Raw genomic sequence first — 72,089 nt, 5'->3', positions numbered from 1 at the left:
CTGTGACGAAGATGATATTTGATGAGGAAGAGAATCTATTGCAACGACAGCTGATTGAGAAATCTCAACCTTCCACATCAAACACTATTGGTACCCCTATTGCCTCAACTGAAGATGAATTTATTAATCCTTTTCACTCTCAGCCAGAAACAACCATAGATGAGATCTCTTCAAATTTGGAAGATAATTTGCATGTCGGTGCTGTTCCGACCACGAGAATTCACAAAGATCACCCATTGGAGAATATTATAGGTGATGTGTCCTCCAGTGTACAAACCAGAAGTAGCTTGAATGAGCACACCTGTGTTTATACAAGCATTAAGGAAACGGGTATACTGAACGAATGTTTGTACTCCTGCTTTATAAGCCAAATTGAACCAAAGAATTATCAAATGGCTTTAAAGAACAGCTCGTGGGTCGAAGCCATGCAAGAAGAGTTGGCTCAGTTCGAGAAAATGGAAGTTTGGACTTTGGTTGAAAAACCAAAGAATGTGCACGCTATAGGCACAAAATGGGTGTTCAAGTGTAAGAGAGATGATAAGGGAATTATCGTAAGAAATAAGGCGAGGCTGGTTGTTAAAGGTTTTAATCAGCAAGAGGGTATTGATTACAATGAGGTGTTCGCTCCTGTCGCCCGGTTAGAAGCGATTCGATTGTTTTTGGCGTTTGCTGCATTTAAAAAGATGAAGGTATTTCAGTTGGATGTGAAGAGCGCGTTTCTAAATGGGAAAGTTGATGAGGTTGTGTATGTTGAGCAACCTCCGGGTTTTCCTGACCCAGACTTTCCTGATCACGTATACAGGTTGAGCAAGGCGTTGTATGGGTTACATCAGGCACCTCGTGCCTGGTATTCAACGTTATCAGACTACTTGCTGGAAAACGGTTTTGAAAGGGGATTGATCGACAGTACATTGTTTGTGAAGAGAGAAGGATGTGACTTCCTGCTGGTTCAAGTCTACGTGGATGATATCATTTTTGCTGCATCAAGAGTATCCATGTGTCAGGATTTTGAGGCTGTCATGAAGAAACGATTCGAGATGAGTGCTATGGGTGAACTAACTTTCTTTCTAGGATTGCAGGTTGATCAGAAGAAGGACGGGATGTTCATTCATCAAACGAAGTACGTTCATGATGTGCTGAAGAGATTCAAGATGGAGGACAGCTCTCCATATGACACTCCAATCTGCGTCAATCACAAATTGGGTGCTGAATCAGATGGTGACGCAGATGTGGACCCAACTCTGTATCGGGCGATAATAGGTTCATTAATGTATTTAACTGCTTCTAGGCCTGATATAATGTTTGCTGTTTGTCTTTGTGCACGTTTTCAGGCAAATCCGAAAGAATCTCATTTGAAAGGTGCAAAGAGGATACTACGGTATCTCAAGGGCAAGCCGAAGCTAGGGTTGTGGTACCCAAAGGGATGAGACGTTGAACTGGTGGCATATACAGATTCTGATTATGGAGGATGCAATCAGAGTCGGAAGTCGACAACAGGAGGCTGTCAGTTTCTTGGAGGAAGATTAGTTTCCTGGCAGTGCAAGAAACAGACATCAGTTGCAATTTCAACATGCGAAGCTGAATACATGGCAGCATCCAACTGCTGCTCTCAGGTTTTGTGGATTCAGCAACAATTACGCGACTATGGTCTGAATTTCTTACTCACTCCTATTTTAATTGATAACACTGCCGCCATCTCAGTAATTAACAATCCCGTGAAGCACAGTAAAACTAAGCATATTGACATTCGTCATCACTTCATACGGGATTGTGCTGAGAAGAAACTGATCAAGATCGAAAAAGTTGATACACTGGAAAACTTTGCTGATTTGTTTACAAAAGCATTTGATAAAGCCAGATTTCAAAACCTAATTGAGCTGAACGGGATGATCAATCCCGAGTAACCATGTCTTTCTGTTTATTTAAAATAAAAAAAAAATGTGTCATTATTGCTTAAAATTAGTCGGTTACCTCAGTTTGATGGACATATCCTCGGATATGTTTTGGTCCTCGTTTCGACTTAGAGAATGAGGATCGCCATTAACCGGAAGACTGAAAGTGACCGGGGCAGTTATGACGTGTGTTCTTTCAGTTGCTGAAAATTAGTCGGTCATTCTTAGTAAGAAGGACACATACTTGTATGTGGTCGGTCCAGTTGATCCATTGGATCCTCAGGATTGCCGTTTACCTGAAGACTTTGACGTGATCGGGGTGATTGAAATCAAAACTTTTAGGGGAAATGAAATTACTTTTCAAGTCTAATACTTCGTAAGAAGTTCTTTGCTTGTTTAACAGAAAATTGATCCAGCCTTGGAAAATGATATATATACTGATTGTGTGTGCTTAACTAGTGAAGTTATTAAGCTTAAAAGGCTTTAGAACAGTCATTGTACGTCATGGTAATTTTTATGGTGCGTAAAAGTGTATGTGATACTAACATAAGCTACTCGAATTTACATGGAAACTCCTTAAGAGTTTTGTATGTCTTCATACATATCTTTTCGAAGGATAGGCAAAAAAGCGACTACCCAGTCATACACGAGCCCGTGAGTGTTCTGATTCCCGTGAAGAAAGCATTTCAAGACACTGCAGTGATCCAGATTCGGGACTTGCAGTGGTTTAGTACTCCGAAGTCTATAAGTATGTATCGTTCAAAAAAAAAAAAATACATGTATATTTTTCAGTACTTATGAGTCTTTGAAACAATCAAGACTTCTCAATTCTGGAGTAAGAAGAGAACGGGAAGCAAAAAACGAGTATCTATAAGTTAATCAGACACTATGGGTCGAAGTCAATTTGGGATGACTTGGGTATAGCCAAATACGCTTTGAGAATAGATAGAAGGCATCATTATCTCTGAGTTGTTGCCTACTTAAATTTTGAGCTTAACTGAACCTTAATCCGTATCACAGAAACGATGAAAACCATTTAAGTTATTTACATGCCTACAACCTGTTTCTCTAAGTCATAATACAGCTAAACACGGATCCAAGTGACAGTCACGTAATTAGTATGATTCCTGTTAGGATCTTTTCTAAAAACGTAGTGGTCCCTGACTAGACTGAAATTTGATCCCTTATTTCGTTAAATTTTTATAAGTTTTTCTATTTTTGTAGTGGTATTATCTTATAACTGTTTACTTGGACATGATCATTTTTGTTTAACTCTTTTTGGAAGCTTCTAATGTTAAGTGCAAGATTCTTCAAACTTAAAGGGTTGATTTTGAAATTACGGGCGAAGTTGTTGTATTCGGCGAAGTTGTGCTTAACTTCGCCTGAACAAACTCTGCCCTATATAAAGACTTTGAAACAGTAACAGTTTCATTATTCTCAACATTATTTCCGGCGAACTTACATATTTTCCGGCGAACTTACATATTTCCCGGCGAACTAGACTTATTTCCGTTTTCGATCCTTGATTCCAGTTTCTATTATTCATTGACGGTATGTGGTGTCAATATCATTCACAAAAATACTTATTCTTTTTCGTTTTACCCGGTTCGAGACCTCGGGTCGTAGAACCTTCAAAACCTAGATTTTCAACCTTGTGTTACGTGTTCATGGACGAGCTTTTCGTCTTAAAACCATTAATATATGTTGTTCTTCACTCCTGGATCGTCAAAACGTTGCGAAATCATCGGTTCTTGGCCGATTGAATCTGAACAGTCGCCGTTTCAGATTCAGGCGAAGTTAGGGTTTAGGCGAAGTTATCCACAACTTCGCCTGAAGCTTAATTTCGCCTGTGGCGAAGTTATCCGTAACTTCGCCTTGAACTCAATTTCGCCTGAGGCGATGTTGTGATAAGGCGAAGTTATCATCAACTTCGCCTATACCAATTCACTTAACAGTTTTTAGACGAACTTACAGATGAAGCGAAGTTGTTCCCAACTTCGCCTCACCTTTAAGTTCGCCTGTACAGGTTTAATCACAACTTCGCTCGTGGTACAAAGCGAACTTGTGAGTTGCTTACACATTGTCTAACTTGTTTTGTTTTGTACAGATATGGCTGCTGTTGGCGGTGCTGGTGGTGATGACGGTGATGATCAACGACAATTCTTTCCGGCCCATAACCAGTATATCATTTTAGATCCAGACGCAAGAGGCGTAGAAGACTAATTGGAGATTATCACGTTTCTCCAGAGATCAAGAATCTTTCATGCGATCACAAATACACTGCTCATTTCACTGCCTAACATAGAAGACTTTTGGCAGACAGTATACTATGATTGCAGGCCTGAGCCCCCGGTGATGCGAGCAACCGTCAATGGTCATGATGTGCAGTTTTCCTCGGAAGATATACGGTTGGCTCTGCAGTTTGGTGAAGAAACAAGAGATGACCCAACGGAGTTCGTAGCTCCTTTTCGTGATGGAGCGTATTTGAGGATGGGTTATTCGGGTCCGCTGGGGGACTCGCAGAGGAGGAAAGGGTTTTTGCGGGATCAGTGGCGCTTCCTGATGCATGTATTGATTGTATGCATGTCTGGGAGGAAGGCAGGAACGGATGGGATGGGCGCGACGATGCAGTCTGCCATGGCTGCGCTGACTTACAACCGACGATATTCATTTAGTCAGCTGATCTTTTACGAGATCGATCGTCAGAGGAGGGCTGTGGCGCGCGAGCGATTTATCATGTATCCTCGGTTCTTACAAATGATTCTGAATCATGTCGCTCCATCGCTACCGCAGAGACGCCCTATTAGATACGTCGAATGCGTGACGAAACGTATCTTTGCTCAGTGCCGCACTTCGAGCACTCGTAGCAAGCTTGAGCTGCGTCCCAGGCATACTCCATTATTCGGGTATCTCATCAACCCGGAGTATGTTCCTGCAGGAGGGGACGAGTTCAGAGACCCACAGCCACATCAGGCGGCAGCACCCCATGCTGTACCAGCTGCGCCTGTTGTATCTACTGTGGTTTCTGCTGCTGTGCCAGCTGCTGCATCTTCTGCTGTGCCTACTACTGAAGATGTCGATCTTGATGCTGCTTTTAGCGGCCATGGATTGTTTGATATGGATGTCTCAGTTTCTCAGGTCATGGATGTTACTAGAGCAGTTACTTCGGTAGCTGACTCCGATCTTGACGAAACGTTTGCTGAAGCGAGACGACTGATGGTGTCTCGGGAGAGAACTACGGGAAAGAGGCCGAGAACTGTTGACGAGGATGATGAGGAAGTTGATGAAGAGGAAGCAGTTCAGATTGTGCTCAGACGTTCACGAAGAGAACGGACAGGTATGGGTTCGGGAGCTGGAGAATCTTCAAGGCTGGTACGTTTTGCTCCACCTGCCTTGTCTGGTATGTCTCTTATTCCTTCTACAGCACAGGTTACTGCTGTCGAGACGTCGGCCCCAGCAGTTGTGTCTCTACCACCCCAATCGCTTACTCCACCGGTGGTAGTTGCACGATTTGTTGAGTCGACCGTCACTACTACTGCAGGGTTACCAAGTGTACCACCTGCGGTCACTTCTGCTGCTGATGTCCCGCCAACTCCAACGCCTACTTCTGACAACGAAAGGATTGCATCGCTAGAGCGGATTGTTGCTGAACAGACAAAGACCATTCACAGCCTAGTGGAATCCAATCGACTACAAGCAGCCCTCCTGGTTGAACACGGAAAAGTAATAGATGCCTTCAAGGCATTCTTGGCATCTCAGGGGGAGAAGACTTGTAGGGGAGATGAGTTGAGGACGAAACGGAGAGAAGATCATGACGATGATCCCAATGCACCGGAAGGTGCAGGTGGTGAGCTGCCAAGAACCTCTCAGGCTCTTGGGGCTTCCACAGCTGAGGGGGAGTCTACAAGTGCAGCCGGTGACGACGTTGTAGATGTTGATGATGATGCTGATGTTGTATATGTTATAGATGCGTTGAAAGAGTTGGATGAGGATGATGATGAGTTTATGAATGAAGATGATGTGCTGCCTGTTGATGAGATCGAGAGGATCGGAGAGCAGATTACTGTTGAAAACGTGATAGAGGAGGGTGAGATTGTAGATGACACAGTGGAACACGAGATTCCGGAGGTTGAGAGACCAGAGTTGGGTGATGAGAGCGTGGTGGAAGATACTGAATGGGAGGAACAACCAAATTGGAAGGAGGGTTGTGCTCACTGGTTCATAAAGACGAAGAAGCCGGCGGTCCCTAAGATGTTCAGAAAAAGTTACAATATTAAGGGATACGCAGAAGCTAAGAAAGGTATTATCTGCTGGTTATATGACGAGCAGCTGCGGCTCTTCGTGATCAAGAGATACGATGGCATTCAGTACTTCAGGAGAACGTTGAGATCTCTAAACACACTGCCAGAATGTGAGGTAAAAGATTTAGCTAGATTGGGATTGATAAACAGAAGTGAAGACAACATGGCTAGAATCATCGGGAAGATCGTGTGGAAGGAGTGCGTTAAAGAGAAAAAGTTTGAGTTACTGAAACCACAAAAAGGGAAACTTGTCGAAGACAAGGATAGAGGTCTGAGAGTTGATGGAAAACCTTGGATGGTTATGAAATATAAACCGATCCGGTGCCTTAAAGAAGTACCGATGAAGCTCATGCCCAAGGACGTGCTCAAAGACCTAAAATGGTGGTTCGTGGATTGTGAGACAGCGGAGGCGGTAATGGAAGATGAGGATGAACAAGAAGTGCTTAGGGTTTACGACCCGATGCATCTTGTTAATCTATCGCAGGCTGATCTGAAAGTGCTCAACGAGAAGAAGATCTTCTACATTCCTGCTTGGAAGGATCAAGCAAGGAAATATCAACGGGTGGTGTCGGTATGTGTTAGAGAAGGAGCGCACGCGTAGAGATGCAAGATTACAAGACTCAAGATTTGAAGATCAAGATATGAAGCTACTGCCAAGGGGGAGTCTGTTGGTACATGTGTGTCAGTAGTTCATAGTCTAGCATTTGTAATCGAGTCTGTAATGTAATTATGTTTATGATTATGTTTATGTTTTTGTACGTGCGAAGTTGTCAACAAGTTCGCTCAGGCGAACTTGTTGAACAAGCGAAGTTAAAGACAACAAGTTGTCATGTCTATTTAAACTGTTCGCTGTAACAGTTTAGGTGGGGGTTAGGTTTTCGTTTCAGCTGTTCACTTCGAGTGTTACGTGTCAGTGTCTGTAATAGTGACCTCGAGTCACGTGTTCGGTTATCAATATAACGTGTTCGTTCATTGCTCGTGTGTTTGGTTTATACATATTCTGCACTCGTATCTACCTACGCAGGGATTTCGCACCTGCGTTGTTAGCGACATCCCGTGTACGATCTGTCCAGGAACCTACAATCCCTTTATTCCTAGCCTTTAATTAGACCCAGGAGCCCTATGATCATCTCTAGTTTGCTGCCGCGTTCGGTCAAGAGAAAGAGCACAAGCATCCTTCAATAGGTTATCGCACTCCTCTTATATTATCTTATATAATATTATATCCAACCAGGTTCTAATCCCAAAAACCTGTTTCACAGAAGGTTGTAGTCCCTGTTTGCTTCTATTATTAGTTTGCATCAGCCCCAAACAGTCCCATCAAAACCATTCCATAATCACGCGGTATCGTGACCTTATTCACGTTTTCAAGTTTCATGCTTTTCGTCTGACATAGTTTTAAATATTTCCTACTTATTATTCCAACAAGAACTTGTATTTGATAAGGTCCTGTATCAAGCTCCAAGAATCCACACAATAAATCCTAACCTGATTTCCATAAAGGTAAAAGAGTTAACAAGATCATAGTTTTCCCCGCTCGCTACCCTTATTCACAAAGTTTTGTTCTATGCTCCCTAATCCATCATAGTAGCATTTCTCACAGAAACTTTGCACTTTGTTGAAGCTTATTATTATTAGAATAGTGCAGCTCCAGAAGTAGGTATCAATATCTAACTTGTTCTTACGATTACTCGTCATCTATTCATGATTTTTCACACAATATTGGCACGCACGATATCACACACACACAATACTTCAAAAAGGAATACTTGTTGAATATAAAGTCATTATAACATGTGCATAAAATTATATATGTCAGAACATAAAAGTGTATATGACATAAACATATCTATACAACACTAAAACCATAAAACCGTCACTATGCACGTATATAAAGAAATAAATGTGAAACCGTACAATTTTTACTAAAATGACTAAAATTAAATTAGTACAGTAAAATCAAAGTATTTTATGGATTTTAGTAAAAAGAATCACCTAGATTTAATTTACACGTCAACGACACGATAAAAGCAAGTTAAACACATTCAAAACCAATAATCATAGCAATTTAATATTTTTAAAACATTTTACACAAACATGATATTTTTCCAATAAATTATGCTCAAAAGATTTATAAAACATTTTACTAAGTTTTAAATAGCACATTTTCGCCAATTACGCGAGTATGCTCTAAAAGCCCGGTTTCGACCGAACCGACAATGAGAAAGCATATTATTTTTACCATATAGTTTTTATAGGATACTCAAATCCAAAATATGTATTTTAAGTTTTTATAACCTAGGATAATTTATAATTATAATCACGAATTATTTTAAAACCAAAGGGTATACACTTATATATATATGTATATATATATATGACTTTAAACAAATAATCTCATAACTACGGGCTAAGTTTTGTCAACATATTAAAAGGGAATAATCTTTATCCAAAACCAACGTATACTGAATATGTAAATATATTACCATTATGTGTTTGATAAGTGTAAATATATATAAAAGCTTACGAACAACCATTTTAATAAAACGAGCAGTTAACCATCATAAGACCCAAAGTAGTAAATAAAACTAAGTAAAGTATTATTATTATTATTATTATTATTATTATTATTATTATTATTAACAAACATCATTTATTGATATATATGAACTATATGTTTTGGTATATATCAAACTAGCTTAAATCATAATTATATTCTCAAGAGACAAAACTGGAACAATTCTAATTAAGAAAACTTTGTTTCTTCACATATCGCAATATGCGATAATAATCCCTAATGACCAAAATAAAAACATAACCTTAATCTACTTATGACACATGCACGTTTTCTATGACACATATTACTTTAGTGACATGCTACATGGATTTAGGGATGTGAGCCGTTCAACATAGCATACAAGATTTTATTCATATATTTTTCATCATGCATAAGCCAATGTGAGTTCATGCACTACCCTTTTTCTTAAATTTTTGGGTGGATACATGCTTTAATATATGTTTTTGAACTAATGGTGTATTGTTAATCAAGACCAATTTTGCTACCATAAACAATCCCCGATTTTGTAGCACAATCATTTACTCCATCAGGAGCCACGGGATATACGGGTAGTACTATCTGGGAGACCCCCGCACACAGTGGGCCTATATCATGGATGACCTCCCACTGAATGATACAATGATTATCTTGTGACATATATCGGCGCAATTTTGTATCTTATGTTGGCAGACATAAGTACATTTGGCCCATAACAATAAGGGGTATGGGTAAGGGGTATATATATTTTAGATGTTCACAGGTCGTGGACACAGGTTTGATTGTGAACTTGCTTAATGTGCACCATACTATTTGGATCATTTTTTATTTAAATGCTTTTATAACTTAAACTCATGAACTCACTAACTTTTTAGTTGACCCAATTATTTTAAGCATGTGTTCAGGTACCTCTTTTCAAGATGTGGAATATATAGAGAATTAGATATGAGCTTGTTTGGAGATAGAAAACCCTCTTTAGAAGACTTACATCAAACCGTAGAGATTAACCCGAATAAACCATGATGGATTGTAGAGCATATCTTCTAATTAGATGGTGGTTGAACTTATAGCTTGTAGTTGTACTTGACATTTGATTGTAACATTGACCTAGTGTCTTAATATAAATTAGTTACCCTATTTCCGCTGTGTTTTGGTTGGTATTTAATCGTCACGTCCAGCCCCCAAGTCGGAGTGTGACACCATGCACGTGTAGGCTTCCTGGTTTAGAAGATTTTATGGTCTGTCTTCTTCTTGGTTTCAAAACAAAATCCTCAGATTTTTTAATCCTTAGATCCCTTTTCCGGTTTCTTTTTGGTGAGGTCTTTGACTTTTCAGTCTTAGAACTCCTTTTTGATATTTCCTTTTTGGTTATCCAAAAAGGTGGCTTACTGGTTTTCTTGTTTGTGGATCTCACGTCCATTTCACTGGCAGAACTGTCTGTTTGATCATTTCCTGCTCTTGGGCTCGGTGTAGCCTTTGAACGGGATTGATTAAATTGACTGTTCATTTCCTTTTGTTTTCTATGCCAGTTCTTACAATGTCTTGCAAGGTGAGATGAGTTACCACAACAAAACAAAGTCTTATTCTAGTATCTCTATAGAACTCATTAGAACTATGATATGCGTGTTGTGGTGAATAAGGTGATGCTTGGAAAGGAACAAAGAGGTTATCTGATATGTAACCTCGATCATCAAAAACATTTGAATAGAATGAACTGACATGATCTTGTTGATGACACCCATAGTAGTTGTTATCCAAGTGATTGTATAGTTGAGGATAATTAAATTGATTAGCGGATTGAAAGAAAGAGTTTTTATGTGGTGGAACATATTTACTAGATGTGCTATCATTTTCATTTTCAAAACTACTTCTGTTACCTTTATCCCCCTCAACTTTACAATCTTTTGATGAACAACTAGTACATTTGTTTCAACAAATGCATTTTCTTGCATGTTTCTATCACTGAAAGTTTCCTCAAATACAGTTTCACAATCACTATCAGACATAGAAACTTCGTTTTCATTCAAATCATTAGGAGAAATGCCAACATCAACACTCTCACAAAGTACATGATCATTCAAAATGTTTTTCAAAGTATTATTATTACAGACAGGGTTAACAACTGATGGTTTTAGATTCACATTAGAATCATAAAGTGAATTTAATAACTTTTTCTATCCATAACCCTTGTTCTTTTCCACACAATCACTTTCATCTACACAACTTGCTGAATAAGATGAACTATTGTTAGGACTAACTGATGAAATAATTGGATCAATGGTTTTGGACACCAAAGGAACAAACATCTTTGGTTTTAGCACATGACCAATACCATAGACCATCTCATCCTCGGGTGGGGTGTTGAAACTAAAGTGAGGCAGGCTAGTATAATTTTCATTAAAAGGAGGTGGAACGGCTGTGTATCATAGCCTATGCATGTCTTCTTTTTCACCCCGATCTGTGCCCCAATGATTCCATTTAATTTATCAGAGGCTAACTCAAACCTTTCTATAGCTATATTTCTTTGAGCTAATTCTAATTCTAGCTTCTCAATTTTAGCATTTAATTCAGCAACACGTCTTTCGTGGTGCTCAGCTATTTTATTAGACTGAAATAACTTTTTATTAAGTTTAGCCATATCATTGTTATGAGTCTTAATCCTAGTGGCATATATCTTTTCAACTTTTCTAAGACCATCATTCTGGCATCTAAGACTAAGGTCTTCATCTATCAAGGCAACATTATGAGTTTTATAGTTCATAACCTTATCAATACAAGTGTAAGTGCAAAGTTTGTGTACCTAGGGAATGTCAGAGACAAATGGAGGTGTGTTAGTAGCAAGAGCTGATGAGGTACTGGCTTCATGTGCAAATGCCATCCCAACAAAGGTCAGTGGATTAATTAGCTCTTCAAATTGGTCACTTTCCAATCTGGTTGTGTTGCTTCGGCTGTTCTCGAGATCATTGCCTTTGAGTTTGACTCTAAGTTCCATTTGGATGTGCTTCCTTGACCGATTCTTGGAACTCTTGATTTTGAGGAGTAGATCGGGTGAGCCCTTTTGTCGTTTCTCTCTGTACCTTCATCGTCAGACATCTCAGTGATCTTGATGTCATTTGCAGCCTTGGGTGGATTAGTGCATTGCCTTGCAAAGTGCCCCAATTCGTTGTAGTTGTAACAAAGAAGCTTTTCTTTATCAAACCTAATACCGTTCTCATCAGAGTCTTTAAAGCTGTTATTGCTATATTTCTTCATGAAGTTTGAGGCCCTGTGAATAGCCATGGCCATCTGATACTTGATGTCCATTTTCTTGGGATCCTTCTTGTTGATCTTGGGAATATCTCCTTATTTAAACGAAGGAAGAAGCAGTTTTCCTTGAAGCAGCTCCTCATGGCTTGCCATAAAGGCATGAAACAGTGCCATGTTGGAGTCATCAGCTTGAAGAGCTTGAGGAGCAGAATAGGAAGTGATGCTTGTGGGTTTCTTAATCCCATGGGCTTTCCAAGCTTGTTCAACGAATTTATCGACAACATCTTGAAAAGAACTTGAACCTGATGGTGCTTGAGGAGTTGCAGTTGTCTTGAAGGCAAAGTTAGCAGAATGAACAGTAGGGTGTGTATGGCTCAGAAGGGTTGTGCTTACTCCATACCCAATGGATATCCCATCTTGATTAAGAGAACTAATGTGATTACCCATTCTGAGTTTATCATCCATCTCAAATGACTTAATTATGGATGTCAAATCAGCAAGAGTAGTGATCTGGAGGCTAGTTGTTCTCTTGATTGTCATCACATTGCTATTTCAGGAGTACGGAAGGGAGTTTAACAACTTGTCATTGATTTCAATTTGGTCATAGTCAATTCTAGCACTAATCTATGAATAAGGCTTGTGACTGACTCCCCTTGCACATTATTAAACATGTTTAATTCACCCTTTAACATGCCCTTTCTGCTATTTCTCATCTCAGTATTTCCCTCAAATTTGTTAGCATCCCAAAGGCCTTTAGCAGTAGTGTGATATCTCAAAGTTTGAGCAATTTCATGTGAGAGGCAAACACTAAGAACACCATAAGCTTTGTGATCATCGCTGAACATCTTTCTATCATTATCATCATAAGCAATTACTGGCTTGGGAGTTGGTCCATCAGTAGTTTCATTCATGGGAACATGTGGACCTTGATCAATTGGTCTAAGAAGTACATAATCAGGAATTCTAATGTATTTTTTGAAACGCCACTTGAACTCTTCAAAATCATTGTCCCATTTCAGTAGCTTTGGAGGCTTAGTTGTTGTCCCTGCCTCATTCTCAAAGATCATGTAAATCCTTATAGCTTCATTCTTAACTTCTTTATTAACATTTTCCATTTCTTAAAAAAACTCAAGTTCAAATAGATTCTGTTGAAAAACAAAAAGTTCAAAGTAATCAAATACAAAGTAATCGAATAGGCAAGTAATCGAATGACTAAGCAGCTTCTATGAATTTTTTTTAAGTATAAAGTAATCGAATGACACAAAGATCTAATAGAATGGATGAATCTAATCGAATAAGATTCTAGTCTAATCGAATGGTCTAATTTAATCGAATGGCTATTCGATTATATTAGGTTGTGATTCGATTAGAATTGAATCTGAACTCGATTTGATTACTTCTGAAATTCGATTAGATTACTTAAGGATTCGATTAGGTCAGACTCGATTCGATCACTTTTGAATTCGATTAGATTATTTGAAGATTCGATTCGATTACAAGAGAATCGATTAGAGAACCTTTGAATCGATTTGATCAGATTGAACATTAGGAAAGTACATATTATACTTTCTGGTTACTTTTACACCTTTTTCCCTTATAAGGAAGTCACATAAATCACTTTGGCTTATTATGGATCAAAGAAACATCCATTTTGCACACTTCAACACCAAAATGTTGAACTTTTAATCACTTTAACTTCAACTTTTGGTAACCCACTAAACACTTTAAAAGTTCGTCTTTAACACAAACAAGACCAAAATCTAAGGTTATGACCCAAGATCCACAACTAGTAGAGACCAAAAGCTCTGATACTAATTGTAGGTCCTATGGACGAATTAAACAACACAACAACTAGTCTACTTGGATCAATCTCAACACTAGCTAGCGGAAATCACTAGTGAGGAACCGAGATCTCGGATAATTGTTTGGTTTGTTATTACCGTGAGGGTTGAAGAGAGAAAGGAGAAAAAGAGAGTTTGTGATAAGGATAATGTTAGACAAAGTGCAAAAGGTTATGTTAGCATGTGCATGCTTCACCTTAAATAGGTGATGCAATGCCATGCTATCTTTTATTATGAACGGCCCAATGGGCTCCAAACTACACGGCCCAAACATACAAGTAAAGACAAACCGACTAGCTAACTTACATAAACGTTCAAGTACAAATAAATACAAAAGAATAATAACAAAATAGGCCTAACACATTGTAATTTGGTATAAACAAATATCTTTACTTTTATATATATCTTCAAATTCAAAGTGTATAAAAGGATGTTTATGAATGTGTATAATTGGGTGTTAAAGAAATCAGAATGGCAAGCCATATGTTAAAGCTCAATTGTGTTTTATCTCATTGGCCTCAATAACGTAGTTGGGCTAAGATTGTGTCAACGTCCGTTAACATATATTACTAATTGTCACGTATGAAGATGTAGACATATAGAAACATAGTGGTACACGTTTACTATATATCTTGTGGGGGTAACCACGTATATACTATACACTATCATTGTTTAAGTTTAAATCACAAAAAATGTGGTTGGATTAAGGGGTGTTATAGTTACAGTCAAAGAAACTACAAAAAAGACCAAATACTTGAAGATAAATTGTTATAGTTAAAATTTTCTTTTTTTTTTTCTTATAAAACTTTGGTCTATGCATTATTCATCAGCAAATAGGGTAGTATTGTTGGGTTCAAAACTGATTCTTGCTTCTTCCTTTAAGGCTAGATCTTGATTCTCACTTGATTCTTGCAGAAAGAAATCTGATAGAATTTCCTTCTTGATACTTAGATATTTGAGAGAGTTTGAGAGAAGCTTGTATAAGGGTTAAAGGCTGGTATTTATACTAATGATCCACATTCAAGCTCATAATTAAGCCCATGACCACCCTAGCCCTAACTATATTATTCAAACCAAGAATATTATAAACAATCTTTTATTTTTAGAACGACTCACAAGTTAACGGGTATTACATGACGACTAACATATTTTTGTTATGTAGAACATAATGAATTTGATTTTACCCTTTTATCATATGACCTACCCGGACCGAAATCATGCATTATAAAATTTCTATCAACCTTGAAAATTATTCTTGGAATCGCCACTAGTCCGATCATGGGTTGTTGGCTGGCTACACAACCTTATACTTGTTGTGCTTAAAGATTGACATCTTCCCATAATGAAACCAACATGCCATCTTCTTCATCACACATATCAAACTTTGTAATGTCAACATTTACATCCCATTCAGCGTCATCATAACCGAACCCCATTGTTTTTAAACAACTTAAGTTCGGGTTTTCATCTTCTCTCTCTTCATCATTCCTCTCATCTTCTCTTTCATCAATATTCCTCTCATTTTTCATAAGATTTTCAACTTCAGTTTTTGACAACCATATTTCTATTTGATCTTGATCATGGATGATCAAAATTGCATTTGAACCAGTAGCTTCACTTTCCCAATAATAATCGATGTTGGACAATTCATCGCCTTGAAACCTAATTAACGGATTCGACTCCAACTCATTACTAATAACATTATCATGAACTTGATTTTCTTTAGTATAATTTGCAACAAAATTTGAACAATCCTTCACATTCTTGTCATAACAAATTTCGATTGTTTTTGAAGAATTTAGGCTCAAGTTTTCATCTTCTCTATCATCAACAGTCCTCTCATTTTTCTTATGATTTTCAACATTAAATTCTGTCAACCATTGTTCTATCTGGTCTTCATCATAGAAGCTTGATGCTCCAACTGAATTCATAGTTTCACCTATTAAAAAATAATCAATGTTAAATTGTTCAATATCTTGAAACTCAACCCAATTTGTCTTCAACTCATCACTATTAACATTATCATAAACTTCACTTTCTTTCATATTTTTCATCGCAAAACTCAAATGATCCTCCACATTCGTATCCCCTTGTGTGTTGATCATCGTTGTTGGTGCGCTTGATTTTTTGATGGTTGATAAAGAAGGTGACTTACTACTTTCGAAAACTCCACTCTTGTTATACTTTTTTGCGAGTTTGCGACTAACACGACCAACTCTTTTTTTCTTTTGATTAACCAAGTTGGCTATATCTATTGATGTGTTTGTCTTCTTTTTTTTCCTGAAACGATAACTCTGGCGACTTAGACGAGTGTGCCAATGATTTTTAATCTCATTATCTGTACGCCCGGGTAGATGACTAGCTATCATCGACCACCTACACAAAATATTCAAGGAACCCTTTAGTAACTTAAAATAATTTACGTACTTTAATTGGTACGTTACAATATTTAACATAAACTTGCAAATTCAAAAGAAATATGATATTGAACCTTGTGAATAAAAAAATAATATTTGAAAATAGTTATAACAGAACTGAACTTGATTAATGAAGAGATGCAAATCTAAAACTGATTCCGAGTAGCAAAACCGATGATGAAATATGAATTGGAACGGAATTGAAATTGATAGTTGATTAACAATCGGAAATGAAAAACTAGGTTTAGAATGAATCAAGATGGATAAATATTGAATATTACGAATTTAGATTTTCAAAGAATCAACTTGGACTTTGGAATCACCTATTTTGAATTTGATTAAGTTTTGTAACTATAACTGGAGTAATTATATGTGGTAGATTACTTGTTTGATGATTTTTTAATGAATTTTTTTTAACCAGGCCAAACTTTGAAGCCATTTGATGAATAAAATAACAAGCCAAACTATGAAACCAACGTCAGCCCGGTTATGAAAACATGGTCTGGGTAGAGTATGGCAACGAGACTCTCTAAATCGAAGATTGCAAAAAAGAAAGTTTCCGTTCTAAAAAGAAAAGTTAATAAACAAACTGTTAGGCCCATTTTGTACTAAGTCTTTCGTATTTGTATTCAATGTGTCATTTATGTAATTTTAGCTAGTTAGACTTTGTTTATATGTATGTTTGGGCGCAAGGCCATGTATTTTGGAGCCCATTGGGCAGTGAATAATGTATAGTTAGTGTATGAGTATACACACTATATATAGTATGTGTTACTCATACAAATTTTGTCAAATATTATCTTATTCTAACTCTCAAAACTCTCTCTTCCCTCTCATACCCTCACAGAAATAATAACCAAACAAGATCTGAGATCTCGGTCCTCACTAGTTATTTCCGCTAGCTAGTGTAGAGGTTGATCCAAGTAGACTAGTTGTTGTATTGTTAGATCCGGTCAAGGGACCTACAATTGGTATTAGAGATTTCGGGCTCTACTAGTTGTAGATCTTGGGTCACAACCTTGGATTTTGGTCTTGTTTGAGTTGAAGACGGATTTTCAAGAAGTTTTGTGGGTTACGGGTGCCTTAAGTGAAGAAAAAGTGTTCATAAGTCCATAATTTTGTGTGTTTATGCTTTGGTTTAAAAGTTTGTATGTTGTTTGTTGAAGATTCAAGAGTTAAATCTTCAAAGATTCAAAATTTGATGCTTAAAAGTGTTAAAATATGGATGTTTGTTAGATCTATAAAGTGTCAAAAGTGATTGAGGTGACACCCTGAAAAAGGAAATCTTGGAAAACGTGGCAAAAAGTTCCTTTTGTACTTTCCACAACTACAGTTTCTAACTGATTCGAACCAGCCTGTATTCATATCGAATCTCCTATTCGAATCGAGTTCAAGTTGCAATCTAATCGAATTCAAGATTAATCGAATCAAATCAAGTCTGCTTAATCTAATCGAATCTCAAAGTGTTCTATTCGAATCTCAATTGTAATCGAATCGAGTCCATATTACATTTTAATCAAATCATAACCTAATCGAATCGCCATTCGATTAGATTAGACCATTTGATTAGATTATAATCTAATTCGATTATATTCATCCATTCGATTAGATTGTCAAGCCATTCGATTACTTCATACTTAATCATTTTCTCATAAGGTAATCTCCATTCGATTACCTTGTATTCAAATACATTGAATTCGATTAAATTACTCTATACTTGTGTTTTTCAAGCAGAATTTGTTGTGTTTGTGTTTGATCTTTAAGTTTTTTAAGCAATGGTTGGTACAAGTGAGGAAGTTAGAAATGAAGCTGTGAAAAATTACATGATCTTTGAGAACAAGGCCGGAACTACAACTAAGCCTCCAAAGCTACTAAATTGGGACAATGAATTTGAAGAATTCAAATGGTTGTTTAAGAATTACATGAGAATTCTTGATTACAATCTTCTTAGACCCATTGAGCAAGGTCCATACAATCCCATGACTACTACTCCTAATGGTCAAGTTCCTAAGCCTGTAACCGCCTATGATGACAATGATAGGAAGAATTTTAGTGATGATCAAAACGCTTTTGGTGTTCTTAGCGTTTGCCTCTCACGTGAAATTGCTCAAACCTTGAGAGATTATACTACTGCCAAGGGTCACTGGGATGCTTTGATTAGCAAGTTTGAAGGAAATACTGAGATGAAAAACAATAAGAAGGGAATGTTGAAGGGTGAATTCAACATGTTCAATCATAACAAGGAGAATCTATTGCGAATCTCATTCATAGATTTGAAACATTGATTACTAAGATCAAGAGTGTTGAAGTTGACTATGGCCAAGTTGAAATCAATGACAAGTTGCTTAACTCCCTTCCATATGCCTGGAACAGTAGTGTTATCACAATCAAGAGAACTACTAACCTCCAAATTACCTCCCTTTCTGACTTGACTTTCATTATCAAGTCATTTGAAATGGATGACAAACTAAGGATGGGTAATCATATTAGTTCTCTCACTCAAGCAAGAATAGCTACTGAATCAGGTCTAAGCACAACATTTCTGAGTCCAGCACACCCTGCTGTTCACACTGCTAATTCTGCCTTTAAGACCACTGCTGCACCTCAAGCACCATCAAGCTCAAGTTCATTTCAAGATGCCATTGACAAATCCGTTTCACAAGCCTTAAAGGCTCATAGGATCAAGAAACCAACTAGCAATCAAGCTCACTATGTACCTTAAACCATCTCAGTTGATGACTCGAATGTGGCACTGTTTCATGCCTTTATGTCAAGCCATGAGGAGTTATTACAAGGAAAGTTGTTTCCTCCTTCCTTTGAGCAAGGAGATCTTCCTGAGATCAACAAGAAGGATCTCAAGATAATGGACATCAAGTACCAGATGCCCATGGATGTTCACCGAGCTTCAAATTTCATGAAAAGTATGGAAAGAACAGTTTTAAAGATTCTGACGGCAATAACATTGGGTTTGAGAAGGACAAGCTGCGTTGCTACAACTGCAATGAATCAGGTCACGTTTCTAGGGAATGCACCAATCCACCAATGGCTGTTAACGACATCAAGATCACCGAGATGTCTATCAATGAAAGTGCTAAGAGACATGACAAGAGGACCGTTCCAAGTAACTCCTAGAAGTCAAGAATCCCAATAATTGGTCAATGAAGCTCATCCAAAGGAAACTTCGAGTTGAGCTCAAAGGCCATAATTACAAGAACAGCTGAAGCAACTCAACCAGATTGGGAGGATGGCCAATTTGAATAGCTGAAGAATCCTCTGACCTTTGATGGAATGTCCTTTAGTGATCAAGCAAGCACCTCATCAAGCCCTGCTGCTAGAGCACCTGCACCTACCTCACTCATTCCCAAGGTACAAAAACTTTGCTCACATGCTTGTATTGATAAATTTATGCACTATAGAACTCATAATGCTGCCATTATAGATGAAAATCATAGCCTTAGATGCCAGAACGATGATCAAAGGAAAAAAGAAAAGATTTATGCCACTAGGATTAAAACTCATAATAATGATATGGCTAAAATGAATGAAAAACTTTTCCAAGCTGAAAAACTAGCTAAACACCACGAAAGACGTGTTGTTGAGTTAAATGCTAAAATTGACAAATTAGAGCTAGAAAGGAAATTAGCCGTTGACAAATTTGAGGCAGCTTCTGATAAGCTTAATGGAATAATTGGGGCACAAATTGTGGTGAAAATAAAGATTGGAATAGGCTATGACCATACTGCTGTTCCACCTCCTTTTTAATGATAACTATATTAGTCTTCCTCACTTTAGTTTCAATACCCCACCTGAGGATGAAATGTTCTATGGTATTGGTCACGTGCCAAAACCAAAGACATTTGTTCTTGTTGTTCCAAAGACTGTTGATCCAATTCTTCCATCAATTAGTTTGAATGGTAGTTCATATTCTTCGACAGGCCGTGTAGAATAAAGTGATTGTGTGGAAACGAACAAGGGTTTTGGAGGCAAAAGGATTTTAAATTCACTTTTTGATTCATATGTGAATCTAAAATCATCAATTGATAACCCTGTCTGTAATAATAATACTTTGAAAATGTTTTGAACAATCATGTATCTTGTAAGAGTGTTAATGTTGGCACTTCTTTTAATGATGAATGAAAATGATGTTTCCACTTCTAATAGTGATTGTGAAACTGTTTTTGATGAGATTATTTATAATAGAAATGTGCAAGAAGAGGTGTCTGTTTAGACAAACGAACCTAGTTGTTCATCAAGAAATTGTAAAGTAGAGTGAGATATAGTTAAATAAAATTGTTTTGAAAATGAATAACTAAGTGCCTCAAGTAAATATGTACCACCACATAAAAAAATTATCAATCAACAAGTCAACTTTATCATCCTCAACTATTTAATCAATTTGATAATAGCTACAACGGGAGTCATAAAAAATATTATATCAATTCATTCTACTCAAATATTTTTGATGATCGGGGTTATAAATCAGATTACTTGTTTTTTCGGTTCCAAGCATCACCATATTCTCCACAACACATGTATCATAGTTCTGATGAGTTCTATAGGGATAACAGAAAAAGGCTTTGTTATGTATGTGGTAACCCATCTCACCTTGCTAGACATTGCAAGAACTGGCATAGAAAGCAATATGAAATGAACAGTCAGTTTAATAAATTTCGTTCCAGAGCTACACCAGGCTCAAGAACAAGAAATGATAGATATGATAGCTCTGCCAGTGAAATGGATGTGAGATCCAGAATTAAGAAAACAGTAAACCGCCTTTCTGATAACCAAAAAGGAGAGAGAAAAAAAGGAATTCTAAGACTGAAAAGTCAAGGAATTCACCAAAAAGAAATCAGAAAAGGAATCCAAGGATTGGAAAATCTAAGGATTTTGTTTTAAAACCAAGAAGAAGAAAATATAGAAAATCTTTCAAAACCAGGAAATCTATACGTGCATGGATTCCTAAGGACTGTTCTTCTGATTCTGACACGTCAAAAAACTTCATAATTGATGACACGGCAATAAAAGATGGTAACTCAGTGTTATACCTTCCCGAGACTACTAAGTCTCAGGAGCCCAGGTCTAATTAATTGTTAATGTGTGTAGGGTTAGTAAAGAAGGTCTGTCAACAGTTTATGGTACCTAGACAGTGGCTGCACCCGACACATGACGGGAGATGAGTCCTTGATGTTCGACGTTAAATAGTTTAATGGTGGACACTTTTCCTTCGCTGGAGATGTGGGAGGTAACATCACAAAATATGGAAGAGTGTCAAATGGGATCCTGACGTTTGATGACGTCAATTTGGTGGAACAACTAAAACACAATCTGCTAAGTGTCTCACAAATCAGTAATGACAATACTCCACTTTATTCACTGAGAATGAATGCTTGATTCTCAAACCAGGTTTCAAAGTCCCAGACAAATGGATATTAATGCGTACTTCGAGGCACAATGATGCATATATATTGGATATGAATAGCTCTTACTCACGTAGGACCGCTTCATGTTTAATATCTAAGGCCTCGGAATGACTCATCTCTATGGCATTAAAGTCTTAGCCATGTAAATTTCAAAAACTTAACAAATTAGTCAAATGTGAGCATGTGAGGGGATTGCCTATTAAATCTTTCTCTTGCATTGAAAAATTTCTTTCATGCTCTAAATGCAAGCAACACAAGCTCCCTCACAGGCCCAAGATGATTAACTCCATAGATACCATTCTTCAGCTGTTACACATGGATTTATTTGGTCATATCCATCCATTGGCAATCGGCCGAAAAGCCCATTGTCTTTTGATTACTGATGATTTCTTTCATTTCAGCTGGACATTCCTTTTAGGGCACAAGGATGAAACCGCTCAGTTTTTTATCAAGTTCATTACACTCATGGAGAGGCAGACAGACATGAAGGTGAAGTGTATAAGAAGAAACCACTGAATGGAGTTTTGCAATCGAACTATAAATGACTTATGCAGTTCATATTGAATAGAACGCCACTTCAGTGCACCTTACACTCCACAACAAAATGGTGCAGCTGAACATCGAAATCAAACATTTATTGAAGCTACAAGAACAATGTTGTCAGATTCCAAGCTTCCTTTGTTATTATGGGGTGAAGCAATCACTGCTGCTTGTTTCATTCAGAACCGTGTGATCATGAATAAGCGCTTGAAGAAGACTCCATATGAAGTCTACTACAAGATAAAGCCGCAAGTCAACTACTTTAAGACATTTGGATGTCCCTGCACCCTGCTCCATACTGGTTCTCAGCCTGTTCCAAAATTCGCTGAAAAGGCAGATGAGTGTTCTTTTTTTGGTATGCTGCTAACAAAACCGCTTATCTTTTCTGTAATAAGAAGACCAAGCTGATCGTGGAATCATTTAATGTTGAATGGCAAAAGCTTAATGTTACTGATCCACGCACGGGACCAGATTGGTTGTTTGACTATGATTACCTGTTCAAACGGTTTCGTGGCATGTATACTCCACCACCTGCAACCACTCAAGTTCCATCTTCTTTACCCAAGCCTCTATTGATTCAATCCATTATCAATAGTTTGTTTGAAGTGAGTCTACCTGCTGAGCCTTCCAACAGAATAGTACCACATGTTGCACCACCAGCTGAACCCCTGCCAGAGATTAATCAAGTCGTTAACAATCCTGCTCCTCAATCTGCTGATTCAACTGATATGGTTGAAGTTGAAGATGTATGTAACACCGATTCATATGACTCCTTTCAGTCAGCTCACAATGTGGAACAACACCAGACTGAACCCGTGGTAGACATTCAAGCAGCTCCAAGCATGGTAGAATTTATTGCCACACATCCCTCTCAAGAAGAAACAGTTCAAGTTGCTCCTACCACCGAAGATCATGTCACTGGTTAATTTGACAATACTACATCAACTCCCATCAATGTAACTGTTATTCCATATGGTGAACATCTCTGGGAAGAACAAATTGCGCAAGAACATAGAGTTGACCAACCTGACTCTATTCAATCAGTTACTGATGTTCTTGACAATGCTCCTCGCATTTTTCAACCCATAGAGTATCAGACTGACAATCTTCAAGCAGATCCTGTCACCATTGTTGATGATACTCCTCAGTTACCCATCCATCAAAGTCATCCCACAGAGAACATCATCGGTTCTCCATCTGCTGGCATCCAAACAAGAAGCAAATCCGGTACTATTAACAAATGTCCTTTTGCGTGTTTTATTTCGCAAGTCGAACCGAAGGACTACAGAGTGGCCCTGAAGGAAAACACATGGGTTGAAGCTATGCAAGATGAGCTGTTACAGTTCAAGAAGCTTCATGTTTGGAGGTTGGTCAAGATGCTAGGGAACAAGAGACCTATTGGGACGAATGGTTTTTCAGGAACAGGAAAGATGATAAGGGGTGATTATTAGAAACAAAGCAAGATTGGTTGTGCAAGGTATCTCTCAACGTGAAGGTCTTGATTATGATGCAACTTATGAACCTGTGACTAGGCTCGAGGCAATCCGTCTCTTTCTGGCCTATGCATCGTACATGAATTTCAAAGTGTATCAAATGGATGTAAAGACTGCTTTCTTGTATGGAAAGGTGAAGGAATAAATCTATGTGAATCAACCACCAGGTTTTGAGGTTCCTGATCGTCTAAATTACATTTACCATCTTGATAAAGCTCTTTATGGCCTTCACCAGGCACCTCGCGCTTGGAATACTACCATAGCAGAACACTTGTTAAAGAATGGCTATAGAAGAGGAGTTATCGATCAAACGCTCTTTATCAAGAATGTAAAGGGTGATCAGATACTGGTCCAAGTGTATGTTGATGATATTATCTTTGAATCTACATCTGATAAACTGTGTAGAGAGTTTGTCGAGGTCATGCAAAGTCGGTTTAAGATGAGCTCATTGGGGGAGACGACTTTCTTTCTGGGTTTTCAAGTTGAACAAAAGGCAGAAGGGATTTTATATTATCAAGAAAAATACGTTCGTGACATCGTCCAAAAATTTGGTTTTAAGGATTCAACTCCCTTCCTTACTTCGATTGCTACCAGACCTGTGCTTGCTCCAGATTCATCAGGAACTCCAGTTGATCAACATCTTTATAGATCCATGATCGGCTCCCTGATGTATCTCACTGCCAGTAGGTCGGACATCATGTTCCCTGTCTGTCAGTGTGCTAGATATCATTGTAATCCAAAAGAATCCCACCTAATTGTTGTAAAGCGTATTTTTTTGATATCTAAAGGGAAAACCTTGATTAGGTCTTTGGTATCCCAAAGACTCCCCTACGGTATTGCATGCTTACATCGACATTGATTATGAGGGATGTAATCTTGATCGAAAGTCAACATCGGGTGGATGTCAGTTCCTGGGTGATAGGTTGATCTCCAGGCAATGCAAGAAACTAGTCACCGTGTCCACCTCCACTGCTGAAGCAGAATACATTGCCGCTTATGCTTGCTGTTCACAAGTGATATGGATCCAGCATTAGCTGCTGGATTACGGTTTGAATTTCTTTAACACCCCCATTAAGTATGATAAAGAGGCAGCAACTTGTATTGTTAAAAACCCGGTCCGACACTCAAAGATTAAACAAATCGACATCCGAATGAATTTCATTCGTGATTGTTATGACCGGAAACTTGTTACCATTGAAAGGGTTCACACCGATTGCAACTTTGCAGACCTGTTTACAAAAGCCTTTGTTCATGTCCGATTTTTATACATGGTTGAGTCATTGTGCATTATCTCATTTAATCAAAATTAAGTTTTTTTATTATTTTATTTTAATTCTTAATTTTGTTTTTATTTTTATTTTTCCAAAATTTCTATTTACTTTTTTTTTACTTTATTTTATATTATTTTATTTTATTTTACTTTACTCTATTTTATTTTACTTTATTTTATTTTATTTTTATCTTATGTTACTTTATTTTATTTTAGTTTACTTATTTTATTTTACTTTATCTTATTTTGGTTTATTTTATTTTATTTTATTCTATTTTATCTTATTTACAATAGATTAATTTTTATCTTTTTTATATAAAATTGTAAATATTTTAAAATATGTCACAATTTTAAAGGAAATTGAGTTAATTTAACTCACCAAAAAGATTTTCATTTTAATCAAGAAAAACAAAATTGAGTCATTTGATTTACCAAAAATATTTTGTTATTTTATAATTTCGTTAAGAAAATTAGAAAAAGTTTCAAAAATATATTCTCTCGTTTAGAGGGAGCTCCTGCTTAGAGGGAGTCGGATAATATAAAATTATAAAAAGTTTGAGAAATTGATTTGACATTTGGAAATTGATAAGAAATTGTCTTTAATGATCCTATCAAATGAAAAGAGTAGATCAAAAGCCAACAAGATCATTGTTTTATGTGTAGATAGGCTTGACAAATGAGTAAGTGTCACAGTGATATAAACTAAAATACATGCCTATGCTAGTGGTTAAACTCTCATGAAGCGGTTGCCGACTCCAAAATAAGTCATATCAATGAAGGCAAAAATGTTAATAGTCAGTCATACACGAGCCCGTTAGTGATTGGTCACCTTAAAAATTAATCTTGCTTTAGATTAAAATATTGAAAATCAAAATTATTAAAGCAGAAAAACTGCAAAATGCTCAAAAATATTTAAAATCAACAACAAAATTTTTTGATAAAATATCAAACAAAAATGGGTATATTAGAACCACGTAACGTGGGGGCAAATAAGTAAGTCCTAAACACTGTATATGAAGGTTTGTAAGTCTGTATGCTAGTAAGTCCATTTTTCAACCTTTGAGAATTATTTGAAAGAAAGTTTTCAAAATTATTTATATAAGCTCAAAAATGTTTTGATCAATCATTAGGGGTCAGAGTCAATTCAGGGTGATACTGATAAACACAAACTATACCCGAGATATGATGGAGTTTGTAACATGTCGAGTTAAATTAGACCGCATAAGTACAATGCCTAATTAATACCTTAACGTATCACATTGACATCAAAATACTTGTTAAGTTTAATATTGACAAAATATATCTACAATCGACTTTGGGTTCTTGGCATAATAATATCCAAATAGAAGTGTGATCTAGGACATTATAGACAATACGATTACATGTCGAGATCTTTCTCACCAAACATACGTATCTCTTATTATGTAAATTAATTAACTTTAAAATCAATGTAATTAATATAATATTAATTTCATCTTTACTTCAAATTCATTTTAATTTTTCTTTTTAAGTTTTTTTTTTCTTCTGTTTTGTTTACATCTTAAAACCAGTTTAGTATGTATTAACTTTTAATTATATTTTTAATTTTAGTTTATATTTATTTTTAATTTTATTTTTATTTTTAAATTTTACTTTATGTTTACTTGTTTTTAGTCTTTATTTTAAATGTTTTTTTTCGGGTTAATGTTTTTACAACAAGGTCTTCATTGCAAAGTTTGTTAAGTGTTGACCCGGTAAAAAATATATAGTGTATATATTTAAAGTGTTTGGATTCGGAGGGTAAACATTTTGCGGGTTTAAATTTGTAAATATTTTCAAAGTTCGGGGGTTGAGAGTGTAAAATTGTTTATAAATCGAGATGTTTTGACCCTATCGCAAGATAGGCTGACCCTATAAGTAAGTCAATTTAAAATATCTTTCATTTCATAATCTCAAACCTTATCCACATTTTTTTCTCTCTCTTACTTTTTCTCTCAATCCACCGTCTCCCACCGACTTCATGAATCCGCCTCTTGTGGTATAATATTTTTCATGTTTTCATCTTAAATCGTGTTTTTAGGATCAAGAACGGTTTCTGATGGAACTGTTCATGACCAATTAGGTCTTTTTATTTTTTCTTTGTCAAGATTGTTATTATATTCTTGTTCACGATACCTTTAGGACCTTGTGTGTTGATTTAATTAAGTTTTTATAAAGTTTTGTACAGTTTTGAGTTTTTAGGGTTTATCGGTTCTATTTGGGGTTAATAAACCCAGAAAAAGGGTTTGAATATGACTTTTGGATACCCAGAAGTTCATAGGGTGTTCATGAACCCAGAAAATGTTAAGGTTTTGATAAATGGACGATTTAGATATTTGAACTGTGTAATCGAATTGGGATTCGATTAGATGTCGTTGGTGAAAACTGGTTAAAGGACATGTAATTGAATTTGGATTCGATTAGAAAGATTGAAGAAAATATATGTCAAGGACTGTGTAATCGAATTGAGATCCGATAAGAACAAAAATAAGAATGTAATCGAATGGCTATTCGATTAGAACATCAACTCTGAAATATATGTTAAGTACAATGTGATCGAATGACCATTCGATTGGACAACTACCTTATATGAAATCTGTCAAGTACCAAGTGATCGAATGACCATTCGACTAGAAAAGAAATGTCTGAAATCACTTCAAGGACAAAGTGATCGAATGTCCATTCGATTAGAAAAGAAAGTTTCAGAAAAACATATATAGGACAATGTAATCGAATCATCATTCGATTAGAAAGGTTTTGGACAAACTGTTATTATTCTAAGGATATTCTAATCGAATTGAGAGTTCTAGTCAAATCGAATTGATTGTCTAATCTAATCGAATCACCATTCGATTAGATCATTAATCGATTAGATTAAGATTCTACATTCGATTAGATCAAATGACACTTGTATTTTTTCTTTATTAAATCTAATCTAATATAATCTGTCTAATAAATTATCTAATCGAATATACATTCGATTATATTAATCTATAACTAGATTAGATCATATTCAGATTCAATTAGATTAGTTTATACTTGTCGAATTTTCAAATGTTCACATTTCTAAATTAACTATGAATTTGATTCGATTACTTGGAAATTGAAATATTTTTTATTATACATACAAACTAATATTAAATCCTCATGTCATTCGATTCGATTATCCAGCACTTAGACAGTTTTCATGATACAATTCCAAATTGTATATGAATTCTTGTAAAGCTTTATTTTTTATTTTTATTTTTATTTTTTTCTTTATCCTTAATTTATCTTATCTACTTTGTATATACTTTTTGTAACTTGAATACTAAATTAAAAACACTAATGTTTCTTCTGTGTATTATAGGGTCATAACATCCCTTGTCCCTTGGAAATCCACAAGAAAAGGAAGTACAAAGTCTTTATATCAATGATCAAGGGTCTACGGGGTTGTCTACCATCTTATGCAATTACTGCTGATCCTGAGACTCATAGCTCGGGGGTTGAAAAATGTTGGACCAAGGCAAAGACTGTGAAGAATGGTCTTGAGATCACCTCAAAGATAGATGGACAGGATGTGGTAGTGAATGAAGAAGTCATACGTAAAACCTTGAAGATAAAAGATGATGTTGTTGACCCATTTACCACGTTCTCTAAGGAAGATATTGTGGGGTATTTGGAGGAGATTGGGTACGATGTAAAGTGGAGTACTTGTGAGAAGAAGAATCTTCCCGTCTATTGGAAGCTTCTTTTTCACATAGTTGCCAACTACTTGTCATCACAGAAGCGTGGCTTTGACAAGCTAAATGTTGATTGGGTCGGGGTAATGTTGTGCTTGACACACAATAGGAAGTAAACTATTCAAGGTTGTTCTTCAAGTACATGCAAATGAATGTGCTTTCTAAGAACATACGCATGATGTATCCGAGATTCTTTCAATTAATCTTGGATTATCTGCTTCCAGACACCCCCAAGACAATATACATGGAGTTGATGATGAGGGAAACTTTGTTGAATCATCCGAGTGGTATCACGTGAAGATGGTTCGACAGACTGCATTGAAGGCTATTCTTGAGCCTACTGGGAGAAGTTTGTACAAATACAAGGGAGTTGAGCCTGGGGTAAAGCTTGGTCAGTTTCCTGAAACTAAGACTGATAGTGAAGATACAGAAACTGAGGATGAAGGAGATAATGGTGATGATGATCATGATGATGGTGATGAAGTTCATGGTGATGATGGTGGAGATGACGAGGAGGAACATGATGAGCCTGTTGATGAACCTGCTGAGGAGCATGAGGCTGAACCTGAAGCAGATATCGTGATTGAACACAGATCAAAGCACAAGCACGACAAGGGTAAGAGGAAAGCTGGAGAATCCTCAAAGAAGACTGTTGCTGCTACTACTACAGAATAGGAAGAAGAAGAGGAGCTAGAGCGTTCGTTGAAGCGCTCAAGGAAATCAAAGGATTCTAAGAAGTATCCTTCTTCCAAATTGCCTTCTATTAAGGTAAAATTTCCTTTGACTGCAGCTATGATTAGTGAGTCATTGGCCGTACAAACCGCCACACCTCAAACAACCACCCTACCTGACCCACACATAGGATCACCCACCACCCTAGCCAAAACCTTAGAAGCCCTCCAAGCCAAACAAATCAAAATTCACTAAAGCCCAAACCTCAACCTCACCAAAGACCCAAACCAAGCCCAAATCCAAATCACCCTCCCCTCCAAATCCCAATCAAAAACCAAACCTAGAATTATCCTCAAAACCAAACCAAAGCCCAAAACAAAAACACCGTCACTTAGAGACGAACCCATTACACCTCCCGAAACCTCACCAACCCAACTAGACGAACCTTTACCCTCAATATTTGAAAACATACCTTTAACCACCCAATACCAAGCCTTATCACCACCTAGGACCACATTACCTGTTACCTCACCCACATATCAATTTACTTCACCGATTATAGGAAAATCAGTTTGGACCTCTACATTCTCATCTTCCACACAATCCCAAACCACCACATCAACCTTACAAACCACAACTCAGCCTACCAGCCTACCTTTAGCCTTAACAACATCCTTCCTAACCCTTACCTAACCATGTCTATACCAACCACACCACACTCAACCATATCAACCACACCTCCCTCAACCCAAAAGAGCCCTATCATAGCTGCCACTCCCATTTCAAGTGGCATGTCAAAGAAGTCACCAGTGTTTAAAGATCTTGTCCTCGATAGGATTAAGGCACTGGAGGAAGAAATGAAAATAGAGCAAAGCATTAACTTTTGTTGATCAAGTTCATGAAAGATCAACAAGCAATTAATGAAGAGGTTACTAGACAATGTGACGCTCTGGATGATCGAGTGGCTACTTTACAAGAATAAAAGGACTTAGATAATGCCTTGATTGTGAGTTAGAAAGAGTGGACCGAGATGTTGCAGCACATAATCAACAGTCAACAAGAGTTAATTAATCAGAACTCATTGAGGAATGCTGACCAACAGGATGGATTAGAAAGACTTGAGTCAAGGATCTCTAAGTTGGAGATTGATCTTCCCTCCTCCTCTAACTTTGCAAGCAAATTTAGGAGGAAATTAGACTCCACACTTTATCGAGTATGGATTGACTTTGAGCTCTGGGCTCAAGAGGTGGGTTATTAAAGAGTGGAAACATACATGGTTTCCTATACACTGGTGAAGCTAGGAAAGATGTTGATGCAAGAGGTTCATGTGTGAAGGCAAATGTTGATGAGCCTCCACAGGTTGTTGGAACCGTTGTGAGAACTCATGGCTACTCCTGCCGTCACAACCGGGCAGGTCAGCTCCACAAGTTCCCCACTTGTTGTTCCTACCACAGGAGAACAAGTAAGTGCTTCTATCACAACTGTGTTGGTTCCTTTTGTTCAATAACAACCTGTTGTTCAAAAAGGTGATAGAGGTGACAATAATGGTGATGATGAGGAATAGACTGATACGATGATGATGATGGTGACAATGATTAGAATGAGGAAGATGAGGATGATGAGAACGATGATGATGATCATGAGTACGATAGCTTTGACGAAGGTTGTGGTGGTGATGGTGGAAATGGTGATGACAGTGGTGATGGTGATGCCACTAGAAATAAGGCGGGAGATGACGAACCGCTAAGCGAGGTTGTTAAGACACGTGAGACTGACGCTGCAGTTGAGGCTGAAATTGCTTCTATTTTAATGTTTGTTCTGCTGCAGGTATCAGCTCATCAGTTCCAAAAGCCGTGGAAGAAAATAAATTTGATAGTGATGACGACATCAACTCTCGCCTAACCCGGATACTCCGGTAAGGGAGAATGCAGAGCATGCTGATAAAGAACTCGTTGTTGCTCCCGATGCCAAGTCTGCTCAAAGAAAGTCAAAGAAGTGTATCAAGTACTACATTGTAAGCTGCATGGTGAGCTTGAGATGGAGGTCAAAGCCGTACCACGATGATGCTCCAATTCTCTATGCAAAATGGCACCAAGATAGCAAAAGATGGGCCGTCTTACGTGCCAACGGTGATCTGACATATCTGTCCTATGCAGATTGATGTGTAGTGAAACACACTTACTTTCCGTATCATTTTTATCATGTTTTAATTGCTTTTTAGTATAATTATTAAGTTTTATGGTTTGTTTATGTTTGATTTTACAAAGTTGATTGTTTATTTGTAGGTTTATATAAGATGGTGAAAAAAGAGGCAAATTGGAAGATTCTAGGGGCTTAATTGTTCAAGTTTCAAACTTATAAGTCAAGGCCCGACCCAAGCCCACATCTTAAAAGCCTTATATTATATTATATTAAGTTAATAACAAAGGAATTCAGCCATTATCCAGCTACTAATCCCGAAAATACAAAGAAAAAAACCTAAAACCCTAACTTCTTCAAAGCTGCAGATCGCAGCAACTGTAGCAGCCGGAAAAAGGAAAGAAAAAAAGAGAAGAAGGAGGCGGCTGAGGGGCTGTGACGGCTGGAGAAGGAAGAGGTGATCTTGGGCAGCAGCTAGGGGCTTCAAACAATCATAAATATCAGCCATACTTGATAGTAATTCATCCTTAAACTTTAATTATTGTTCAAGAACCCTAACTTTATTAATTTGGTCTTTTGATTTGAATTGTTTTGCAATTGGTTGATAGTTTGACTTATAATTGATTGTGTTTGGATCTTGAATGAGTTTTATAATGTTTATGATGATGTTTATGGTGTTTTTCTTAAGTATGCATGGCTGTCCAAAAGTAATGAGTAGCTAAATTTGCTTGTTCTACCTAGGATAGATGATTGTTGAGTAGTTTAGACTTGTTTAATGGATTGTTAATGTTCAAGACTTGAATTATTGATGTAAAGTTTAACTAAACCGTAAATTAGATTGTGTATGATGGCTGTGTTTTATTTGTTATTGCTTATAATCCTCTTGCATTAGTTAATTGAATTAGTTTTGGTTAATTGATTGCTTGTTAAACTCTTGACTTGGTGTTTCGGGTTTATTTGCGGGAAGTACAACCGTAGGGATAAGTGGGTAATATAATCATCTAAATTCAGTTAGAATACACCTTCTTTGAGACCGAGAGGTGATAAGAAGTAATATTGTCTCGTTGCTTTTACTTGTTAGAATTAAGACCGCGCGAGAGCGGGTTTTTGTCTTGTCGAGTTTGAGTGTTTACATGCAATTAGTTGGTTTAATTTGGGTTAAGTTAAATTGTTCCTCTATCCTTGGTGATGTAGTATTCGTTTCCATTAGGATAGTGTGTCGAGGAGACCGAGAGGAGAGTCGGCAATTGAACACGTTAATAATTGTTTTTCCGGTTTATTCTTTAAAATCAACTAAAATAAGTTAGAGATTGTTAGAGAGACTGAGAGGCAATTTGACTTTCTTAAAACAAGTTTTGGTTGTGTCATCTTTTATAACCGGTGTCGTGAATATTTTCAATCCATTGTCTTGTTATTTCTGTCAACATGATTCATTCCTAGGTAGACGTTTTTACATATTGAATTTAAGTCAAAGTTTTCTAAAAGTATTTTGTCAAACGTTTTCGTTTAGTTAAATTAATTTAAGTAGTTAAATAAAATCTTAAAAATTAAATAAATATTATTTTGGTAAGTCTTGGTTAGAGTTTTCTTAATCATAAACGTTTTCACGTGTCTTTGAGTTCGACATCCGGACTTCCTTGATGCTATACTATTTATGATCGGTACACTTGCCGGTTTTGTGTGGTTTCTATAGGATTTTCGTTTTAATAAATTTAAAGCTTAATTATGATTCGTTCTTTATTTATATTATACATTTTCACACATTAAGTTTTTGGCGCCGTTGCCGGGGACACGGTTTGAAGCGTTTTAAGAACGACTCGAGTTAGGACTTGCCTTATTTACTATTTGTTTTCTTAATTGTTTTGTTTGATAGTTTAAAATAGTTTAGATAATTATAATTTCTTTTATTTATTTTAAATAGTTGTATGCGACGTACTCGATCTCTAGGACCACCAGAAGTTGAAGGATTTCCCGAACCAGAGAGAGAGCTTCTTGAGAGACGTCGTACAAAACCGTCTTCTAGTTCATCTACATCCGTCGGTAATACATTCTCTTCTCCTACTTTATCTGAACCCATCGTTAGGGATAGGATTATGGCCGACGCACCACCGAGGAGGACAGTGCAGACCGGGCCCGTCCGGTCGATGCTGGCGCGAGATCCAGCATTGCTCCACCAGCTATAGGAGTTCAAACAACCTGGCAGATTCCATCGAACGTTCTGAACACCATTTCCCATTCTGCTCAATTTCATGGGTTGCTCCACGAAAACCCGCATTCACATCTCACTCGCATCGCACGTATTTGCGACACGTTTCATCTTGACAACGTATCCGAAGACGCCATCAAACTCCGCATCTTTCCGTTCTCACTCGTTGATCAGGCGAGTCTGTGGCTTGAGTCCCTCCCACAGGGATCCATTTCTACTTGGGCCGCAATGCAGACCCAGTTCCTGGAAAAATACGATCCTCCGGCTAAGGCCGCTTGTTTGCGTAACCAGATTCATTCTTTCCAGATGGCGGACACTGAGAGTTTCTACGAGGCGTGGGAGAGATTCAAAAACCTACTTGCTTTATGTTCGAACCACGGCTTGCAGGACTGGGCGGTTGTTGAAAACTTCTATAACGGAGTGAAGTACGCGACTCAGAATATGCTTGACACTGCTGCAGGAGGCAACTTATTGACGACAAAGGATACCGATGAGTGCATTGCCTTATTTAACGGTTTAGCCATGAGTGGATACCAGTGTCCACCTTCTAAGAGCACCAAAACCGTCGACGCTTTATCACGCGGTAGACATTCAGTCGACACGAGCACCGCCCTCGCGGCACAAGTTGAGGCGTTAACGAAGATTGTGAAGGACCTGCAGGTGAAGAGTAAGTTGTGCGAGATCTGTAGAGGAGGGCATGAAACCGTTCAGTGCCCTGTAGGTTTCCAGGAGGAGGTTGTAAACTATGTTAACAATCCGAACCGAAATCCTAATTCTTTTAATTCTTATAATTCGGGTTGGAGAGGTGTAGGTTCCCAGCCGGATCTACACGAGATATCGCGTACTACGCAGGTGCGGAATCCCTATGTAAGACGTTACGAGTATAGAAAACAATACGATTAACACACGATAATCAAACACGTTGTATACCAACCTTAAACACGTGATACGAAGATCACTTGATTACAGACTCTCTCTGACTCGAATACACGAAAACTGAATTAATGATTTTAAGCCGTAACAGATGGCTTATATAATCACGACAACTTCGCCTGGCATGTTCAGGCGAAGTTGTCACTAACTTCGCTTGACTAACAAGTTCGCCCATATCAGCGAACTTGTTAGCAACTTCGCTTATACAAAACATAAAATATTACAAACGTGATTACAGACACTAGACACTGAACTACTGACATCATGCACCAACAGACTCCCCCTTGGCAGTAGCTTCACCTCTTTAGCTTCAAACACGTGTCATATAATCTTCAACCTTGTATCTTCACGCATACACTCCTTCTCTAACACAAACCGACACAACTCTTTGATATTTCCTCGCTTCGTCTTTCCAAGCAGGAATATAAAAGATTTTCTTCTCATTGAGCACCTGCAGATCAGCTTGCGATAAGTTTACCAAATGCATCGGATCGTAAACTCTTAGTACCTCTTGCTCATCCTCGTCTTCCATCACCGCCTCAGCTGTCTCACAATCTACAAACCACCACTTTAGGTCTTTAAGCACATCCTTGGGCATAAGCTTCATCGGTACTTCTTTTAAACACCGGATCGGTTTATACTTCATGACCATCCAAGGCTTTCCATCAGCTCTCAAACCTCTATCCTTGTCTTCAACAAGTTTTCCCTTTTGTGGCTTCAACAGCTCAAACTTCTTCTCTTTTATACTCTCTTTCCATACAATTTTCCCAATGACTCTAGCCATATTATCATCACTTCGATTGATTAACCCCAATCTGGCTAAGTCTTTCACTTCACATTCCGGCAGTGTATTCAACGATCTTAACATTCTTTTAAAATACTGAACACCGTCATACCTTTTAATCACGAAGAGCCTCAACTGCTCATCATAGATCCAGCATATAATCCCTTTCTTCGCTTCAGCATAGCCTTTAATGTTGTAACTCTTCTTAAACATTGTAGGGACCGCCGGTTTCTTCGTTTTGACGAACCACTGAGCATAGCCTTCCTTCCACCTAGGCTGCTCTTCCCATTCAGACTCATCGCTTCCAATCTGTTCACTCAAACCTGCTTTCTCAACATCTGGTATCTCATGCTCCACATTCTCTTCTACTATCTCTCCCTCTTCTATCTCTGTATCAATCACAATATCTTCTCCAATCTTCTCTATCACATCACTTGGCAATACATCATCATCACCAACCAAAACATCATCCATCTCCTCTACGTCCACCACCACCACATTATCACCACCAGCTGCAGATGTCGACTCCCCCTGAGTTGTGGAAGTTCCAAGAGCTTGAGTAGTTCTTGGTAGCTCAACACCTGCATCTTTCGACGCATTGGGATCATCGTCTCTATCATTCCTTCTCTTGGTCCTCAACTCGTCGCCTTTACAGCTCGTCTCCCCTAAGATGCCAAGAACTCCTTCAGAGCATCTATGATCTTTCCATGTTCTACCAGCAGGGACGACTGCATCTGATTCTCTGCAACTAGGCATTGAATAGCCTGGGTCTGGATAAGATTCACCCTTGATTGTTCTGCCACGACCCGTTCAAGTGCTGCTATTCGTTCTGAGTCTGAGAGGGTTGCATCGAAATCGAACCTCATATGTGAAATGTCTTGAGTGTACTGAGGAGGGATTTCCGATGTCACCGGGACCTCAGAAGTAGAAATAGACGTAACCACAGGTGGTATCGTCACCGATAGCCCTGCAGTGGCCACAACAGTCGACTCAATAAAGCGTGCCACGACCTCCGATGGAGTAACAGTCGGAGGCGGCAACGAAACGATCACGGGAGTCGAAAGTTGGAAAGTAGTGGGTGGAAGGCCAAATGTAGATGAGGTAGCCACTACGGGAACACCCGTAGCGCTTGGCCTTGTAACCTGTAGGGATGAGGGAACCATTGTCATACCGATAGTGCTGGTGGAGTGAAACGTACCACCCTAGAGCTTTCACCGGCTCCTGATCCTGCACCTATCCGTTCCCTTCTTGACCTTCTTATCAACTGTTGTACCTCTTCCTCAAAGTCTGACTCGTCATCATCATCTGTTCTCTTTCTTTTCCCATGTAGTCTTTCTCGAGTCACCATAATCCTTCTCGCCTCTGTCACTTCATCATCAGAATCTGAGCCAGCCACCGTTGTAGCTGCCCTAGTAACATGCACAGTCGAGGCACGTTCAACAGGGACCTGAACGTTCTCCTCTGGATCCACCCGATCCATATCAAAGAATCCTTGACCACCAAATTCTGCATCAAGGTCCACTTCCTCCTCCGATGACACAACAGGAGCAGCAGGTATAGCTTGAGGTGCTCCTGCCTGTTGTGGTGCCGGGTCCCTAAACTCATCCCCACGAGCAGGCACATACCCCGGGTTGATTAAGTACCCAAAGAGTGGAGTATGGCGAGGACGAAGCTCAGGTTTGCTCCTCGCACTGGAGGATTGACACTGGGCGAAGATCCGTTTGTTCACACTCTCTACATATCGGATCGGACGGCGCTGAGGAAGTGTTGGAGCAACATGATTCAAGATCATTTGAAGGAATCTTGAATACATGATGAACCGCTCACGCGCCATCGCTCTTCGTTGACGATCAATCTCGTAAAAGACCATCTGACTAAAGCTGAATCGCTTGTTGTATGTCAGAGCAGTCATTGCTGACTGCATGGTCGCGCCCATGCCATCAGTGCCCGCCTTTCTCCCTGACATGCATACTATCATAACATGCATGAGAAAGCGCCACTGGTCAAGCAGAAAACCCTTCCTTCTCTGCGAATCCCCCAAGGGACCTGAATAACCCATCCTCAAAAATGCTCCATCGCGGAAAGGAGCTACAAACTCTGTCGGGTCATCCCTTGTCTCGTTTCCAAACTGCAGAGCCGCCCGGATATGTTCAGAAGAGAACTGAACTCTTTGATTGTTTACTGTTGCTCGCATCACCGGGGGTTCGACTCTACAGTCGTATTCCACGGTCTGCCAGAAATCCTCAATGTTGGGTAAGGATATCGGCAGAGTTGTTGTAATGGCGTGGAATATCCTTGAGCGTAAAAGAATGTGATGATTTCGCGGAAATCATCAACTCCACTCGCTTCCGGGTCTAAGGTGATATACATGTTGTGACCCGGGAAGAACTGTCTTTGTTGATCACCTCCGTCATCACCGCCTGCACCACCTGCTCCAGCAACAGCAGCCATATCTGCAACAAACAGGTTAAGTTAGATAAACATCACAGCGAATCACAAGTTCGCCTGTTACCATGAGCGAAGTTGTGATCAATTCTGTATAGGCGAAGTTAAAGGTGAGGCGAAGTTGGGAAACAACTTCGCTTCAACTTGAACTTCGTCTGATAATAGTTAAGTAAAATGATCCAGGCGAAGTTACGGATAACTTCGCCTAATCACAACATCGCCTCATAAACTGTTTCAAAATCAATAATCAGGCGAAGTTACGGATAACTTCGCCTAAACTGTAACTTCGCCGAATCCGAATCGGCACCAGTTAGGTTTATCAAACGACGTGTAGGTGATGAAATTGGAGATCGAGGACTCCGAAATACATGATTTTATGAAGTTTTAAACGTTCAAGTAGTGTACTATCACGTAAAAACACGTTTAAAATCGGGTGTTTAAGGTTTCAAAGAATCGAGGTCACGGAACGGGTCGACTCGACCTGTGATTAACATTAAAGACAATGATTATACGAATATAGAACCCTACACACCTTGAATCGGATTAGAATCGAATACAAAATAACAGATGATTTAGATCGATGATATAAGTTCGCCGGTTGACAGAAAGTTAAGTTCGCTGGTATTTTGAAAATAATAAATCTGTTTGACCTTAAAACTTCTTTATATAGGGCCACACATGTATCGGCGAAGTTGTGGATAACTTCGCCTATAAGGCGAAGTTATGCAGAACTTCGCTGATATTAAAATTTTTGAAAACAAACCCCATAATTTGAACAATTTGCAATTAGGTTTTAAAACATCCTTTAAAGTGTTAAATGAAACGATCAAGACCAAGTAACCAGGTATAAAATCAAACAATTACAAAAGTAACAAAAATTTGAAAAATTAAAGTACACGGGATCAAATTTCAGTCTCGACAGGGACTACCATGTTTTGGAAAAGATCCGAACAGGAATCATACTAATTTCGTGACTGTCACACAGATCCGTGTTCAGCTGTATTATGACATAAAGAAACAGGTTGTAAGCAGGTAATATACTTAAAATGGTTTTCATCGTTTCTGTGATACGAGTTAGGTTCAATTAAGCTCAAAACTTAAGTGGGCAACAATTCAGAGATTATGATGCCTCCTATCTATTCTCAAGGCGTATTTGATTTTCCCCAAGTCACCCCGAATTGACCTCAACCCGTAGTGTCTGATTAAGTAGTAATTACTCTTCGATCTTAGACTCTGTTTCCCGTTCACCTTCTTGTGTCTTGATTGATAATCATTATCATTATGAACTCTAGAAATTTTTTATTTTATTTTTTTTTTTTTAACTAACATGTATATACACAACTTCAAGAAGAAAATAACTGCAAGTCCCGAATCTGGATCACTGCAGCGTCTTGACACTCTATCTTCACGGGAATCAGAACACTCACGGGCTCTTGTATGACTGGGTAATCGATTTTCTGCCTATCATTCGGAAAGATATGTATGAAGACATGCACAACTCTTAAGGAGTTTCAACAAAAAATCGAGTAGATTTAGTTAGTATCACTTCTACTTTTACGCACCATAAAAAGCTACCATGACATACAATGACTGTTCTAAAGACTTTTAAGCCTAATAACTTCACTAGTTAAGCACACAAAATCAGTATATCTATCACTTTCCAAGGTTGGATCAATTTTCTGTTAAACATAGTAAAGTAACTTCTTACGAAGTAGTAGACTTGAAAAATAATTTCATCTCCCGAAAAGAAAAATTTAACTTCTATCGCCCCGACCAAATCAAAGTCTTCAGGTTAACGGCTATCCCGAAGATCCAATGGATCAGCTGGACCAACCACATACTAGTATGTGTCCTTCTAACTAAGTATGATCGACTAATTTTCAGCGAAAGAATGAAAACTCATCATAAACCGCCCCGGTCACTTTCAGTCATCTGGTTAATGGCTATCCTCATATTCTACAAGTAGAAATGAGGACCAAACATATCCTAAGACATGTCCTTCAAACTGAGGCAACTGACATAGTTCTAAGCGATAGTGACGGATTTTTTTTTTTTTTTTTTTTAATCAAAAACACAAAGCATGGTTACTCGGGATTGATCATCCCATTCAGCTCAACAAGGTTTTGAAATCTAGTTTTGTCAAACGCTTTCGTGAATAAGTCAGCGAAATTATCTAACGTATCAACCTTTTCGAGCTCAATCAGCTTCTTCTCAGCACAATCCCGTATAAAATGATGACGTATGTCAATATGTTTAGTTTTACTGTGCTTCACGGGATTGTTAGTTGCTGAGATAGCAGCTGTGTTATCAATGCAAATAGGAGTAAGTGAGAAATTCAGACCATAGTCGCGCACTGTTGTTGAATCCAAAGAACCTGGGAGCAGCAGTTGGATGCTGCCATGTATTCTGCTTCACAGGTTGAAATTGCGACTGAAGTCTGCTTCTTGCATTGCCACGACACCAATCTGCCACCAAGAAACTGTCATCCACCAGTTGTAGACTTCCGACTCTGATTGCACCCTCCATAATCAGAATCTGTGTAAGCGACTAGCTCCAAGTCTCCTCCTCTCGGGTACCACAACCCCAGCTTCGGTTTGCCCTTGAGATAACGCAGTATCCTCTTCGCACCCTTCAAATGAGATTCTTTTGGGTTTGCCTGAAAGCGTGCACAAAGACAAACAGCAAACATTATATCAGGCCTAGAAGCAGTTAAGTACATTAAAGAACCTATAATAGCCCGATATTGGGTTGGGTCCACGTCTGCATCGTTGTCTGAATCAGTACCCAATTTGTGATTGACGCAGACTGGAGTATCATATGGAGTGCTGTCCTCCATCTTGAAGCGTTTGAGAACATCATGGACATACTTCGTCTGATGAATGAACATCCCGTCTTTCTTCTGATCAACCTGCAATCCTAAAAATAAAGTTAGTTCACCCATAGCACTCATTTCAAATCTCTTCTTCATGACGGCCTCAAACTCCTGACACATGGCGACCTTTGATGCAGCAAAGATAATGTCGTCCACGTAGACTTGCACCAGTAGGAAGTCGCTTCCTTTTCTCTTGAAGAACAACGTGCTATCAATCTTACCTCTTTCAAACTCATTCTCAAGCAAGTAATCGGATAACGTTGAGTACCAGGCACGAGGTGCCTGATGTAGTCCATACAGCGCTTTACTTAGCTTGTACACGTGATAGGGAAAGTCAGGGTCAGGAAAACCCAGAGGTTGCTCAACATACACAACCTCGTCGACTTTACCGTTTAGGAACGCGCTCTTCACATCCAACTGAAAAACTTTCATCTCCTTATGAGCAGCAAATGCCAAAAACAGCCGAATGGCTTCCAATCTTGCCACAGAAGCAAATACTTCATTGTAATCAATCCCCTCTTGTTGATTAAAGCCTTTAACAACCAGCCTTGCCTTATTCCTGATAACAACCCCTTTCTCATCTCTCTTACATTTGAAGACCCACTTCGTCCCTATCGCATGCACATTTCTTGGTTTTTCAACCAAATTCCATACTTCCATTTTCTTAAACTGAGCTAACTCTTCTTGCATGGCTTCGACCCACGAGCTGTCCTTAAGAGCCATTTGATAGTTCTTTGGTTCACTCTGGCTGATGAAGCAAGTGTACAAGCACTCGTTGATTATGCCTGATTCTTTAATGCTTGTGTAACACAGGTGTGCTCATTCAAGCTTTGTCTTGTTTGTACACCGGCGGACGGATCACCTATCACATTCTCCAAAGGATGATCTTTGTGAATTCTCGTAGTCGGAACCGAACTGACATTTACATTATCTTCCAAGTTCGAAGATAGCTCATCCATGGTTGACTGATGTTGAGAATGAAACGGATTGATGAATTCCTCTTCAGTAGAGGCAGCAGGGGTATTGACAGCATTTGACGAGGAAGGCTGACATTCATCATACTGTGGTCTTTGCACCAAAGTGTCTTCCTCATCGCATATCATCTTCGTAGCAATTCTTTCCTCAGCTTCTGCAAAATCCAGATAAGGTATGTTAAAAGATTTAAAGAGTCTATCATAGTCGAAAACCCCAGCGGGTCCCGTGCTTGGTTTTGGTGATTTGTAACTTGTGATATCAGTGTTACATACCACCTCAACCTTGCTGGTCGATGTATTAAAGACCCGTCTGTTGGAAGTCCCAACAACGTATCCGACTAAGATTCCTTCGTCGGCTACTCCACCAAATTTTGAATTGGTCTTTAATATCGAACACGGGGACCCGAATGGTTCAAGACCACTCAAGTTGGGTTTTCTCCCATGCATTAGTTCATAGCAGGTTTTATTTAATCTTTTAACAGTTAACACTCTATTAAGGATATAACAGGCTGTAGCAACAGCTTCAGCCCAGAACACCACGGGAAGTTTCGAATCAGCCAGCATGGTCCTGGCTCCTTCAATCAAAGTCCTGTTCTTCCTCTCAGCCACTTCATTTTGTTGCGGAGTATACGGTGCGCTGTATTGGTGTTCAATCCCCTTCTGTAGGCAGAAGATCTCCATCTGATAGTTCTTGAACTCAGTTCCATTGTCACTCCTGATGTATTTAACTCTTTTTCCCATAATGTTTTCAACTTTGGTAATCAAATTTATTACCATCTGAACAGTTTCATCCTTCGACTTCAGGAAATATACCCACGAGTATCGAGAAAAATCATCAGTAATCACCAAGCAGTACGATGTTCCCCCTAAACTTTTTACATTCATGGGACCGAAGAGATCCATGTGAAGTAATTCTAGGGTACTGACTATTGAGTTGACCTTCTTGGTGTGATGGGATTTCTTGTGTTGCTTTCCCTTCTTGCATGATAAGCATTTGTCTTCGAAGTTGAAATTCTTCAAGGGAACTCCCAACATAAGCCCATTTTTGACAAGGTAGTTCATCTTACGAAGATGAATGTGCCCCATTCTCCTATGCCATAATTCAGACTCTGATTCAGTCGCTTTCGACAAAAGACACGATTCTTCAGTGGCCATTTCAGTAGACCTCATATCCATGATATACGTATTCTTCACTCTCGGAGCCTTCATAACAATCCAGTCCTCTGGTATCTTAAAACCAGGATACAACACTATCGCCTCATTCTTCGTGAAATGCACGGTATAATCCTTATCACAGATCTACGAAACACTCAGCAGATTGTGCTTCAGTTCTTCAACAAAGTTAACTTTCTCTAGCGTCATCTTCCCGTTAGTCACAGTCCCAAATCCTGTGATCTTTCCACCGCTCTCTCCTGCGAAACTCACTCTACCACCTTGAACAGGTTTCCAGTCTTGTAACAATTTCTTGTTACCCGTCATGTGCCGGGAACAGCCGCTATCCACAACCCATTGATTGTTGGCAGCCCTGTTCAACTGTTCCTGCACGATTAAAGCAGATTATTAGAATCTTGGGACCCAAGACCTCTTGGTCTTGGGTCGATACATCCCGTACCTTGGCTGTCCAAAGTTAGTATTATGATCATTTCTGTGAGTCCTAACAGGATACCTTCTTGTGGATTGTCTATGAGGCCATCCAAACCGTCTTGAATTAAATGAATTATTAGTTATGGTTTGGGTGTTACCAGTGAAAAACTGAGATCTATTTCTTTGAAAACCTAGGTTAGTCCATTTTCTGAAATTCGATGGGTTTTCAGTTTTATCATTAAATTGTTTACTGTTAGCTTTTTCCTCAGATTTTAAAGGCCTCACACCTCTGAATTTTTGCTTCAGAGGGCAATCGGCAACAAGATGTCCTTGTTGATTACATCTAAAACAACACCTGTTTTCAACTTTCTTATCAAAAGTTGTCTTAGGTGTTGAGGCCGTATTACTGCCCGTTTGTCTCACATATGGTGGGACATACGGGTTTAGTGGAGACTTCTTTTCAGATGTTTTCTTTTTCTCTCCACTTTTTGGTAACACTTCCTCTTGATTTGTGTCACACGACTCAAAAGACTTGTCCGAGTTAGATGAGACAGGACTCGGAGCAGAAATTTTAACACTTGCAACAGGCTTACTAACTTCTGGTTTTTTAGCAGTAACTGGAACTGGAACTGTCTAACCATAGTCAACATCGACAGATTTCTGATTACTAGGGTTAAAAGTGTAATTATGATTGAAAGGTGGTGGAACTTCATGATAACCAATTCCTCCCCTTTTTGGAGACCCTTGATCACTAACGAGGTGATCAAGTATAGCGGAGGAATTTCTGAATTGTTCAAGTTTCTTGTTAAGTTCCACCACTTTTACCTGGTGATCAGCTATCTGTTTTTCCCTCTCAGCTATTAGTTTGGTTTTCTCTTCTAGAACTTCATAGCTAAGATCAATCATGTTAATTTTTTCAGCAAGCTTTGCTTTAAGACTTTTAATATCTGTTTCACTAGCTTTAATTTTTACTTTGTAACTATTTTCTCTAGCTTTAGTGAAATGATGATCTTCTTTTAAAGTTTTATATTGCGCATCCAAACTAACAAACTGATCAGTTAGAGTTGTCAGTTGTTCAGACAGAAGTTCACACTTAGTACAAGGGAGTTCGGTACTTACCTCGGAGAGCTGGTCTGCTACATCTGCCATGTACGCTTCATTTTCGCCAGTTCCCTTCTCACTATCTGCATTTTCGATGTTTGCCAAGTTGGCCTGTTCAAATACTTTTTCAACATGCAGATTCCAGTTGTACTCTTTATTCTGTCTGGAAATCATGGCTCTATAGTCATTACCACTACCACTTTGCTGTGTAGATCTATTCTGACTGCGTTCTACACGTTCATTCTTGCATTCTTTTGCAAAGTGGCCATTCTGCTGACAGTTGTAGCAGCGAACCTTAGACTTATCAAACCCTGGCCTCTCTCCGACAAACTTCCTGCCAGTCTTCTTCATGAACCTCTTTACCCTTCTCACTATCATGGCCATCTGCCACTGCAGATCCATCTCCTCCAGATCATCAGCATCGATCTGGTCATAATCTTCATCCAAAACTGCAGGATCAACGATCTTACCCTGAATGTAGTTCTCATACGAAGCAATAAAAGATGCATAGAGAGCAAACTGCTGTTCAGCAGATTTGACACTCATGGGCATCTTCGAGTAGTTGTTGTTTGAAACACTTGGGGAATAACTACTCTTGGTCGCTTGAGGTTGAGAAGCATTTGATCCTCCAGCTACATAGCACACATCACCGTTCATATTGAGAGATACATGTCCCTCATGTGTTGAGCTCGCGCCTGACTCTCCCTTAGAGTAATAAGCAGATGATTCCGTTTTCGAACTTGATCCGGAGTTAACCTTTGCCCCATACATACCCGGATCTTGAACCTGATCGGTAGGTGTCTCCTTTCGTACCATGTTCAGTTCAAATGTTCTCAGCTTGTTAACTGCTGTCTCAAGGTCATAGTCAGCAAAGTCTTTATCTTCTCTCATCAACACAGTATACATCTCCCATTTTGGTGGGAGAGCATCAAGAAGCTTCTCAACAATCTCATCTTCTTTGTATGCAATTGAATAGTTGCTGAGTTCAGTCATCAGATGATAATATCTGGTGATGATATCATCAAGTGATTCGTTTTTCAGATACTTGAAGACCGAGAATTGGGTTTTTAGAAGTTTAATCTTCGAAGCACGAATTCCCACATTGCCCTCAAAACGGTTTTCAAGAGCTTCCCAAAGCTCTCTAGCAGTCTTATACTTTCGGAAGGTGTGAAGTATCTCTTGTGGAAGAGCCATTGTAATTGCTGCATGAGCTTTACTTTCTGCCTCATACATCTTCTTCTCTTCATCTTCCATCTCTTTGTACTTCTTGATCTGATCACGACCTTCATACTCAGTAGTAGGTGGAATGTAACCATCTTGTATACACACCCACATCTTGGCATCTTGATACTTGACATATTGTTCAAAACGATCTTTCCACGCTACATAATCCGTTTTCTTAAGCATCTTGGGTGCCTTTGTAGCTGAACCTGCTTCTACTTCCATCTTTACTAGTTCAGTAATGTTTATCGAAGACATCTTTCTCTAAACTCAAAGAAATCCGAAAATAAAAATTTTATTTTCAAACAGCACTGTTGGCGAAGTTGTGGATAACTTCGCTTAAAGCTTAACTTCGCGTGAATTTGTAACGTCGCTCACTTTCTTAAATTCGCTGGATTGGCGAACTTGAGAATAACTTCGCTTAAGTTGAGCGAACTTGGGAGGTAGGCGAAGTTGAGGGTAACTTCGCTTGAGGTAAGCGAACTTGAAGAGGTAGGCGAAGTTGTGGATAACTTCGCTTAACCTTATATCTTCGCCGAAACCCTAGTAACAGTGACAGCAACTTCGCCTGATGAACACGAAGTTTCTGCAGATTAGATTTCTGGGTTTTTCGAGGTTTGTGAAGGTGTTATGGGTTGTTTAAGCTTGTAGGAGATGAGTATGACACAAAAACTCAGAAAACTCGTCCCGCGAATAGTCGAACGGAACGATTTCTATACCCGCGTGATAATCCAGAACCACACAATCGAGCAAAAGCTCTGATACCAATTGTAGGTTCCCAGCCGGATCTACACGAGATATCGCGTACTACGCAGGTGCGGAATCCCTACGTAAGACGTTACGAGTATAGAAAACAATACGATTAACACACGATAATCAAACACGTTGTATACCAACCTTAAACACGTGATACGAAGATCACTTGATTACAGACTCTCTCTGACTCGAATACACGAAAACTGAATTAATGATTTTAAGCTGTAACAGATGGCTTATATAATCATGACAACTTCGCCTGGCATGTTCAGGCGAAGTTGTCACTAACTTCGCTTGACTAACAAGTTCGCCCATATCAGCGAACTTGTTAGCAACTTCGCTTATACAAAACATAAAATATTACAAACGCGATTACAGACACTAGACACTGAACTACTGACATCATGCACCAACAAGAGGTAACCAAAATCCTAACTGGAGGAACGGAAATCATTCTGGCTTCCAGCCGCGTCAGAGTCTTTTCCAGGATTCCGGTGAAGGACCGAGTAGTGGGGAGAAGAAACCCACGTTAGAGGAGATGATGGCACAGCAGACACAGATGCTGTCGCAACTCATGACTCGAGAGGACTCCCGTCACAAAGAAACTCAAGAGAAATTCCGGGAGCACGAGTCATTCATGAGAAATCAAGGAGCTTCAATTCAAAATCTTGAGCGTCAGATGGGAGAGATAGCAAGTCGTCTAAATGAGAGGTCGCCAGGTACACTTCCAAGTAACACTGAACAAAATCCGAAGGCGTTTGCGAAGGCTGTGACGACAAGGAGCGGTGCGGGGGCACGTAGCGAGCCCGTGATTCAAGAGGCGACGAGAGGAGTCGTTAACGAGCCTGCGGTAGATATAGACGAGCAGGTAGACGAGGAGATTCAGTTGGAGTCTCCACCGGCCAAGGTGCATCAGAGGCACATTCCCGGAAGTTCAAGACAGGCTGAGAACCAACCATCACCCAGCACACCACCGAGAGTCTACAAACCTAGACTCCCATTTCCCGGGAGAGTCCGTAGGGATAGAGACGAGGAGCAGAACTCCAAATTTCTTGATCTTCTGAAGCAACTCCATCTTAATATTCCTTTCCTTGAGGCACTTACTCAAATGCCCAAATACGCAAAGTTTCTTAAGGATATTCTTTCGAACAAAGAGAAGTTAGCCGAAGTCTCTTCCATTCCTCTGAGTGCTGGTTGCTCTGCAGTCTTGCAGAGAAAGTTACCTGAAAAGATGTCCGATCCCGGGAGTTTCACAATTCCCTGCATCTTAAGTGATAATACGGTCGTCCATGCACTGGCAGATCTTGGTGCCAGTATTAATCTCATGCCGTATTCCGTGTATCGCAAGTTAGGTCTAGGCGAACCGAGGCCTACCCGTATGAGTATCCAACTTGCTGAACGTTCTGTGAAATACCCCCGAGGGGTGGTCGAGAACATGCTTGTTCGTGTCGACAAGTTCATCTTCCCGGTGGACTTTGTCATCCTGGACATGAACGATGACGATAGTGTCCCACTCATCTTGGGCCGACCATTCCTTGCCACTGCACAGGCATTGATCGATGTCTGCGAGGGTAAATTAATCTTAAGAGTTGGGGATGAGAACGTCACTTTTGACGTTCGACAGTCACTGAAACACCCCAAGTCTGCTGATGACTCCTTATACTTCATTGATACCATCATGGAGCATGTTGGGGAATTTCTCAGCGAAATTTGTGGAGGATCTGCCTCCGACACCCAGATTCTCGACAGGGAGATTCCGGAGATTGAAATGGTTGCCGTAACCAATCAGTCCTTAGATGACGACACCGATTCGCATACCCCTGAATCTGGCGTGTCTGCTGAGATCGTACGAGACGATCCGATGGACCGACCTTCGGTTGAGAGTCCTCCTCTTTCCTTAGAGCTTAAGGATTTACCTTCCTACCTTGAGTATACTTTTTTAGATGAAGAGAGGAAGCTTCCGGTTATCATTGCATCTGCGTTGACCGAGGTCGAGAAGGAGAAGTTGTTGAGGGTGCTACGAGAGCACAAGGAGGCTATTGCTTGGAAGATTATCGACATCAAGGGTATCAACCCTTCGTTCTGCACTCATAAAATCCTCATGGAGGAAAATTTCAAAACTGTCGTCCAGCCGCAAAGGCGGCTTAATCCGAAAATGCAAGAAGTCGTAAAGAAGGAGATCATTAAATTCCTTGATGCGGGGATCATTTTCCCCATTTCTGATAGTGCTTGGGTGAGTCCAGTCCAAGTGGTTCCTAAAAAGGGTGGCATGACTGTCGTCACCAACGAGCGGAACGAGCTTATTCCCACGAGGACTGTGACGGGATGGCGAGTCCACATCGACTATCGCCGATTGAATGATGCCACCAGGAAAGACCACTTTCCTCTCCCATTCATTGATCAGATGTTAGAGCGTTTAGCAGGTCAGCAGTACTACTGCTTCCTAGATGGTTTCTCCGGGTACTTCCAGGTTCCGATAGCTCCCGCGACCAGGAGAAAACCACTTTCACCTGCCCTTACGGAACGTTTGCTTACAAACGTATGCCGTTCGGACTTTGTAACGCTCCGGCCACATTCCAGAGGTGTATGGTGGCCATTTTCCATGATATGATCGAGGACTCCATGGAGGTGTTCATGGACGATTTTTCCGTATTTGGGAGCTCCTTCGATCAGTGTTTATCAAATCTCAAGAGGATGATGTCCCACTGCGTTGACACCAACCTAGTCCTTAACTGGGAAAAATGTCATTTTATGGTTCGCGAGGGCATTGTTCTAGGTCATCGAATCTCAAGTGCGGGGATAGAGGTTGACAGGGCAAAGGTCGAGACCATTTCTAATCTTCCCCCGCCTACTTCTGTGAGATCGATTCGTAGCTTTCTAGGTCATGCTGGGTTCTACCGCCGGTTCATCAAGGATTTTTCTAAAATCGCGAGACCCATGACCAAACTTTTGGAGAAGGATGCTCCATTTATTTTTTCTGAGCAGTGTATCGAGGCGTTTGATCTTCTAAAAGACAAACTAGTTAACGCCCCAATCATGGTTGCTCCCGACTGGTCGTTACCATTCGAGTTGATGTGTGACGCAAGCGATTTCGCAGTCGGAGCGTTTCTTGGACAACGGAAGGATAAACATTTCCATCCGATCTACTATGTGAGCCGGACCTTAAATGGCGCACAGGAAAGCTATACCACCACCGAAAAAGAGCTTTTAGCTGTGGTGTTCGCTTTCGACAAATTTAGGTCCTATCTGGTGTTGTCCAAAACGATTGTTTATACGGATCATGCCGCTATTAGATATCTTTTCAGCAAGCAAGATGCTAAGCCTCGTCTTATCCGATGGATCCTTTTGCTTCAAGAGTTCGATATAGAGATCCGTGATAAAAAGGGAGCCGAGAATGTGGCGGCTGATCATCTTTCACGACTAGAGGGAGTTGATTTAGGAGATTCGGGAGTTAGGATCGATGATCGTTTTTCGACGGAGAGTCTGATGTTCATTACTGCACAAGAGGAAGGTTTTCCATGGTTTGCTGATTTCGCGAACTATCTCGCTGACGGATACCTCCCAAAGATGCCTTACCAGCAAAAGAAGAAATTCTTTGCTGGCATCAAATTTTACCTTTGGGACGATCCATATCTTTTCCGCATTGGTGCTGATCAGCTTATAAGAAGGTGTGTGGATGTTAAGGAAGGATGGCAAATTTTGAGCCATTGTCATGTGGGACCGACTGGAGGTCACCACGGTGTGAGTTCTACGGCAAAGAAAGTCTTCGATTCTGGTTTTTACTGGCCGTCTATCTTTAAGGATGCTCACCTGTTTGTTAAGAGTTGCGATCGTTGCCAGCGTGTCGGCAACATTTCTTCGCGAAACGAAATGCCTCGGAATGCCATTCAAGTTTGTGAGGTTTTTGATATATGGGGTATTGATTTCATGGGACCGTTTCCATCTTCGCGTGGAAACAAATACATACTCGTGGCCGTCGATTACGTGTCTAAGTGGGTTGAGGCCAAAGCTCTACCCACCAATGATGCCCGAGTGGTAGTCCGTTTTCTAAAAAGTCTATTTGCTCGTTTTGGAGTCCCGAAAGCCTTGATCACTGATCGAGGTACTCACTTCTGCAACTCGCAGATGGAAAAGGCGTTGAAGCGTTATGGGGTCACCCATCGGCTTGCGACCGCCTACCACCCACAGACTAGTGGGCAAGTTGAAGTGAGTAATCGGGGAATCAAACGTATTCTCGAGAAAACGGTTGGTTCAAATCGTCGGGATTGGTCCGACAAATTAGATGACGCTCTGTGGGCCTTCCGTACAGCCTACAAGACTCCGACTGGTTCCACACCATTTCGGATGATTTATGGGAAGGCCTGTCATCTTCCTGTTGAATTGGAACACCGCGCTTCATGGGCCCTTCAAAGGGTTAATCTTGATTTACCCGCCGCAGAGGGTAATCGTTTCCATCAATTACATGAGTTAGAGGAGCTCCGGGATCACGCATATGAACAATCATTTCGGTATAAGGAGCATACGAAGGAACTGCATGACAGGAAATTGAAGGGTAATAAGCAGTTCAAGTATGGGGATAAGGTTTTACTGTATAACTCACGTTTAAGGTTATTCCCGGGAAAGTTGAAATCCCGATGGTCGGGACCGTTCACGGTTACTGAGGTTTTCCCGTATGGCACGATTGAGATACAAGATCGAAGCGGGAAGTTTAAGGTGAACGGCCATAGATTGAAGCACTACATAGGAGAGCCGATTACTGATCAGACAGTCGAGGTGTTCTACCTTGACTCATTCACCGAGGATTAGGCGTGATGGGTGCATCACTCGAGAGACTGCCCGAGTTGTAGAGTTTGTATTTCGATTCTCTTTATTATCGGTTTTTATTTGTTTTATTTTTATTTATATTTATAAAAACATAAAAATACAAAAAAATAAATATTTAAAAAAAATCAAAAAAATTAAAAAAATTCAAAAACACAAAAATATGTTTATTTCTTATATTTTGTTTTCTGTTTCGTACGCCGCTACATGCGAGCGAGTTTGAGTTGTTACAGGTATTATTATGCGCATGGTAGCTCTGATGGCGTTTTGGAACTGGTTCACCCATGGTTGCGGCCGCGAATGAAATGCTATACGGTCGTTCAAGTCATAAACATCTAATGAAGAATCTGCATCTAAACCTGGGGAGTAACCCGTTCTCTATTTTAATTTCTGTTCTTTCAAGTTTTTAATTTTATGCTTTACGTTTTATTTTTATTTTATTTCTTTTCCTTGTTCTCATCGAGGACGATTTCGTTCTAAGTGTGGGGATGGGATTTATTTTACTTAGTTGTAGAAAATAAAAAAAATAAAAAAAATTAAAAAAAAAAAAAGTTTTCACTTGTTTTTCGTTTTCGTACGTTGTTTAAGTTTAAAAAAAATGTCCCTTGTTTTTAGTTTCTTTTGCGTTAAAGTTGGAGATGATGATTTTATTCGGAAATCGGTTTTTCAAACTACTAATAATATGAGATAAATAAAAGAAAACGCACTTAACTTGGGATGTGTCGGTAGGCTCAGCCTTGAAAATGAAAGGGCAAATTTGATAAAACGGTTAAACGGAAATCTTTTGTGGGTAAAGCGTTTTGTCCGTGGAAAATAAGCAATGAAAGGTCGTGCCATACTCAAGCCTCAAATTTTGGTATGAAAAATTGGAAATATCATGAGTTTTAAAAAATTTGAATACGTTATCATATGATGCTTGGGTAGGTTTAACGTTAGAGTATGCTGTGTAGCCTGTGATATAAATCTTAAACTGCTAGTTTAGTGTTTTACACCTCATTGGCGTGTGGTTTTATAACCTTAAATCCTGTATTGATATGATGCTTTGGGTCCGGAGACCATGGGTCTGTATTCAATCTATTTATCTGGGTATTCACAATTCCTAAGTGGGGTTGTGGATATTTAAAAATAAAGCCAAAAGAGCAAACCCGCAGTTTACTGCCACTTAAGTCTATAAACAAGATCACAAAAGTACAAATACACTACAGACTTGATCATCCACGCTGTTAGCCATGTGGGGTCCCCTTGCTCGCGTCTCATTACCATTAAGAAACGGACCACAAGGGACACGCTACATGTAAGCCCTACAGATGAAACTTTGCATACTCACCTATGGTGATGGATTTGGGGTATTGCTTGATAACGGGGGTATGTCATGTTGTGGGGAACACTAGCTATAAATAATTGAACATTAATCATATCTAATGGCTGCTTGGTAGACTTTGATGCTTAAGCTTAGGTGGATAAACAATACCCTTGATCGTCTTAACTATTCATAAATATTGAGCAATAAATTTTTAATTCTGCTAATTTTGAGGTTTAAGTCAAGTTGGGGTGGTCTGGTCCGGTAAAAGCAGAAAATAAGCGGGTCTTAATTGTGTAAACCACTGAGTAACATTATTGTCGGATCTTATTTGTCTCGGTAAAAATTAAGGCATAGGTTTAGGTGGACAACAATATCGATGATCGCGGTTTTTGCGTTTTTCTGAGCTTTAAAATCTAACCTATATGTTTGATTTAACTTTGATTTTCCGATTCTGATCCAACTGCATTAGACTTTTTCAGGGACGAAAAAGGTTTAAGTGTGAGGATGTTTGAAGTGTAGTGAAACACACTTACTTTCCGTATCATTTTTATCATGTTTTAATTGCTTTTTAGTATAATTATTAAGTTTTATGGTTTGTTTATGTTTGATTTTACAAAGTTGATTGTTTATTTGTAGGTTTATATAAGATGGTGAAAAAAGAGGCAAATTGGAAGATTCTAGGGGCTTAATTGTTCAAGTTTCAAACTTATAAGTCAAGGCCCGACCCAAGCCCACATATTAAAAGCCTTATATTATATTATATTAAGTTAATAACAAAGGAATTCAGCCATTATCCAGCTACTAATCCCGAAAATACAAAGAAAAAAACCTAAAACCCTAACTTCTTCAAAGCTGCCGATCGCAGCAACTGTAGCAGCCGGAAAAAGGAAAGAAAAAAAGAGAAGAAGGAGGCGGCTGAGGGGCTGTGACGGCTGGAGAAGGAAGAGGTGATCTTGGGCAGCAGCTAGGGGCTTCAAACAATCATAAATATCAGCCATACTTGATAGTAATTCATCCTTAAACTTTAATTATTGTTCAAGAACCCTAACTTTATTAATTTGGTCTTTTGATTTGAATTGTTTTGCAATTGGTTGATAGTTTGACTTATAATTGATTGTGTTTGGATCTTGAATGAGTTTTATAATGTTTATGATGATGTTTATGGTGTTTTTCTTAAGTATGCATGGCTGTCCAAAAGTAATGAGTAGCTAAATTTGCTTGTTCTACCTAGGATAGATGATTGTTGAGTAGTTTAGACTTGTTTAATGGATTGTTAATGTTCAAGACTTGAATTATTGATGTAAAGTTTAACTAAACCATAAATTAGATTGTGTATGATGGCTGTGTTTTATTTGTTATTGCTTATAACCCTCTTGCATTAGTTAATTGAATTAGTTTTGGTTAATTGATTGCTTGTTAAACTCTTGACTTGGTGTTTCGGGTTTATTTGCGGGAAGTACAACCGTAGGGATAAGTGGGTAATATAATCATCTAAATTCAGTTAGAATACACCTTCTTTGAGACCGAGAGGTGATAAGAAGTAATATTGTCTCGTTGCTTTTACTTGTTAGAATTAAGACCGCGCGAGAGCGGGTTTTTGTCTTGTCGAGTTTGAGTGTTTACGTGCAATTAGTTGGTTTAATTTGGGTTAAGTTAAATTGTTCCTCTATCCTTGGTGACGTAGTATTCGTTTCCATTAGGATAGTGTGTCGAGGAGACCGAGAGGAGAGTCGGCAATTGAACACGTTAATAATTGTTTTTCCGGTTTATTCTTTAAAATCAACTAAAATAAGTTAGAGATTGTTAGAGAGACTGAGAGGCAATTTGACTTTCTTAAAACAAGTTTTGGTTGTGTCATCTTTTATAACCGGTGTCGTGAATATTTTCAATCCATTGTCTTGTTATTTCTGTCAACATGATTCATTCCTAGGTAGACGTTTTTACATATTGAATTTAAGTCAAAGTTTTCTAAAAGTATTTTGTCAAACGTTTTCGTTTAGTTAAATTAATTTAAGTAGTTAAATAAAATCTTAAAAATTAAATAAATATTATTTTGGTAAGTCTTGGTTAGAGTTTTCTTAATCATAAACGTTTTCACGTGTCTTTGAGTTCGACATCCGGACTTCCTTGATGCTATACTATTTATGATCGGTACACTTGCCGGTTTTGTGTGGTTTCTATAGGATTTTCGTTTTTATAAATTTAAAGCTTAATTGTGATTCGTTCTTTATTTATATTATACATTTTCACACATCCAGATATACACACCCTGCCTGTTCTGGACATGAACTACTTCAGAAGGACAGTGGGTGGAGGAGAAGAGGACACTCTACAAGGTTGGTTCAAGCGTTTTCTGAAGCATGAATTGAGAAAAGGCTACCAAAAGTTTGCTCTGAATCCGGGTAGAGCATTCAAGTCAAAAGATATCAATCTGGTCACCAAAAATCTGGTTAAAGGATGGAGATACAAAATTTCTGACGACCATGGAGGGAATGCCTTTTGATGACAATCTTCTCTAAGAATTCATCTCGTGGGAGTTCGACAATGACACGAGCGAGGTGATCATCCATTGCAAAAGCATGCATCACCTCGGTTCTTTGATGAGCTTGAGCTATCAGGTTTTGGAAAAGAAGATCAGCTGAAGCTGCATGGATCTCCTTTGTGCACTGTTGAGGATGTGCGCAAGGACTGTACCAATGCCATTGTGGGAAATTTCAACAAGTTTGTTCATTTACTTGTTGAAAGACAACCGTTTGATCAACATGAGGTGTTTGAGTACGAGTCCAAGTCCGACTAAAATGGAAGCTAACGGGACAAATACCAAAGACTAGAGGGAGATTGTTAGGCCCATTTTTTACTAAGTCTTTCGTAATTGTATTCAATGTGTCATTTATGTAATGTTAGCTAGTTGGACTTTGTTTATATGTATGTTTGGGCCCAAGGCCATGTATTGGGGAGCCCATTGGGCCGGGAATAATGATTAGATAGTGTATGAGCACACACAATATATATAGTGTGTGTAACTCATACACAAATAACCTTTGTTAAATCTTATCTTATTCTAACTCTCGAAACTCTCTCTTCCCTCTCATACCCTCACGACAATAAAAACCAAACAAGATCCGAAATCTCGGTCCTCACTAGTGATTTCCGCTAGTTAGTGTAGAGGTTGATCCAAGTAGACTAGTTGTTGTGTTGTTAGATCCGGTCAAGGGACCCACACAAACTTTTTATAATGTTACAAATTTTGATTTACAATAATGTATGATAGCTTTTGTGAATCTCTTTGCTGTAAATATTTTTATTTAATTTTTTTTATTCAAAACTCCAATTTTATATATTTAGTTTAATTCATACTATTAATTTTAAAGAAACCCTAGAATAACCTATATAATTAATTATACTCGATTTATCTCTCTAATTTTCCAATCACACATTGGTTCTAAATTTGAGTCATTTATCTTTTCATTTCATTCGAATAATTTGTCTCTTGGGTGCCCCATTTTTCTCAAGTTTACAAATTATTTATTCGGTATATTTGAGATATAATTCTTTGGATGGTTACTTATATTTTTAGTTGCATTTACTGGGCATTTTGAAAAAAAAAATGATGGTTTACACTAAATTCATTTTAATTTTGTTACAATTAACAAAAGTAGGTTAGAACTTCGTTTATATTATTTTTGAGCATTTTGAAAGGGTAAACTATATATTTTCAATTATTTAATTTAAACCGGTTTGACTTCGGTTTGATTTTTGAGTTGGATCAGTTAATCGGTTCTTTCACCCATCTCTAGTTCCATGTGATTTTCAATCTTAATAATGAAAGTGTTAGAATTGAAAACGATACGATAAAATGAAAATAAATTAAAATAAAACAGAACTAACTTCAGTTATACTAATTGAATGAGAAGTACTAAACACATTAAAATTGATTTTTAATTTATACCGTGTATAAAATTTGAAGGTAAAGTGAGCGCATTTATATATGTTTAGTGTGTATACTGTTTTAGCCTTTGAGGATTTATTTAAAAAGAGGAGTATAAATTTTAAAATTGAAGACATGTATAATTGTATAAAAAATAATTTTAGATTTAAGTTAATTTTATTTTTCTTTAGAATAAAAAGAAAAGAGATATCTTGATCTCATGTTAGTTTTACCCAATAATATTTGGAGTGAGAAATACAAAAATCTTTCAATAACACTATTTATGTAAATATTTTTCAATGAACATCATTTTGGTAAATACCATTCCAACCAAACACTTTTTTGAAAAAAAAAAAAAAAATCTGATTTTGAGCGGAGTGGGTACCACTCAACAAGCACCTGACTCTAGTAATTTCATGTGGACTAGTAATGCTATTTAAGGTGTGACTTTCACAGTTTTAGCAACAAAGACATTCTTTCTGATGTCAGGTGCGCGTGTATCAACGTATGGTTTAAAGCTTGTAGATCTAGTAGTCATGTAAACAAACTAAACGGAACATTAACGGAGCTTGTTGGTGTTCGTTCGTCTAAGCTTAATCGAACAAACTAACACAATTAACGGAGCTTGTTGGTGTTCGTTCGTCTAAGCTTAAATGAACAAATGAACACAAACACTTAAATAAACGGATTTTCATTCGTTACGAAATAAACATGTGTGCATGCACATTTTTGTTTCATTCGTTAATATTCTACACGAACTTGTATGGACAAACGTATGTGAAGAAACATAAAAGAACGAACATAAATGACAAACATTAATAAACAAAGTAAATAAACCAAAACAAAGAAAATGTTCTGAGTTCTTTTTTGTTCATCCATTAGTTGTTTATATGAAGGATGGATCATTAACTAATATCTACATGTTCAAAGTCGAGAATTGAACTAACAAACCTGTTTCCAAAGACGTTATGTAACATAACAATCTTTTCATCTTCTTCAACGCTGAAATTACCTCTTTTCAAATCTCCTCTCAGGTAGTTTACCCATCGCAATCTACAACTTTTTCCGCATCTCAATAACCCTTTCAAATTTTGTTACAATAATAAGATATATATATATATATATATATATATATATATATGAAGTATGAGTAAATTTATAAATTGATATATATATATATATATATATATATGTTATATAAATATGTAAATGGTACCAGCATTTTTGGGTAAAGATTTCCAAGAACCTTCACCGTTGGATTGAATGTACTTAGACCAATATCTCATCTTCTTCTGGCTTCCATTTCCCACTCTTGAGCCCTACCTTTTCACAACAAGGTGATCTTTTCATTATTTCCAAGAACAAGTTTTGTAAATGATTTGTGTGTTTGTGTATTTATATATATAGATATATATGTAGAGAGAGAGAGATAGAGAGAGTATGAAAGTTACAAGACATTAGTTGCTACAATTACATTTATTTGCATGTGTGTAGAAGTAGGAAAATGGTTATCAACTTTGGAAGGTAGAGTTCGATCTACAGTCATACACATCATTAGTTACTGGTTACTATTCTTCGAATTCATCACGTTTTTATGATTATAAGTTTTAACTCATAGGATGAATTTATGTGTCAAACTAGCCATCTACGATTTTGAGAAACGACAAATCAAAATGTGTGTCAAGTAGGTTTGGTTGAAAAGTCTTACCGTCTGGTTTTGATGGTTTGACGGTCAAATTGTTTGATTTTATCAGTTTAAACCACCATTTCCTTACTGTTTAAAAATAACTAGTGTGATTTCACCGTGTGATGCAAGGGGAATTCGATCAGTTTTGATTATGTTCGTTACGATATCAACGTTTGCTCTAGCAACCAAAAGAGAAAACCCAAAAATAAAGTTGTGGTATGCCCGAAAGAATATCAACATGTGTTTTACATTGATCGAAAACCATGAAAATGAATACCGGTACTGGTTTAAAAAATACCAATACTGGTATCGATATTGTTCGGTAAGAATCGCTTCAGGTTTTACATTAATCAAAAACCATATTACACTATGATTACTATAACATGTAAATGCTCAAGATATCATCTACCATCGTAATGATCATGTCACATTTATGATATGAATATATTACTATTCTAGGTTAGTGCCCCGTGTATCACACAGACGCAATTAATAAATTCGTCAAGTAAATGTATACATATATGATTGTTTATTTAAATAAATATAAAATTATGAATTTATGTGTAAAGATGATTTTACCCTATTAATATTATGTTTTATTGTAATTAGAATAAATTTGACGAATAGAGAGTTGTAAGAATTGCAGGTTCACTATTTAGCAAATTAACGTACGTGCTAATAAATTTATTAGGTATATAAGATTAGAATATCACATAATCGTCAAACTTAAAATTTGTATGAGCAATTAAAAAATAATATTGAAAAACATTAAGTTACAAAATACAGTGAAATGTATAATGGAAGCTTTTAGTCGTGTAATATATGAAATTGCATTTTATAGACATGTATGAAAGCCATTATGTTTGATAATCTTTTGTGAAAAAGCTTAAGAAATGGAGGAATAACTAATCAATGTCGGTTATCTTATATAATGAAATGGCTTTTGATTTTCGATTTTGTCTATTTAGTAACATAACTTAGTAAATTATAAGTAATTAAAACCAAATGTACATTCATGTTATTAGTTGGCTAATTATGGATGACATGACAAACAAGAAAACATATTTAATTTTAATTATAATTTAAATTACTTAATTAAATAATTGTTAAAATTGGTAAGAGACTATGTCACATCTTATGGACATGCTAGAATGGTGTTATATGTCCATATTTTTTTGCTTTTTTAATAGTATATAGTAAGATTGTAATTCAAATTTCATAACTGCGAATATGGTTGACCACACTGTCCAAAAAGTTTCACCTTGATACACTAGTACTAGTACCAGTACCACTCGAGACTACGATATAAGGCCATTGAAATAATACTTGTAACAATTCTCATTTCTCAATGTTAATAAACCATTTTTACATATAATTTAACATACTGTTACATTATAACTAAGGTCTCTAAAATGCTGCTAATTTTGAAGTTTTGCCATGTCAGTGTATTTGAGGAGTTTGACATGAATATTCGGTTTCAGATTTTTTTTAGAGTCTGGTCATTTGATTGGCGGACCCTTAACTGAGTCTGCTCATTTGACTAGCGAACTGTTCACAACCCAAAAATATTTTAAGAGCATGTATAACTTTTCTTTACCAATTAGAAATCAAAACAGTTTCCCGTTGGTATTAAAAGGAAATTTATTTATTTATTTATATACTTTCAACCTAGACATAATTATAGATTGAAAAAACTATAGAGTGCTTTGATGGAGATTTATTGGACACACATGAAATGTGTGAACTTCAATCGGTACACATGTTTCACTTATACTCTTTTTGTCATCTTTAGAGATCACAAGAAGCATATCTTAAATATGATACAGAGCAAATTAAAACCTAGTTAACAAAAATGACCCGACATTTTCTGTATGATCAGGTAGTGTTACATAAATATAAAAATTAAATAAATAAAGATATGACATAACACATAAATTGTCCTTAATGGTTTCAAATTATAGTCGTGGGACCTTCCTCTTGTACTAAATTGTTTCGATTGCTTCTATTTTTCTTTTAATTTTTTTTAAGATATATTTGTATACACAACTTGTCCTACGGGCTACAACAAAGGTTGCAAAAGTCGTTAGGCGGTCAAGTTAGGAGTTGGGTGCATTTCGAGCAGGGCCGGCTCCGAAAAGACGAGATTTTTTTTGACCAAAAGCGAAAAAATTTTTGGGCCTTAAGTAAAAGAAACATTTTTTTTTGTTTAAACAATTTAAATTTTTTTGAGCCTTAATTTTTTTGGCCTTAAGTAAAATAAACATTTTAATTTAATTTGAGTTGTGTAAAAAACTTGTGTATAAAAATAAACAGAAAAATGTCTCAACTAGGACTAGATACCACAACCTCTTGTTAGATGTCATACCTCTTTGCCACTAGACCAAGCTAATGGTTATGAAATTATGTTGAAACATTGATTATAGATAAAAAAAATTTATAAAAATACATAAAAAAATTCTAATTTTTTTCAGGCCTAGCGGGGTATCGGGCCTGTGGCCGTCGACTACCCGGCCACACCCCCAGGCAGGCCCTGACTTGGAGTACTTGAAAATGGTAGATATAAAGAAAATTAACATTTGGATAATATATACATGTCAAATATCATAAGTTTACTAATATTTATAACAAAATAAGTGAATATCAATATAAATAAGAGAAATATTTTTTTAAATATTAAATTATTTGAAAATTTGCTAACATTAATTAAAAAAAATGATTATTTTTTAAATAGAAATATGAATTTTTCTTTTAAAGTTCAAATTCGGTCCAAGCTGACCGGCTAGACGTGATTCTAGCTGGGGTTGACTGTCTTTGATCGATTATTGGTAACTAAGCGGAGTTAAAGAAACTCGCATCGGTGTCATACCTTGTAGCAAGTACTCCTAAAGAATTCAACTTTGTAAACGTACTTTTATAACATTGCCTATAACTAGTGTACCAGATGTAAAAATTTGCCAAATGTTTTCTTATACAGGCTAGAAATAACTGAAGGGAAAAAGACAAAAAAAAATTTCTTATGAAAAAAAGTTTGTTGTTCGTGTTATATACCTCATTGGCTCAGGGTTCTTAATTTGTGATTCTCATAACATCGCTTATTGTTAAAAAGTAAAATATAAATAAACTAGTTTTTATCCCTTGTATTACGGGATTGTTTAACATTATTCGTTTATAATATTTATATATATTTTTTTAATTTTAATTTTATTTATCATAAGGAAGTTAACAATTTGATAATGAAAGAGTTTCATAAATATATGAGATATTATAACCCGGTTTAAAACCTGTATAGTTTGGTGAAACCCATGACCCGTTTATTTTTTTACTATGAAATTGTTTCTTAATTATAAGTATTATCTTTTTAAAAAAATCAGATATTAATTTTTTATCCATATTTTATAGGATTTTCACATCAAATATTTGGTGAGATTAAATTTTAATTTAATGAGATGCTATAACCCGTTTAAGGACCATATGGGTTTGGTAAGACCCATACCCGTGAATTCGTGTTAAATGCATAAGAAACCTCTATTTACAAATAATGAAATCTGGTGGTTTGGGAGAATGTATGGAGCAACAAGAAAGTTTCTTAAGGTTTCGTTTATATATATTATAGATTTATATATACATAAATGTTTAGTTGGAGATAAACGATACAATCCCCTTTATGTTTACCCCAAATTTCAAAAACTGTTTTTTATGTTTACCCCAAATTTCACATAATTACAAAAATTATTTTTTATGTTTACCCAAATTTCTCTCATGGTCCTTTATCTTCTAAATTGATGTTTATTGTCCTTTACGTTTCAGAATCCTATAGTGTTTATCTTTTAGGCCTAACCCTTTAAAATTCTTCATTAAGTTTTATCACGTGCTTCTCACGTGGGGGTATAACCGTATTTCAGACCCCCTTCACATTTCCCCCCATTATAAACCGAATCCGACCCTCGATCGTTCCCAATTCCATTGTCTTTGTCCTTCTTCTTCAACAAGTTAGGGTTTTGCCACGAAATTGAAGATCGTCAACTCAGATGCGTGATTCGGGCTGGTTCATATGAGAACAATCGAAGATGTTGACCTCGACGAAGTATATGGTAATGTTTCATATCCAAATATGACTTGTAACCTTAGTTCCTCTGAACCGGTTGATTAACTTCTAAAAATTTTGTCTTTTCAGATTTATATCTAAATCTATATACGTAAGTCCCCGTTTCGTCGTTGATCGAAACGAGATCTGCACGAAGTCTAGGAGTGCGAAATCCTCCTAGACTCATTCTGATGCCATCTTCGCCTTTGAGAGCGCCAACAAAGCATCGGGATATGGAACGGTTATCACCTTTTCCTTATCCTTAGAGTTGTTGGTGTCATCATTCGGAACCGATTTGTTATTTTTAGTTTCACTTTTATTAGATTCATTTAGTTTAATCGGTTCTGGCTCGTCATCACTGACGATATTTTCATCAATTTCTTCCACCACCCCCTCAACCAATGGTGGTGGAACCCCAACTTTATTATCATACTTTTTACCACTACGTAAAATACTTACATGGTTGACGTGCTTTTTCGAACTGGAACTATAGTGGTTCGGGTTTAATGTGGTGTCGCTCGGGAGTTGGCTCGTGTTCTTCTGTAATTTTGCCACATCGGAAGCGAGCTGACCGATCTGCTTCATCATTGTCTCTGACGACTTATCTCGTAACTCGAACTGTTGCTTCGTCTCGGTTTTATGATCAGTCATGACTTTCAACAATGCATCCAACTTTGAGTGCACCGACTCATCCGAATTCCCCGAAGACCCTTTCTGCTGATCCTGATTACCCGAAGAATTACCACCCCGGTTACTGTCTCTGTTATATCCCCGATTCTGAGTACTCGAACCCTGCTGATAACCGCTCTGGCGGTAATTACCCTGCGATCTGTTCTGGCTCGATCCCTAAAAGTTCGGGTTCAACTGCGAAGATGTGTTCCCGTAACGAAAGTTCGGGTGATTCCTCAGGCCCGGGTGATATGTGTTCGAATTGAACCCTTGGCCTTTGGAATCCCCGTAAGTATAATTAACTTCCTCGGTGTCATCCTCCACACCATCATAATACTCGGGGCAATTTTCTGCCTTATGCCCAATTTCACCACAATCTTCACAAACCGGGAATTTAACACCAACTTTCCCGACCTCTTTTTTCTTACCCTTTTTAAACTCAGCCAGTTCACGTTCCAACTCAATAATTCTTTCAGACTTACTCGCAACTGACTTAACTGACCGTGATGAATTACCCCGTCTTCGTCTTCCAGCTACTGCTTCAGATTTCGAATCTTCACACATAAATTCTAGAAAATCTCAATCATCTTCCTCAGGCTGATTCAGTAACAGACCATTACACGAGGCCTTAAGATGCTTTTGGTCCTCGTATGTCAACCCATCAATGAAACACTTTACCAGTTCCCACAATTCGATTTGGTGATGTGAGTATTTCCTGATCATGTCTTTATACCTGGTAAAGGCTTCATGAAATAAATCACCAGAGAACTATGAAAAGTTGCGAATGTCTGAACGGGCCTCGGTAGTCTTTGACTGTGAATAAAACTCGTTTAGAAACACCTGCTGCATCTCAGCCCAATTTCTGATGATGTGCATCGGCAGTGAATTAAACCAGAGTTTTGCTTTATCTTTTAGAGAAAACTGGAATAATCGCAACCGGACTTCATCCTGATCAAATGTACCATCACCAATAGACCCGCAAATAGCCGAAAATCGGTCAAGTGCGAATACGGGTCTTCCGAAGCCAACCCGTGGAAATGAGGAACGATGTTAATGTAAGATGGCCGGGACTTGAAAGTTTGTTGTCCCTGCACTCGTTCCTGTGGGACCAACGGGGATGCTCCGTCCGAGATAGCCGGTCTGAACCGACTGTTAACACCGTGAACCGGAGCCATATAATTCCTCCTAAGTCCCCCGGGGTTTCCCAAACCGCCCCGGTTAACCGGAATACCACGAACTCTCTCGGGCCGTTCTGCCTGATTCACCCTGTCTCGACCCCTTCCGTTTCTGTTAACTGGTTCAGCCTATCTTCGATTAACCGGCTCTTCAACCTCTTCACCCCGATTACCATAACCCACATCTTCCTGCTCAATACCTTCATTCTCGGGCTCAACTGCCCGATTATTTCTAACCCATCGGTCTACCTCATTATCGATCTCCAAACCTTTGTTTCCATTATTATTTTCCCCTTCGTCTTCCTCTTCTGTCGGAACACTCGGTTGAACATCATCGATATTTATCCGAACTCAGCGGTTGGGGTTATTATTTGGAGCGGATGGTCCGGCTCGGTCAAAGTTGAGGTTTAGGTTTCGTCTTGGGTTTTGGTTTCGGGTTCTGGAAGCACGAGCTGAGTGATTTTGGTCATTTTGGTTATTAAAGTCTGGTGGGTCAGGTATGTTGTCTGGGTGAAACGCGTTAGTTTGTGGGAGTGGGTCTTGGTTTTGGTTATTGTTCTGGTTCTGGTTTTCGTTCTGGTTCTGGTTCTGGTTCTGGTCTTCCATATCGGAATTTCTGTTTGGTACGCGGTTCTGCCGAGCTAACCTCTCGATTTCGGGCTCGTAAATTAACGGAGACTGTCGGCCCGAATGACGGGTGTGCATAAACCTGTAATCTGCACAACTAACACAACCCGCGTAAAATACATACAAATAAAATAAATAAAAACAAAAATAAAATTAAAAATTACTAAACTTAAACTAAAATAAACAAAGAAATCAAATAACACGAAAAACACTAAGCGCACTAACTCCCCGGCAACGGCGCCATTTTGATGACCGTCGTTTGAGTCAATCAAAAACCTAATTATTCTAAATAGTTAGAGCAAGTAGGGTATCGTATCACAAGGAGTATGTGGTCAATATATTCGTGTAACAGATTTCTAATTATGAAGTGACTGATTTTTAGTGCTGATCACGCAAGCAATTTTAGTAAATGTAGAGAACTAAGCAACGAACAAATAAACGAGTTGTAAGCAGTTAACAAAGCAAATCACACCCGGGAATTCAAGTAAGCAACCAACAGTATCTCATGCAACCTAACCGATTAATTATTAACGATTAACTGAAAACTGATCAATCAGACAAAACCTTAGACATCAACAATTACTTTACACACGGCACTGGTTATCAAACAGTCCTTGCCAGTGTGACTCAGTTAAGGGCAATTGTATGTTTTATCGTATTCAATCTAACCAAACAGTTATATGACTAATTATCTAGCAACTGGTAACAGATCGTTCAGACCAACGTAAACCTAAACCGACCGAACACACAGAAATACCAAACATCAATAATCATATATAAATCATCAATAACAATACACAAGTGTTCTAAATCACATGAGAAAAAAGGTAAAAAGGTTACAAACTATACATCCCGGGTGCGATACTAGGAGATTAGCCGAGCCTTGACATCATTGAATCTTCGATATGGATGATAGGAATCATATGTAGGGTCTTGGCACGAGCTTGGATAGTGAAAATCGCCTTCTTGGACTGTTGGAATCGCCTCTTGGTCGTCAAAACGGAATTAGGGTTCTTTATGATGAAGAATATGATTAAAACCTAATTTTCCCGTTTTTTATGTCCATCGCGATACGCGATGGCCATATGACCATCCCATCGCGTATCGCGACCTAAGAAAACCACATTTTCTGATTCCTCTCGTCGAGAAACCCAAAATTCATATATTATGGCTCCCGTAACTCATTGTTTAGCTCCAGATATGTTCGTTTTACTTCAAGGTCGCATTTTGTCAACCCATCTTGTTCAGTTTTAGCATCGGCTTATGATTTCTCATCCATACTCTTCCCGACTCCTTGTAACACTTCCCAAGACATCAAATCATGCTTCGGTCTTCCCGAGATATCATTCCATGCTCGTACAAGTCTCCAATTTAGCATCTTTAATGATCAATGACCTGAAATACCAAAGCATGTATGAAGTACCAAAGTTCTAACAATATATTCATTAAAACTACATAATTAATACACTAATATATATATATATAATACCCGACCATCACATCCCCACACTTATCTTTTGCTTGCCCTCAAGAAAACTCTAAAGCAAACATCAACCTCCATCATAGGTATGTAGATTATCGCCATTAATACTAGTAAGGTTTAAGGCCATACCCAGTTTCCCAGACTGACACTTTTTATAGATTGACATCCCACAAATAAGGTTAAGTGCTATAATAAAACAATATAGCCGCCCAGACAAGTGTACTTTGTTTCCGGTTAAGGCACACATGCTCATACCATTCGTAATATAACATCTCTCCTCTCGGTTTAATATATGGACTAGCAAAAGATGTGCCAGTATCACTCTGCTCTCAATATCACTCATAAGCAAGTATTCATACATAAAGCTGCTTTGACACAAATGCAAACCAAGATTTCTTAAAAGGGTTGTAACGGGGCCAGGTGTAAGGGTATGGAAGGTAAATATTTAAGTAGCTCAAACGATTTGACCCGGCTTATTACAAAACATCTAAATAAACAAAACTACCATACAACTGACTGACTGAAAATTTACCTCTAAATAAACAACTAAATACATACTGATTTCACAAATTTTTTTTATATATATAGACGAACTCAACCAACTACTGAATACATAACTGAATATAAACATACATCTTTTTGGCTTTTTCCACAATTTTTTAACATAATAACGTGATGCTTAATAATGGAATAAATACAAAAACAAATACAAATACAATTACAATTACAAATAAACCTAGTAAGCCAGATCGTCTCGTAACATAATGTCGGGGTTAAACAAACAAAAAATAAGTCCAAGAAATGTTTTCTAAGGGACCCAACCCCCCGCCCCTCACATTGCCCACGCTCATATGTATAATGTATGAGGCCCAACCCCCCAATACCCACACTCTCGCTCATCCAGACGAGGCATAACCTAATTTGCCTCTATCACTTTTGCATTTTCCAACTACGATACCGTAATCCATGAACATCAGTGAAAGCACTCAAATGACATGTGTGTACTATATATTATATGTATATTATATATATTTGGGTCAACTCACACACGTACCGGAGGAATAGGGTTGACGATATAAACATGTGTACCTGTCCCCGTGACTCGTTATCCCTGCCTAAACGACCCCATTTTTAACTTCTCGTTATAAAAACATTTGTGAGTAAGACTAATGAGAAGCCAAAAAACCAACCATGACCAGAAACCTATGACTTGGCATTAATGGCAATAATTAATAGTTAACAACTTTGGTTTCTGAACACTCTTCGAGGTACTATCGGGCTAAAATTTTTCAAATTTCCCCCATCCCCACACTTGAGGTTTTCATTGTCCTCAATGTAAGAACACTTAACATTGTTCTCAAAGTTAAAAATGATAAACGATTAATGAACATTTGAGGGACGGGGTTGAAATTGATTTTTTGACTATTAAGCAATTTTAAAATTTCGGGGCTCACATGTGGCGGTTATACTAACAATTATACAATTACTCTTTTAACGTTTAAATTAATAAAAACAAAATTAAATAATGAAACTAAAATCACATGAAATCAACGTGACTGGAAAAGGACCAGTCGGCTCGTGAACTCTCATAAACACTCGTATACTCTGGTCTCATCCAATTACCAAAACTGACAATCGAACCTGCAAAATCTCGAGATGTGTAGAAGCAAGATTCTCACAAGTGTAAGACATAGGTCTTTTAAGAGTTATGAAAATGAATATTTGTTAATTTTATTAAAACAATTACCGAGCCAAATTAAGTCGTTTCATAATAAATTATGTTAAATTAGTTAAAAACATTAAAAGACCTAACTCACTTTCGTAGGAATCACGATTGCATTTAGCGTATGCAACAAGCCCTGTAAACCCCCCGGTAGCCCGGGAGGACGAGTGGGGTCTCGTGAGGGTTTATAGTGAACAACACCCACAAAGTTCGATTACAACAAAACTTACAAATAAATCAAACACAGCAGCAATCAAAAGATATATAAACATAACGCCCAACCAGTTACCCATACATGAATCCCCAAAATATAATATAATATAATACAGACCATGATACTAATAAAAACAAAATAAAGTGAAAAAGGTAACCAAAAAGCTACTGTGCTGGCGGATCATAAGCTGCCTCGTCCTGCGGATCCACTGGCTGCTCCACTGTAATGATCAATGACTGTGGGAGCGGTACCTGTGAAGCAACAAACAACAAACGAAAATACTCATCATATCGGACCGGCTGTGCCCTCTGCTCCTCCAGGATCTCCGACTACCGCTGATATATCATAGCCAATGTGACGGGCTGCTGCGGCTGGCGTGAGGAAGATGCTGATGCCTCTCGGAGTGGATGCTGCTTCTGAGGTAGCATGATATGTGGAGTCGGGCCACGCTGCCGACGTGTCGGAATACCTCTCTGAAGAGAAACTGCAGCCTCCGATCCCTCTAGTGGTGGTGCCTGTGGACCCTGTCGAACCAGGACTAAAGCTAATGGATCATGCTCCTCAACGATCCCGGCCCGACGGGCCTCCAGTAGTCCGAACACATCCGATAAACCCAACAAAATCGGCATACCCAGCATCCCGAAAATCAAACATACATCGACCCGATAATAACCCGACAGCCACAACGACCCCAATAAACCCCGATAATCCCGCAAATTGAGCAACAACGAAATAAAATAATAATATTTTAATAACATACCTCAAAGTCGACGAACGAGAGTGAATCGATTAATAATGACAGTGGTGGTCGTGGGTTGTTTGTGGTCGGCGGGGTGGCAGTTGAGCGTCGGTGGTGGTTTGATGGTGGTGGCAGGTTGTGTGGTGATAGCGACAGTGGACGGCGATGGAGGGTTGGGGCAATAGTGGTGGTGATGGTAGGTATGGTGAAGGAGGGAGACGGGGATGATAGTGTGGTGGGGAGTGGTGACTGTGAGAGGATGGTGGACGGCGGGACAAGGAAGACAAGTGGAGATGGTGGTGGTGGGTGTGACTGTGGGTTGTTGGGTTCACCGGAGAAGAAGAAAGAAGGAAGAGGAGAAGACGGGAGAGAGAGATCAGAGAAAAAGAAGAAAGAAGGAAAGAAAGAAGAAGAAGACGATAAGTTATAAACAATTGGGTCAGGCGGGGCTCCGGGACCCATCGCGATACGCGGTGGGTGGAATTAGGGGTGGGCGCGTACCGCCACCCAATTGGTGGGCAAATTAGAGTTACATCCCATCGTGATACGCGATGGATGTAATAAGGATCCCATCGCGAGAATCAAATTTTTATGAAAATGAAACTTTTTGGCATCCCGACATCACCCTGGACCCGTGCACAACTCAAAATACGTTAACATAACTGGAATGATGTGTGCTTAAACAATGCTTACCAAACTTCTCTATTTTCCGACTCTTCAACGAGCTTCCCCACACTTGGCGTTTACTGCACAAAACTCGAGACGACACTAAGTACAAGACTCAATAAAAATAAAAATAAAAACTGGAAAGACACTTACAGACCCCGGGTTGCCTCCCGTAAGCGCTGAATTTAAAGTCTACAGCTAGACAATGCTACGAACTCAGTTATCTTCATAAACCGGTGAAGTCAACGAAATTCACTGATTCCTCATCCAGCTCGTGTATGTCCTTCATCTCCAAATATGGCTTTAGTCTATAGCCATTTACCACTTGTCTCAAATGATCATCAAAATCTTCAATCTCGTACTGACCATGATTCCCGACTCTTACAATCGATTACGTGCCCGTCCACTTACTTCTTAACTTGCCCGGGAAGAGTTTCATTCTCGTGTTGTACAACCAAACTGTAGGTTCCCAGCCGGATCACACAGGAATATCTCGTAACACGAGGGTGCGGAATCCCCACGTAATACGATACGAGCGTAAGATAGATAATACGTTGAACCGATAAGACAAACTCACGGCACAATACTAATAAACTTGATTGTATTGCAACACTTCAACACGTGATATCAATAATCACTAACACACGTTCGAAAAAACTATCTCACGATAAGCCGAAGTGGAGGTTTAAATAGACCTCGATAACTTCGCCTAACATACTAGGCGAAGTTGTCATAACTTCGCTTATTCTCCAAGTTCGCCTACATCTCAGGCGAACTTATACAAAACAATATTCAAAACCAAACAAACAATCTAAAACGATTACAGACACATACAAGATACTGAACTACTGACATTATGCACCAACAGACTCCCCCTTGGCAGTAGCTTCATATCTCTATCTTTATTCTCGTGTCTAGCAATCCCAAAAATCTCGTGCCACCCGTCTTCAAGCATGAACGCCCTGTCTTACACAGACAGAGACCACCCTCTGGTACTTCTTGGCTTCATCTTTCCACGCAGGAATGTAGAATATATTCTTATCGTTTAGTACCTGCAAATCAGCTTGAGACAAATTTACCAAGTGCATGGGATCATACACTCTTAAAATCTCCTGTTCTTCCTCATCTTCCATAACAGCTTCAGCTGTTTGACTATCAACGTACCACCACTTAAGACTTTTTAAAACATCCTTGGGCATTATCTTCATCGGCACTTCTTTCAAACACCGAATCGGCTTATATTTCATCACCATCCAAGGTTTGCCATCAGCTCGCATTCCCCTTTCCTTATCTTCAACTAACTTCCCTTTCTGAGGCTTTAACAACTCAAACTTCTTCTCTTTCACGCTTTCTTTCCACACGATCTTCCCAATTGTTCTAGCCATATTGTCATCACTCCTATTAATCAATCTCAATTTAGCCAAATCCTTCACCTCACACTCAGGCAAGGTATTGAGCGATCTCAAAGTCCTCTTAAAATACTGAATCCCATCAAAGCGTTTAATCACAAATAACTTTAACTGCTCATCATACAGCCAGCAAATAATACCTTTCTTCGACTCAGCATACCCCTTGATATTGTAACTCTTATTGAACATTGTTGGAACCGCTGGCTTCTTTGTCTTAACAAACCACTGAGCATAGCTTTCTTTCCATCTCGGCTGTTCTTCCCACTCAGACTCATCTGACACATCCATATCTAGACTCATATTCACCTTGTCAACATCTGGAATATCATGTTCTACACTATCATCCACAATCTCACCTTCTTCTATCTCACTATCAATCACAATTTGTTCTCCTATCTTTTCAATCTCATCAACAGTTAACACATCATCTGTTAAATCATCATCATCACCCAACATTTCCTCATCATCAACAACAACGACATTCTCACCACCTGATCCACCTGATGTACCAGTTGACTCCCCCTGAGATATGGAAGTCCCAAGAGTTTATTCAGTTCTTGGCAACTCACCACCTGCACCATTCGATGCATTGGGATCATCGTCTCTATCTTGTCTCTTCTTGGTTCTCAACTCGTCGCCCTTGCAGCTCGTCTCCCCCTGAGATGCTAAGAACTCTTTAAGGGCATCAAATAATTTACCATGTTCAACAAGGAGGGACGACTGTAATTGGTTCTCTGCCACAAGTCTCTGGATGGCATGAGTTTGGATGAGATTAATTCTTGACTGTTCAGCAACCACCCGTTCAATAGCTGCTATCCTCTCGGAATCTGATAAAGTATCTTGACTCGTTTGACCACCGAACCCCTCTTATAGTTAGAAGCAACCACCTAGGCGAAGTTGTGTTAAGTTCGCTCATCTGTTAAGTTCGCCCAATATTAACTTCGCCTATAGTCAATTTACAAACAGAACCTTATAAAATTAATCAAAATGCAACATGCTTTTCAAATCCTCCGTTAAAAATTTAAACTTTACGATCAAAGATCCAAGTAACCAAGTTTTAAACCATAAGACAGAATAGGCAATGAAAATTTTAGTAATAAAATAAATGGGATCAAATTTCAGTCTTGACGAGAACCTGCATGTTTTGGAAAAGATCCGAA

General features: G+C 38.4%; 1 pseudogene; it reads right to left on the bottom strand.

Annotated features, from left to right (window-relative positions):
* Nucleotides 1-15,153: 15,153 nt before the first annotated feature.
* LOC143634881 (uncharacterized) lies at nucleotides 15,154-57,803 on the bottom strand (annotated as a pseudogene).
* Between the last annotated feature and the right edge of the window lie 14,286 nt (nucleotides 57,804-72,089).

This window comes from Bidens hawaiensis, unplaced genomic scaffold (assembly GCF_021521415.1).
Source record: "Bidens hawaiensis isolate Kalapana, Puna unplaced genomic scaffold, B.hawaiensis_p1.1 tig00007270_1, whole genome shotgun sequence".
Lineage (NCBI taxonomy): Eukaryota > Viridiplantae > Streptophyta > Magnoliopsida > Asterales > Asteraceae > Bidens > Bidens hawaiensis.
Note: the sequence above shows the minus strand (reverse complement) of the source record. Positions and strands in the feature narration are given on the sequence as shown.